The sequence below is a fragment of the Micromesistius poutassou genome (genome assembly GCF_964030765.1).
Source record: "Micromesistius poutassou genome assembly, chromosome: 24".
Taxonomy (NCBI): Eukaryota; Metazoa; Chordata; class Actinopteri; order Gadiformes; family Gadidae; genus Micromesistius; species Micromesistius poutassou.
In genome coordinates this window covers 1,869,501-1,940,642 of record NC_140294.1, presented here as the reverse complement: position 1 = coordinate 1,940,642, position 71,142 = coordinate 1,869,501, and the positions used below count along the sequence as shown (strand labels likewise).

Sequence of the window (71,142 nt, the reverse complement as noted above, 5' to 3'; positions counted from 1 at the left end):
CTCTTAGGGTTGTCTGGGAGTTCCTTCTCTTCATCTCCATCATGTACTTGTTTCCCATCCTCAGACAGGATGAGCGTGGGATGAGCTGTATCAGGATCCAGAGTCACATCTACTTCATACTGCTGGACCCTCTTCAGTTCAGCATCACGCAGCTTCTCCATCTCCATGTTCAGTGTCTCCTCCAGCTGATGCAGGGATCTCCTCAAGGTCCCTACGTACGACGGAGGACGGATCTCCACCGTCGTCCAGTCCCTGGTGGGTGGAGGATCCTTCAGGGATCTGAAGGCCTGGAGGAAGTGGAGGTGGTCTTTAGTGTGTGAGAGCTGCTTCACCTCTGAGCTTCTATTGGTCAGATATTCTATTTCCTGCTCCAGCTCTTTGATGAGGCCTTCAGCTTGTTTCTCTGTGAAATTCATTCTCTCTTTAACCATTTGGTTGAGATCATCCTGGCACTTTTCAATGCAGTGCATCAGAGCAGTGAGGACCTGCACACCATCGGCTATCTCTCTGTCTGCGTCTGCTTTGCTGCGTTTAACTGTGTCTTTAATCTCCTGAATATTTTTTTGTCTCTCCTGGATCATCTGCTGAACTTTAGCCTCTATCTTGCCCAGGTGGGCCGTCTTAACTTCATATTCCTCCTTTAGAGGTACAACAGGATGGGACTTGTGGTCTGTCTCTGTGCAGAACTGACATACAGACACCTGTTCTGTCTGGCAGAAGAGCTCCAGAAGTCGGTCGTGTTTCTTACACATCCGGTCTTCCAGACGGTCCATAGGCTCGACCAGTCTATGTTTCTTCAGGCCTGCGACTCTCTGATGTGGCTCAAAGTGGGTTTGGCAGTAAGAGATAAGACACACTAGGCAGGACTTCACAGCCTTCAGCTGGGTCCCAGTACAGACGTCACAGGGAACTTCTGCTGGTTCAACACAAGGCTGCTCTTTTACTCGTACGGATGTTCTAAACTGAGCAGCCATCTCTGATACAAGGATATTCACACGTAAATCAGGTTTTGTGTGGAAAAGCTCGTTGCAAACGGGGCATTTGTACTTGACTTGTTCGTCCCAGAATTTAGTAATACAGGTTCTGCAGAAGTTGTGTCCACATGGTGTGGTGACTGGGCTGCTGAAGACATCCAGACAGATGGAACATGAAAAGTTCTCCTCAGAAAAGGTAGTGTTAGCAGAGGCCATTCCTAGACACAGACGACAAGGTTTATGTATTGAGCAATCCCATTATTTTTGTTTTTCCATAACGGCAAAATGGGTTTTAACTTCTCACAAAGTTGTGCTGCTTTACTCACCTTGTTCTGGTTTCTGTCTGTCAGACTTTTTAATGCGTGTTATTTTTCTCCTGAAAGGAAGAACTGCTTTCACGTCGAGTGCTTTAGGTTTCGTTTCCTCAACATGACGTCCTCTCCTCTCCTCCCCTAACGCCTGGCTCCTCCCCTAACGTCTGGCTCCATCCTCACGGCACATGAGCGCACTGCATTATTGCGCACAGTGTGGCCTCTTCAAATGCGTTTTTGTGTGTTCTCTTCTTTCTGGAGTTAAGAGAGATGGTGATTTAGTGGTTATTTGCGACTGTAACTGGGATCATCGGTGTTGTAGATCTATCCGGGTTCCCGGGGCTTCCCGAATACTTTCAATCCAACCCCGATCCGATTGTCAACAGAAACAGAGTGCAAAGAGTTGTTCATTGGCGCTACGCTGCTGTAGGAACTCTCCCAGATGTGTACGCGCACAGTGCACACACGAGCAGCAGAGCTGAGAGCAGCAGACAGCGATACAGTCAGGGCCTTTAGATGACAGGTTAGGGGTCCACACTCACTTTTCTATCACGGTCTATGGAGCCACTGAAGTTACCTGCCACCCCCCCCCCCCCCCCCCGGCCACGCTACAAAGCTTTAGTTCCACCGCTGCAAGCCCCCCCGAGTGTTACGTTGTTTTGATCGCTGTATATGTTTGAATGGAGTTACGTTTTGTGTAGTGAGAAGTACCTGGAAGAAAACAGCATTTAGTGGAGCAAAATAATTGTGCGCTGTCTTAAAAAAGGCTAAATTAGAATATTTGCCCAAATAAATTGTAATATTGCCTAGGTAATTTGTAAACACGTGTAATGTGTATGCAAGACAGTACTTAACACAATCCTGGATGAGCTAGAAAGGAGAGCAGAGATAGGAGAGAGGAGGAAGAGAAGAGAGAGGAAGGAGAGAGGAGAAACTAAGAGGAGAGGATGGAGAGGAGAGCAGAGCTGACAAAACAAAGTCATGGTCACTCACACACATGAGGAGAATCTTTACATGTAGTCACTGTGACCTTTGTGTTAGTGTGTTACACATGTTGGGTTGTTGCATGGTGGACATTAAAAGTAAATCGACTCATCAGCTGTTTTTCTATTTTTATTTAAATCAGAAAAGTTGTCATACATTCATACATTTTATTGTTTTCAATCATGATTCAGAAGTAAAATAATGATTTGATTATTATGATGCAAATTAATCCCTGAAAATAGTTCAACATAACTGCAACCATAAACAATTGTATAGCAGAAAACCATTAAAAAAACATGAGAAAAAGGACAATGAAGTACGTATATACTGTAATGTAATCATTTACAATGGGTTATATTTTTATATAGATAGAATAGAGTTATTTTCTTAATGAAATTTTCCTTTTTAAATTACAGCAGTGCAACATTAAAGCAGTTCTCTCAGATCTCAAATGGTAGAGATTATAATTCAGGAAACAACATTGTTGTTTTGGTTGTTTGATTATTTTATTAACAAACAAAGGTCCTAGTCTGTTTGATTGACAGGTGAGATGATCAGGGGGGCAGAGTTGTTACCTTCATAATAACAGGGACCTGGGCTGAAGATTGGATAGAGAGGCTCAGTAAAGGTGCAGCCAGTAGCAGAGTAGATGTGAACCCTGGCTTCCACATCATAGAAGGAGAGCAGACCCTCATCATAATCAACAAACACCCCCACCTCCTGGAGCTCAGCTCTCAGAGGGAGATGGACAGGACGTTTATCTCTGAATATCAACCCACCCTTGCTATAAAAAATCTTCCAGTAACCCGTCTCAGGGGTCACTATGATGTTACCTATTATGTTGATGGACTCTCTGGCCACTCCTAAAGACCATGCAGTCTTGTCTTTAACCTGGACCTCAAAGTAAAATCTCCCTGAGGAGAAGCTCTGCCTCGTGAGAACATATATTTTCTGTGTAAATCTCTTAGGGTTGTCTGGGAGTTTCTTCACTACATCTCCATAATGTACTTGTTTCCCATCCTCAGACAGGATGAGACTGGGATGAGCTGTATCAGGATCCAGAGTCACATCTACTTCATACTGCTGGACCCTCTTCAGTTCAGCATCACGCAGCTTCTTCATCTCCATGTTCAGTGTCTCCTCCAGCTGATCCAGGGATCTCCTCAAGGTCCCTATGTATGACGGAGGACGGACCTCCACCGCTGTCCAGTCCCTGGTGGGGGGAGGATCCTTCAGGGATCTGAAGGCCTGGAGGAAGTGGAGGTGGTCTTTAGTGTGTGAGAGCTGCTTCACCTCTGAGCTTCTATTGGTCAGATCTTCTATTTCCTGCTCCAGCTCTTTGATGAGGTCTTCAGCTTGTTTCTCTGTGGATTTCAGTCTCTCTTTAACCATTTGGTTGAGATCATCCTGGCACTTTTCAATGCAGCGCATCAGAGCAGTGAGGATCTGCACACCATCGGCTATCTCTCTGACTGCATCTGCTTTGCTGCGTTTAACTGTGTTTTTAATCTCCTTAATCGTTATTTTTCTCTCTTGGATCATCTGCTGAACTTCAGCCTCTATCTTCCTCAGCTGGGCCGTCTTCACTTCATATTCCTCCTTCAGAGGTACAACAGGATGGGACCTGTGGTCACCCTCTGTGCAGAACTGACATACAGACACCTGTTCAGTCTGGCAGAAGAGCTCCAGAAGTCGTTCGTGTTTCTCACACATCTTGTCTTCCAGATGGTCCATAGGCTCGACCAGCCGATGTTTCTTCAGGCCTGTGACTTTCTCATGTGGCTCCAGGTGCTTTTGACAGAAAGATGTGAAACACCCTAGGCAGGACTTCACGGCCTTCAGCTGGGTCCCAGTACAGACGTCACAGGGAACTTCTTCTGGTTCAATACATCGCCGCTTTTTTATTCCTACAGACGTTCCAGACCTGGACGTATTAGCAGAGGCCATTCCTAGACACAAAGCACAAGGTTTATGTATTGAGAAAGTCTATTATTTTCATAATTCCATAACAGGAAGAGAGGTTTTAACTTCTATCAAAGTTGTCCTGTTTTACTCACCTTGTTGTTGTTTCTGTCTGTCAGACTATTTGTTTCAAAATGTGTTTTATTATCCTCCTGAAAGAGAGAACTGCTTCCACGTCGGATGGATTTGGTTTCTGGGAATGTTACGTTTTGTTTCCTGACCTCTCCTCTCCTCCCCTAACACCTGGCTCCTCCCCTAACACCTGGCTCCTCCCCTAACACCGGGCTCCTCCCCTAACACCTGGCTCCACCCCCAGGGGGACACAGTTCACTGATGTTTCAACGTTTGGGCACATTCATTTACGTTGTAGGCTACTTCAAATGCATTGTTGTGTGTTCAAATATGTTCAACCTTTAATACAAAACACAGACCAAGAGATGGTGCAAAACCGGATACATTCTTGTGATTTAATGGTGATTTGCCACTGTAACTATGATTAAGACCTATACAAAAACTATCTCTGGTATTTTCTCTGGTACAGTCTTCATAAAAACATCGCTCTACCTGTATATCCAGGTTATATGTGTTATTATGGTTTTTGATTTAATATTGAGTTGAAACTGGTAGTTATATAACGCTCATCTCTCAGACTCTAACCTCATAAAAAAGCTGTATCATGTGACTCAGGGTAGGGCAGACGAACCAGACCAACAAGTTCACTATTCAGAGACATCACAGTCAGTGCCAGTAAAGAGACAGTAAAACAAACTTAAAATGTGCCGTGGCATTTAACAGTGTTTAATTTTAACTGGTGGTGCATTATGGGTAGCTTTTACGTGCCAAGGACAAATAGTGTGAAAATCTGAAGTGATGGACAACTAGTATCCCTAGTTTAGTTCTAGTTGTTATTTTAGGGTTATCAAGGTGTGATTGAGCAAAATGATGTTCCATTAATCCATTGCAGTCTTACGTCATTTAAATCCATGGATTTCCTTCTATTCCTTCAAACCAATTGAATGGGTGGAGTCTGCTTTCCCTCCTGGCTCCGTAGCCAAGCAGGTGACCAATCACCAAACACTCACCTTATGGTGACGGTTCAGCTGAATCAAGCTACAGAGTTATTACAGAACTAGCTAGTTAAAGACCTTTCTACCTGTGTTATCTGAACAGCCACATAAAATTCATAACAACAATAACTGGACCTTCTCTTTGTTACTCTTTCACTGCAGCCATTAGTTCAAAATCATGAGAAATGCTCCAGTGTCTAAAGAAACCCGTCCAAAACCCACCCACCCACCACTTAATCAAGCAGAATTATTTGTATCCCTTTTTGAACCAATGTAGCCTTTGGAGAAAAGAGAAGAGAATAAGAATCACATTTTGGACAATAGAGTTGCAGTAATAAAGTAACTTGCAGTCAAGTTGTAAAAGAAAATCAAACATGCTGTTGGAGCTGGTCCCAACCCACTACCAGAATGTTAAAAATGCATTCTGGCTAACGTCTGGTAGACGGTAGTTTTCCATTGAGGGGCGGGGCTTGATTGCAGATCAGCTTTTCACCGTCTCTGGGGTGGAGCCAGAACATTTGATTGACATAACCTGATTACTCGAAACTGCCAGTATCAGTTAACACGTGCATGTGTTTAATAGAGGGCCATTTGAGTGCATATTAACATACATTTAAAAAAAAATGTTATGCATTTAACTTGAGAAAGTTGAGCACTACTATGTAACCCACTGAATCACCTTTAATCAAACAACAAACAACAAACAACAAGAAAACACTTTTTGGTTAGGATGGCTGTATGATGTCATCATATAAGGTATTTAGTTTCCCTGTTATCCAATCACAAACACAGGACACACACACACACACACACACACACACACACTCACACTAACAGGAGTCACCACACCAACAAGTGGGCATGAAACCAAGCTCTCTCTCATAAATGGTTTTAACAAACGGTGACTCAACGATTCCAGGAATCCTCTCCGTGGTTTGAATCTCTGGTCCCTGGTGGCTCGACCGGTAGAGCTTGGCAGTTGGTGCCGCGCCCTCAGAGAACCACAGAACGGCCCGTAGTTCAGGAAGGAACTGAATTCATGAACAAATTAAAAACAACTTAATTAATAATTTCACATATTTTCTACAGTATTTGTAGATTAGGTTGCATTATTTATATTCGATGACTCCCTCTCTAGGTGACACACCTGCTGTTGCAGGCGTCACCTCTGATTGGCTGATATGGTGACCCGGTCCCCTGCTGTTGCAGGCATCCCCTCTGATTGGCTGATGGGGTGACCCGGTCACCTGCTGTTGCAGGCATCCCCTCTGATTGGCTGATAGGGTGACCCGGTCCCCTGCTGATTAGGCGCTGATGCGACACACCTGTCCTCCTCTTATTGAAGCTGAACTGAAGGGGCGTTCACAGGGGAGCCGGCAGCCCTGCAGCCCCACAGTGAACCAGGGCCCCGTTTCCCGATAACGATGGATCCACGCTCGTACGATCCATCGTACGATGGATCTCACGCAGCATCGTTAATTTTAGGGGAGCGTTTCCCGAAACTCATCTTAACATGAACGCGCGTGCTCTGCTCTTACGACGTCGTAGGATTGTAGCTGTCTACTCACACGGTGCTGAAATGGGCTCCGTAGGAGGGGGACACGCAGGAATGTTGTTGGATTAAACTATATTTTGTGGCAGCAAAAAAATATCTCCCCATCAAGGCCAACAGCAGAGTAGCCCACGAAAAGAATAGACTAATATGAATACTACAAATATTAAAACACAATTGATTTGGTCTAGGCCGACATATGCTATATCAGTCCTAATCCCGAACGCACCGTGCGTACATTGTTTCACGGCATTTTCTCCCCTGAAATAATTCCATATTAAAAAAATAAAAAATATCATGTGTCTGTGTGACAACTAGGCCTATAGCATTTATTTAAATGTGCTGATTTCTGAAACATGCTTTGCGCCGCAAAGAGGGCAGACTTTCTCTGATTCCTGCATTCCGTTTCATTCAGTCATTCATTCAGTGATTGACGCGCCGCGCACTCTCCAGAAACTTTGGAGTCAACATTAAAAATGCAACGTTCCATTCATTCATTATCATTCAAACGCAGAGGCATTGACATGGCTATTGCTGTTGCTGGTCTAGATCGAGTCCTGCCCATATTGTTGGGCAGGGGGTATGATGGTGCGGGCAATGTAAGCGGGAATGGCACGCATCGCAGCACAGTTTCCCGCAGCAGTCTACGTACAGAAAACCACGCTCTCAACTTGGCGATTGTGCACTCCACTAAGGTCAGGGAGTTCGTAACTGTCTAGACACGGTCCAATAAATAGTGAACTTCATCACAGCCTCACCGACGCGCCTACAGTGCTTTATGTCAAACAATCGCAACAAAAAACGCCTGCAGAAATTATCCGACACCCGCTGGTTTCAGCATGATTCATATACAGTATGTCTTCTGTCATTGATCAATATGAGGACATTTTAACCACGATGGTTGAATTAAAATCAGAGGGAGACAGCAAGTGCCGCTCGCAAGCGACCTCCCACACAAGCAACGGAATCATTTGATTTTATTATATGCCTTGTGATAGGGTGCCTTGTGACGTGGCGTTTCATCGGTTTATTTATCCACATTTATTTTTGGAATTTTAAATTGCTGCAATAAATTATATTTGTGTTGACTTCTAACATGTCTCTGTCTTTGCTGTTTAAATCTAACAGTAGTCTACGAGTAGGCTAATATATATGCGGGAACCACTGTTTTTGGGCTATTGCGAAATAGCGCCAGCTGGATAATCAGTGGTATTGGATGACGTGTTTTAATAAAACACATCCAATACACGGAATGTCCAGCTGGTGACTCCACTGAGGCTATAGTAACGATGCATCCTAGTGCTTAACGAGTACCCCTGTAGGCGTCGTTAGCTACGAGGGTTTTAACGACGTCGTTACGTAACGATGCTTTCGGGAAACGGTCCGAAAATTCTGCGATGATCGTACGACGGTGTTAACGACGTCGTTAGGCTAACGATGCTTTCGGGAAACGGGGCCCAGGACTGTTGAGGGGCTCAGGGGACCCGGTGGGTTGGTTTGTTTAGACTCCTCGTCCAGAGGATCCCCAACGTCCTCCCTGAGCAGCCCAGACCTGGGCCTTCATCTCACTGGACGCTCTGGATAAAAACGCCTGCTGATGGTCATAGTGTGAATGTGTGTATCAAGGTGTGATTGAGGTGTGATTGGCGCTGTACACACGAGGAGAATCTTTACATGTAGTCACTGTGACCTTTGTGTTAGTGTGTTACACATGTCCGGTTGTTGTATGGTGGACATTAAAATTGACTCATCAGCTGTTTTACCATTTTTATTTAAATCATAAAAGTGTTGTCATACATTCATACATTTTATTGTGTCATGATTCATGATTCATTAGTGAAGTAATGATTTGATTATTATGATGCACATCATTTCCTGAAACTAGTTAACTGCAACCATAAACAATTGTATAGCAGAAAACCTTTAAAAACATGAAAAAGAGACAATGAAGAACGTAATGTTATCTAATAATTTACAATGGGTTATAATTTATAATAGTCAGGGCTCACTTCCTACTGAATTTCTCATTGTTAAATGACAGCAGTACAACATTATTGCAGTTCTCTCAGATCTCACATGGTAGAAATTCAGGAAACCACATTAGTTGTTTTGGTTGTTTGATTATTTTATTATCAAACAAAGGGCCTAGTCTGTTTGATTGACTGAGGTGAGATGATCAGGCTGCCAGAGTTGGTACCTTCATAATCATCCTCTGGCCAGTGACCTGGACAGAGGATTGGATAGAGAGGCTCAGTAAAGGTGCAGCCAGTAGCAGAGTAGATATGAACCCTGCCTTCAACATCATAGAAGGAGAGCAGACCCTCATCATAATCAACAAACACCCCCACCTTCTGGAGCTCAGCTCTCAGAGGGAGACGGACATCAGGGTCATCATTAAATACCAACCCATCCTCAGTGAAGGTAAGAGTCCAGAAACCATTTTCAGGGGCCCATAAGGTCTCATCTATTCTGTCGATGGACTCTCTGGCCACTCCTAAACACCAGTCTGTATTGTCTTTAACCCGGACCTCAAAGTAAAATCTCCCTGAGGAGAAGCTCTGCCTCGAGAGAACACATGCATACTTTGTAAATCGCTTGGGGTTGTCCGGGAGTCTCTTATCATCATCTACCTCATGTACTTGTTTCCCATCCTCAGACAGCCTGAGCCAGGGATGAGCTGTATCAGGATCCAGAGTCACATCTACTTCATACTGCTGGACCCTCTTCAGTTCAGCATCACGCAGCTTCTTCATCTCCATGTTCAGTGTCTCCTCCAGCTGATCCAGGGATCTCCTCAAGGTCCCTATGTATGACGGATGATGGACCTCCACCGCTGTCCAGTCCCTGGTGGGGGGAGGATCCTTCAGGGATCTGAAGGCCTGGAGGAAGTGGAGGTGGTCTTTAGTGTGTGAGAGCTGCTTCACATCTGAGCTTCTATTGGTCAGATCTTCTATTTCCTGCTCCAGCTCTTTGATGAGGTCTTCAGCTTGTTTCTCTGTGGATTTCAGTCTCTCTTTAACCATTTGGTTGAGATCATCCTGGTACTTTTCAATGCAGCGCATCAGAGCAGTGATGATCTGCAAACCATCAGCTATCTCTCTGTCTGCAGATGCAGACAGAGAGAGCACCGTCTTTTTAATCTCCTTAATCGTTATTTTTCTCTCTTGGATCATCTGCTGAACTTCAGCCTCTATCTTCCCCAGCTGGGCCATCTTCACTTCATATTCCTCCTTTAGAGGTACAACAGGTTGGGACCTGTGGTCAACAGGTTGGGACCTGTGGTCACCCATAGGCTCGACCAGCCGATGTTTCTTCAGGCCTGTGACTCTCTCATGTGGCTTCAGGTGCTTTTGACAGTAAGATGTGGAACACCCTAGGCAGTACTTCACGGCCTTCCGCTGGGTCCGAGTACAGACCTCACAGGGAACTTCTCCTGGTTCAATACATCGCCGCTTTTTTATTCCTACAGACGTTCCAGACCTGGACGTATTAGCAGAGGCCATTCCTAGACACAAAGCACAAGGTTTATGTATTGAGAAAGTCTATTATTTTCATAATTCCATAACAGGAAGAGAGGTTTTAACTTCTATCAAAGTTGTCCTGTTTTACTCACCTTGTTGTTGTTTCTGTCTGTCAGACTATTTGTTTCAAAATGTGTTTTATTTTCCTCCTGAAAGAGAGAACTGCTTCCACGTCGGATGGATTTGGTTTCTGGGAATGTTACGTTTTGTTTCCTGATCAAGACGTCCTCTCCTCTCCTCCCCTAACACCTGGCTCCTCCCCTAACACCGGGCTCCTCCCCTAACACCTGGCTCCACCCCCAGGGGGACACAGTTCACTGATGTTTCAACGTTTGGGCACATTCATTTACGTTGTAGGCTACTTCAAATGCATTGATGTGTGTTCAAATATGTTCAACCTTTAATACAAAACACAGACCAAGAGATGGTGCAAAACCGGATACATTCTTGTGATTTAATGGTGATTTGCCACTGTAACTATGATTAAGACCTATACAAAAACTATCTCTGGTATTTTCTCTGGTACAGTCTTCATAAAAACATCGCTCTACCTGTATATCCAGGTTATATGTGTTATTATGGTTTTTGATTTAATATTGAGTTGAAACTGGTAGTTATATAACGCTCATCTCTCAGACTCTAACCTCATAAAAAAGCTGTATCATGTGACTCAGGGTAGGGCAGACAAACCAGACCAACAAGTTCACTATTCAGAGACATCATAGTCAGTGCCAGTAAAGAGACAGTAAAACAAACTTAAAATGTGCCGTGGCATTTAACAGTGTTTAATTTTAACTGGTGGTGCATTATGGGTAGCTTTTACGTGCCAAGGACAAATAGTGTGAAAATCTGAAGTGATGGACGACTAGTATCCCTAGTTTAGTTCTAGTTGTTATTTTAGGGTTATCAAGGTGTGATTGAGCAAAATGATGTTCCATTAATCCATTGCAGTCTTACGTCATTTAAATCCATGGATTTCCTTCTATTCCTTCAAACCAATTGAATGGGTGGAGTCTGCTTTCCCTCCTGGCTCCGTAGCCAAGCAGGTGACCAATCACCAAACACTCACCTTATGGTGACGGTTCAGCTAAATCAAGCTACAGAGTTATTACAGAACTAGCTAATTAAAGACCTTTCTACCTGTGTTATCTGAACAGCCACATAAAATTCATAACAACAATAACTGGACCTTCTCTTTGTTACTCTTTCACTGCAGCCATTAGTTCAAAATCATGAGAAATGCTCCAGTGTCTAAAGAAAGCCGTCCAAAACCCATCCACCCACCACTTAATCAAGCAGAATTATTTGTATCCCTTTTTGAACCAATGTAGCCTTTGGAGAAAAGAGAAGAGAATAAGAATCACATTTTGGACAATAGAGTTGCAGTAATAAAGTAACTTGCAGTCAAGTTGTAAAAGAAAATCAAACATGCTGTTGGAGCTGGTCCCAACCCACTACCAGAATGTTAAAAATGCATTCTGGCTGACGTCTGGTAGACGGTAGTTTTCCATTGAGGGGCGGGGCTTGATTGCAGATCAGCTTTTCACCGTCTCTGGGGTGGAGCCAGAACATTTGATTGACATAACCTGATTACCCGAAACTGCCAGTATCAGTTAACACGTGCTTGTGTTTAATAGAGGGCCATTTGAGTGCATATTAACATACATTTTTTTTTTAAATGTTATGCATTCAACTTGAGAAAGTTGAGCACTACTATGTAACACACTGAATCACCTTTAATCAAACAACAAACAACAAACAACAAGAAAACACTTTTTGGTTAGGATGGCTGTATGATGTCATCATATAAGGTATTTAGTTTCCCTGTTATCCAATCACAAACACAGGACACACACACACACACACACACTCACACTAACAGGAGTCACCACACCAACAAGTGGGCATGAAACCAAGCTCTCTCTCATAAATGGTTTTAACAAACGGTGACTCAACGATTCCAGGAATCCTCTCCGTGGTTTGAATCTCTGGTCCCTGGTGGCTCGACCGGTAGAGCTTGGCAGTTGGTGCCGCTCCCTCAGAGAACCACAGAACGGCCCGTAGTTCAGGAAGGAACTGAATTCATGAACAAATTAAAAACAACTTAATTAATAATTTCACATATTTTCTACAGTATTTGTAGATTAGGTTGCATTATTTATATTCGATGACTCCCTCTCTAGGTGACACACCTGCTGTTGCAGGCGTCACCTCTGATTGGCTGATATGGTGACCCGGTCCCCTGCTGTTGCAGGCATCCCCTCTGATTGGCTGATGGGGTGACCCGGTCACCTGCTGTTGCAGGCATCCCCTCTGATTGGCTGATAGGGTGACCCGGTCCCCTGCTGATTAGGTGCTGATGCGACACACCTGTCCTCCTCTTATTGAAGCTGAACTGAAGGGGCGTTCACAGGGGAGCCGGCAGCCCTGCAGCCCCACAGTGAACCAGGACTGTTGAGGGGCTCAGGGGACCCGGTGGGTTGGTTTGTTTAGACTCCTCGTCCAGAGGATCCCCAACGTCCTCCCTGAGCAGCCCAGACCTGGGCCTTCATCTCACTGGACGCTCTGGATAGAAACGCCTGCTAATGGTCCTATTGTGAGTTATAGTTTGGCTAACATGATCTTCTATAGTTGTAGGGGAGAGAAGGTTTAGGAACCAGTCAGAATAGCCACATACAACAAGTCTTGTTTTTTATGGCATTGAGATTTTGTACAGCGCTAAAAAATATGTCAACGATTCTATGCTTTATTTTTCTTATCTCATCTCATTCGGTACAGGTAGTTCTTCCTGCAAAGTGTTTCACATTCTTACTCCTTTTTAAATGGAGTACGTACACCGGGGGTGATTCCCTAAACCACGCGGTCGGTGGCTTGTCTAAAGCGTGTGACGTCATCACTCAGCCAGAGTTCAGAACCTTGGAGAGCGACAGCGGAAGACGTCTCCCACTCTGTCTGCTGCGGCTGTCCTCGACACACCCGTCACCAAGCCGACGCTTATACACGTTGCTTTAATTTAACACCTTCTTGTTATTCAACGATGCAATTCTAATAATACGTGTGTGAGAACGAGACCGCAGACGGCTCTTACCTGAACGGCTGATCAAAATAAATGAAGAAAGAAAGAAAGAAAGTAGTTTGTACCTTAATCATGCGATAAAATGCAAAAAGAGGAGATTCATGTCTCACAATATTAAATAAATAGTCTAATTAGATGTACTTCAAAAGAGTAGGATTAGGGGACACAAAGAACGTTCCGCCCCTCTGTGGTGATCCCCGCTCCGGCCACTGGGTGTCGCTCATAACACTGATTATGGTAATGCTGCTTGTATGCGCCAGGGCGCAGGTAGTAGACTATAGCAAAGACAGGTCAAAAGGGTATTTACACACATGTAATGTGTATGCAAGACAATACTTAACACAATCCTGGATGAGCTAGAAAGGAGAGCAGAGATAGGAGAGAGGAGGAAGAGAAGAGAGAGGAAGGAGAGAGGAGAAACTAAGAGGAGAGGATGGAGAGGAGAGCAGAGCTGACAAAACAAAGTGATAGTCACTCACACACATGAGGAGAATCTTTACATGTAGTCACTGTGACCTTTGTGTGAGTGTGTTACACATGTTGGGTTGTTGCATGGTGAACATTAAAAGTAAATCGACTCATCAGCTGTATTTCCATTTTTATTGAAATCAGAAAAGTCATACATTCATACATTTTATTGTGTCATCATTCATGATTCAGAAGTAAAGTAATGATTTGATTAATATGATGCACATCAATCCCTGAAACTACTGCAATCATAAACAATTGTACAGCAGTAAACCTTTAAAAACATGAAAAAGCGATTCTGAAGAATATAATGTTATCTAATTATTTACAATGGGTTATAATTTATAATATTCAGGGTTCATTTCCTACTGAATTCTCTTTGTTAAATGACAGCAGTACAACATTAATGCAGATCTCTCAGATCTCACATGGTAGAGATTTAGTTGTTTTGGTTGTTTGATTATTTTATTATCAAACAAAGGTCCTAGTCTTTTTGATTGACAGGTGATATGATCAGGGGGGCAGAGTTTATGCCTCCATAATTATGGAGACATGGACCGAGGAATGGATAGAGAGGCTCAGTAAAGGTGCAGCCAGTAGCAGAGTAGATATGAACCCTGGCTTCCACATCATAGAAGAAGACCAGACCCTCATCATAATCAACAAACACCCCCACCTTCTGGAGCTCAGCTCTCACAGGGAGAAGGACAACAGGGTCATCACTAAATACCAGTCCATCATTGTTGAAGTAAAGAATCCAGTAACCTTTCTCAGGGGTCCTTAAGGTATAACGTTTTCTGTTGATGGACTCTCTGGCCACTCCTAAACACCATCCAGTCTTGTCTTTAACCTGGACCTCAAAGTAAAATCTCCCTGAGGAGAAGCTCTGCCTCGTGAGAACAAATATATAATGTGTAAATCTCTTAGGGTTGTCTCGGAGTTTCTTCACTACATCTCCATGATGTACTTGTTTCCCATCCTCAGACAGGATGAGACTGGGATTAGCTGTATCAGGATCCAGAGTCACATCTACTTCATACTGCTGGACCCTCTTCAGTTCAGCATCACGCAGCTTCTTCATCTCCATGTTCAGTGTCTCCTCCAGCTGATCCAGGGATCTCCTCAAGGTCATGACGGAGGACGGATCTCCACTGTCGTCCAGTCCCTGGTGGGTGGAGGATCCTTCAGGGATCTGAAGGCCTGGAGGAAGTGGAGGTGGTCTTTAGTGTGTGAGAGCTTCACCTCTGAGCTTCTATTGGTCAGATCTTCTATTTCCTGCTCCAGCTCTTTGATGAGGCCTTCAGCTTGTTTCTCTGTGGATTTCAGTCTCTCTTTAACCATTCGGTTGAGATAATCCTGGCACTTTTCAATGCAGCGCATCAGAGCAGTGAGGACCTGCACACCATCGGCTATCTCTCTGTCTGCGTCTGCTTTGCTGCGTTTAACTGTGTCTTGAATCTCCTGAATATTTTTTTGTCTCTCCAGGATCATCTGCTGAACTTCAGCCTCTATCTTCCCCAGCTGGGCCATCTTTACTTCATATCCCTCCTTCAGAGGTACAACAGGATGGGACCTGTGGTCACCCTCTGTGCAGAACTGACACACACACACCTGTTCAGTCTGGCAGAAGAGCTCCAGAAGTCGGTCGTGTTTCTTACACATCCTGTCTTCCAGACGGTCCATAGGCTCGACCAGCCGATGTTTTTTCAGGCCTGCGACTCTCTGATGCGGCTCCAGGTGGGTTTGGCAGTAAGAGATAAGACACACTAGGCAGGACTTCACGGCCTTCAGCTGGGTCCCAGTACAGACGTCACAGGGAACTTCTGCTGGTTCAACACAAGGCTCCTCGTTTACTTGTACGGATGTTCTAAACTGAGCAGCCATCTCTGATACAAGGATATTGACACGTAAATCAGGTTTTGTGTGGAAAAGTTCATTGCAAACAGGACATTTGTACTTGACTTGTTCATCCCAGAACTTAGTAATACAGGTTCTGCAGAAGTTGTGTCCACATGGTGTGGTGACTGGACTGCTGAACACATCCAGACAGATGGAACATGAAAAGTTCTCCTCAGACCAGGTAGTGTTTGCAGAGGCCATTCCTAGACACAGACGACAAGGTTTATGTATTGAGCAATTCTATTATTTTTTTAATTCCATAACGGTAAAAGTGGTTTTAACTTCTTTCAAAGTTGTGCTGCTTTACTCACCTCGTCGTTGTTGTTTCTGTCTGTCAGACAATTTTTTCCAAAATGCGTTTTTCTTTTCTCCTGAACGAGAGACCTGCTTCCACGTCGGTTGCTTTGGTTTCTATAAACCTTAGGTTTCGTTTCCTCAACATGAGGTCCTCTCCTCTCCTCCCCTAACGCCTTGCTCCTCCCCTAACGTCTGGCTCCTCCCCCACGGCACATGAGTGCACTGCATTAATGCGCACTGTGTGGCCTATGCGTTGATGTGTGTTTTCTTCTTTCTGGAGTTAAAGGAGAGCCGGTGCAGAACGAGAGACGTTGTGGTGATTTAGTGGTGATTTGTGACTGTAACTGGGATTAATCGGTGTTGATCTATCCAAGTTTCCGGGGCTTCCCCGAATACTTTTTAACCCCGATATGATTTTTAGCAAACACAGACGGAGAGCAAAGAGCTGTTTATTGGCGCTACGCTGCTGTAGGATCTCTCCCCGATGTGTACGCGCACAGTGCACACACGAGCAGCAGAGCTGAGAGCAGCAGACAGCGATACAGTCTGGTCAGTGGAGGATTTCCTTTTGCTTTTGGAAAGTTTGCCCCGTTTGCAGAACTAGTCCACCCCCTGCTGGTAAAAGTGGGTCTCACACACACACACACACACACACACACACACACACACACACACACACACACACACACACACACACACACACACACACACACACACACACACACACACACACACACACACACACACACACACACACACAGGGCATTCGTTGTGACATGTATTCACTCACCATTCCTTATTGTTTGACATGTTTTTGCCTTTATTCAACCTAATCAAACAGGTCAAGTCAGGAGAATGCCTGCGGACTCGCACATGACAACCGGTGTCTTTGGGGAACGCAAATCTAGAGACGGAGAACAAACGGACGCAGTATGCTGCTCGCCCTGCACTAGAGAGAGTGTGTTCTCCCACGATGTTTCAACCTCCTTTAGTTTCGTTTCATGCTTGTGTGTGTGTGTGTGTGTGTGTGTGTGTGTGTGTGTGTGTGTGTGTGTGTGTGTGTGTGAATAATAAATGAGCTGCAGTTCAGCCATCAGAGGATTAATTCATGTTCCGTATGGCCCTGACATATGGAGCTATTACTGTTGCAATATTATTTGCAAATGCGTATCTCAATCTGTGTGTGTGTATTCAGATCTGTGTGTGTGTATTCAGATCTGTGTGTGCGTATTCAGATCTGTGTGTGTGTAATATGATCTGTGTGTGTGTATTCAGATCTGTGTGTGCGTATTCAGATCTGTGTGTGTGTATTCAGACCTGTGTGTGTGTGTAAAAAAAATCTGTGTCTGTATTCAGATTTGCAAGTGAAGACAAATCTGCAAGTGCATGCAAAGATCTGTGAATGTGAACACAGATCTGTAAGTGTACATAGATCTGTAAATGTGTAAACCGATCTGTAAATGCGTACATAGATCTGTAAATGTCTGTCATCACTTACAACTCAGGCAGGAGCTCTCCATTGGCTGTGTTTTTACACGTGAATTTTGCAACACTTCTGCCGCGGCAGATCTGTGATCTGCAAATGTGTAGAAATGAGATTTGTCTGTGACCTCAGTGTTCCTTTGCCCTGAGCTCAGGCTCACAGGCTCACGCTGCCTGGCTGCAGTAGCAGTACCGCCTACACACCACCAGTCGGCGCGTAGCACCCAGTGATGATAAGCGTGTCACTTGGGGTCATTTCATTGCGCTCACGGTTGGCGTTGTGTCGAGTGTATGGTCGGGAGGCAATACCATGAATTCAAGAGTGTTCGCTGTAAGTACAAGTTCATGTTTCAACAGTAACTTAGTTGTCAGAAGTATTATTGCCTTCTTAAAATAAATTATCAGTAATGTTATTTGTGACAGCGTGAGCCTGTGAGCCTGAGCTCAGGGCAAAGGAACACTGAGGTCACAGACAAATCTCATTTCTACACATTTGCAGATCACAGATCTGCCGCGGCAGAAGTGTTGCAAAATTCACGTGTAAAAACACAGCCAATGGAGAGCTCCTGCCTGAGTTGTAAGTGATGAGAGACATTTACAGATCTATGTACGCATTTACAGATCGGTTTACACATTTACAGATCTATGTACACTTACAGATCTGTGTTCACATTCACAGATCTTTGCATGCACTTGCAGATTTGTCTTCACTTGCAAATCTGAATACAGACACAGATTTTTTTTACACACACACACAGGTCTGAATACACACACACAGATCTGAATACGCACACACAGATCTGAATACACACACACAGATCATATTACACACACACAGATCTGAATACGCACACACAGATCTGAATACACACACACAGATCTGAATACACACACACAGATTGAGACACGCATTTGCAAATAATATTGCAACAGTAATAGCTCCATACTGACACACCAACCAGATTATCGGCCGTCGGACAGTCTGGCGAGTTCGGTGACCTGAGTCTGTTCGGTGTGTGCTGTGCGGTCGGTCGTCGTCAAAGCCGTCGGTGATCTTTTTCAAGCCGTCTGTGTTCTTATCAGCCGATTGCACACGTTGAATCGGCCACGACTAAATCGGTCCGACTGCCTCTTCTGCCGCCGATCGGCAGTCGGAATGGTGTGTCACCTTTAGATGACAGGTTAGGGGTCCACACTCACTTTTCTATCACGGTCTATGGAACCACTGAAGTTACCTGGGCCCCCCCCCGGCCACCCTATGAAGCTCTAGTTCCACCGCTGCAAGCCTCCCCGAGTGTTACATTGTTTTGATCACCGTATATGTTTGAATGAAGTTAAGTTTTGTGTAGTAAGCAGTACCTGGAAGAAAACAGCATTTAGTGCGATGAGTAAAGTAGTCTATAGTCGCTGTCCTTTGAGGGTAGAGCTGAACCATGGATCAGTGGAGCAAAAATAATTGTGCGATGTCTTAAAAAAGGCTGAATTAGAGCTAAAGCACTTCAAATATTTGCCCAAATAAATCGTAATATTGCCTAGGTAATTTGTAAACACGTGTAATGTGTATGCAAGACAATACTTAACACAATCCTGGATGAGCTAGAAAGGAGAGATAGGAGAGAGGAGGAAGAGAAGAGAGAGGAGAAACTAAGAGGAGAGGATGGAGAGGAGAGGAGAGATGACAAGACAAAGTCACAGTACTCACACACATGAGGACAATCTTTACATGTAGTCACTGTGACCTTTGTGTTAGTGTGTTACACATGTCCAGTTGTTGTATGGTGGACATTAAAATCGACTCATCAGCTGTTTTTCCATTTTTATTTAAATCATAAAAGTGTTGTCATACATTCATACATTTTATTGTGTCGTGATTCATGATTCAGAAGTAAAGTAATGATTTGATTATTATGATGCACATCATTCCCCGAAACTATTATTGCAGTTATACATAACTGCAACCATAAACAATTTTAAAGCAAAAAACCTTTAAAAACATGAAAAAGAGACAATGAAGAACATAATGTTATGTAATTATTTACAATGGGTTATAATTTATAATAGTCAGGGTTCACTTCCTACTGAATGTTTCCTTGTTAAATGACAGCAGTACAACATTAATGCAGTTCTCTCAGATCTCACATAGTAGAGATTCTAATTCAAGAAACAACATTAGTTGTTTTGGTCGTTTGATTATTTTATTATCAAACAAAGGGCCTAGTCTGTTTGATTGACAGTTGAGATGATCAGGGGGGCAGAGTTTATACCTTCATAATCATAGCGACATGGGCAGAGGAATGGATAGAGAGGCTCAGTAAAGGTGCAGCCGGTAGCAGAGTAGATATGAACCCTGGCTTCCACATCATAGAAGAAGACCAGACCCTCATCATAATCAACAAACACCCCCACCTTCTGGAGCTCAGCTCTCAGAGGGAGATGGACAGAAGGGTTATCTTGAAATAACAACCTATCCTTGTTGTAGTAAAGAATCCAGTAACCCGTCTCAGGGGTCCACCTGGTCTGATCTTTTCTGTTGATGGACTCTCTGGCCACTCCTAAAAACCATGCAGTCTTGTATTTAACCTGGACCTCAAAGTAAAATCTCCCTGAAGAGAAGCTCTGTCTCGTGAGAACACATATATGCTTTGTAAATCTCTTAGGGTGTTCTGGGAGTTCCTTCACTACACCACCATCATGTACTCGTTTCCCATCCTCAGACAGGATGAGTTTGGGATAAGCTGTATCAGGATCCAGAGTCACATCTACTTCATACTGCTGGACCCTCTTCAGTTCAGCATCAGGCAGCTTCTTCATCTCCATGTTCAGTGTCTCCTCCAGCTGATCCAGGGATCTCCTCAAGGTCCCTACGTATGACGGAGGACGGACCTCCACTGTTGTCCAGTCCCTGGTGGGTGGAGGATCCTTCAGGGATCTGAAGGCCTGGAGGAAGTGGAGGTGGTCTTTAGTGTGTGAGAGCTGCTTCACTTCTGAGCTTCTATTGGTCAGATCTTCTATTTCCTCCTCCAGCTCTTTGATGAGGTCTTCAGCTTGTGTCTCTGTGGATTTCAGTCTCTCTTTAACCATTTGGTTGAGATCATCCTGGCACTTTTCAATGCAGTGCATCAGAGCAGTGAGGACCTGCACACCATTGGCTATCTCTCTGTCTGCGTCTTTCTTGCTCATTTCTACTGTGTCTTTGATCTCCTTAATCTTTCTTTTTCTCTCCTGGATCATCTGCTGAACTTCAGACACAATCTTCCCCATCTGGGCCGTCTTAACTTCATATTGCTCCTTTAGAGGTACAACTGGGTGGAACTTGTGGTCTGTCTCTGGGCAAAACTGACACACACACACCTGTTCAGTCTGGCAGAAGAACTCCAGAAGTCGAGTGTGTTTCTTACACATCCTGTCTTCCAGACGGTCCATAGGCTCGACCAGCCGATGTTTCTTCAGGACTGCGACTCTCTGATGTGGCTCCAGGTGGGTTTGGCAATAAGAGGTGAAACACACTAGGCAGGACTTCACAGCCTTCAGCTGGGTCCCAGTACAGACGTCACAAGGAACCTCTCCTGGTCCAACACATCGCTGCTTTTTTAACGTTCTAAACCGAGCAGCCATCCCTGATAAGAGGGTATTGACCTGTAGATCAGGTCTAGTGTCGAAAATCTTGTTGCAAACTGGACATTTGTACTGGACTTGTCCATCCCAGAACTTATTAATACAGGTTCTGCAGAAGTTGTGTCCACATGGTGTGGAAACTGGACTGCTGAACACATCCAGACAGATGGAACATGAAAAGTTCTCAGACCATGAAGTTTTAGCAGAGGCCATTCCTAAACACAGACGACAAGGTTTATGTATTGAGCAAGTTCATTATTTTCAGAATTCCATTACAGGAAGAGAGGTTTTAACTTCTATCAAAGTTGTTCTGTTTTACTCACCTTGTTGTGGTTTCTGTCTGTCAGACTATTTGTTCCAAAATGGTTTTATTTTCCTCCTGAAAGAGAGAACTGCTTCCACGTCGGATGGATTTGGTTTCTGGGAATGTTGAGTTTTGCTTCCTGATCAAGACGTCCTCTGCTCTCCTCCCCTAACACCTGGCTCCTCCCCAACTTAATATTGAGTTTAAACTGGTAGTTATATAAGGCTCATCTCTCAGACTCATAAAACAGCTGCATCACGTGACTCAGGGTAGGGCAGACAAACCAGACGAACAAGTTGACTATTCAGAGACATCACAGTCAATGCCAGCGCAGAGACAGCAAAACAAACCTAAAATCTGCTGTGGCATTTAACAATGTCACATTATCACTGGTGGTGCATTATGGGTAGCTTTTACATGCCAGGGACAAACAGTGTGAAAATCTGAAGTTATGGACAACTGGTTTTGTAGTTTGGTTCTAGTTGTTATTTAGGGTTATCAAGGTGTACAAGGTCACTTGCAGTCAAGTTGTGAAGAAAACCAAACACGCTGTGGGAGCTGGTCCCAACCCACTATCAGAATTTAAAACATGCATTCTGGCTGACGTCTGGTAGACGGTTGGATGGTTTTCCATTAAGGGGCGGGGCTTGATTTCAGATCTGGTTTTCATCGTCTCTGGGGTGGAGCCAGAACATTTGATTCATGTAATCTGATAACCCAGAACTGCCAGTAACTGTTAAAGTGCAGTAGCATGTGAGTAATAGAGGGTCATTTGAGGGCATATTTACATACGTTTTTAAAAAGTTATGCATTTATGTTGAGATTAGGAGCAAGATGCATCCACATCACTACTATGTAACCCACTGCATCACCTTTCATCAATCAAACCACAACAAAACAAGAAAACACTTTTCGGTATGATGGCTGTATGATGTCATCATATAAGGTTCTTTATTTCCCTATTATATACACAAACACATGAAACGCACACACACAAACGTGTGACACAAATGTGTCACCATACCAACAACTCAGCAGGAAACCAAAGTCAGTCAGTCGGTCAGGTCAGGTCAGGTCAGGTCAGGTCAGGCTCTCTCTCTCTCTCTCTCTCTCTCTCTCTCTCTCTCTGTCTCTCTCTTAATGTGTCATGGTAAACGGAAGAATATATAGTGACAAGGGGGGAGAGCAAAAGATAGAGAGAGAGAGAGAGACACACAGACATACAGACAAACAGAGAGAGGGAGAGATGGATCAAACCAGATAAATCATTGACATGACCTTTAAGGCTAGTAGCTAGGCTAGTATTTAACCCCCTAAACCCTAAGCCCTCTACAGGACAAGGAAACACCCCCTAAAAGCCCAGAGGGAAGGAACCCTGGACCGACCGATAATAAAACACCTTAGTGGACGTTATAACGCTTTAGACGACACAACATTTAACACAACTGAGGGTGAGATGGTTAGCAAGGAGGTTGCTCATCAATGAGTTGTTGTGGGTTTCCTTTGGGTGCCTCTCCTCCCAAATTATCCAAAACATTTTATTTTGCTCGCTTTGAGCTCACTAGAAAGGCCATGTCTGCTGGTGAGCTTGTTTTTCATTTTAATAAACGGTGACTCAAGGATTCCAGGAATCCTTTGGGTGGTTTGAATCTCTGGTCCCTGGTGGCTCGACCGGTAGAGCTTGGCAGTTGGTGCCGCGCCCTCAGAGAACCACAGAACGGCCCGTAGTTCAGGAAGGAACTGAAGTCATTAATTCATTCACGACTTTTAATCGATAATCCAAGCAGACATCTTTTCTACACCATTTATAGATCGGTTTGCATTATTTCTATTCGCTGACCCTCTCTAGGTGAAACACCTGCTGTTGCAGGCATCACCTCTGATTGGCTGATAGGGTGGTCCCCTGCTGATTGGGCGCTGATGTGACACACCTGTCCTCCTCTTATTGAAGCTGAACTGAAGGGGCGTTCACAGGGGAGCCGGCAGCCCTGCAGCCCCACAGTGAACCAGGACTGTTGAGGGGCTCAGGGGACCCGGTGGGTTGGTTTGTTTAGACTCCTCGTCCAGAGGATCCCCAACGTCCTCCCTGAGCAGCCCAGACCTGGGCCTTCATCTCACTGGACGCTCTGGATACAAACGTCTGCTAATGGTCCTATTGTGAGTTATAGTTTGTCTAACATGATCTTTTATAGTTGTAGGTGAGAGAAGGTTTAGGAACCAGTCAGAATAGCCACATACAATGAGTCTTGTTTTAAATGCCATTGAGATTTCGTATAGCACAAAAAAATCTATTTTTTTTTCTATTTTATTTTTCTTTACTTTCAGTGCAGGTAGTTTTTCCTGCAAAGTGTTTATGGAGTAGGCTACGTACACCGGGGATGATTCCCTAAACCACGCGGTCTGTGGCTTGTCCAAAGCGTGTGACGTCACCACTCAGTGGAAGTTCAGCACCTTGGAGAGCGACGGCAGAAGACGTCTCCCACTCTGTCTGCTGTGGCTATCCTCGACACACACATCACTGATTATGGGAATGCTGCTTGAATGTGCCAGGACACAGGTAGTAGACTATAGTAAAGACAAGTCAAACAGGTATTTACACACACATGTAATGTGTATGCAAGACAATACTTAACACAATCCTGGATGAGCTATAAAGGAGAGCAGAGATAGGACAGAGGAGGAAGAGAAGAGAGAGGAAGGAGAGAGGAGAAACTAAGAGGAGAGGATGGAGAGGAGAGGAGAGGTGACAAGACAAAGTCACAGTACTCACACACGAGGAGAATCTGTACACGTAGTCACTGTGACCTTTGTGTAAGTGTGTTACACATGTTGGGTTGTTGCATGTTGGACATTAAAAGTAAGTCAGCTCATCAGCTGTTTTTCCATTTTTATTTAAATCATAAAAGTGTTGTCATACATTCATACATTTTATTGTGTCTTCATTCAAGATTCAGAAGGAAAGTAATGATTTGATTATTATGATGCACATCAATCCCTGGAACTAGTTAATACATAACTGCAACCATCAACAATTGTATAGCAGTAAACCTTTAAAAACATGAAAAAGAGACAACAAAGAAAATAATGTTATCTAATGATGTACAATGGGTTATAATTTATAATAGTCAGGGTTAACATACTACTGAATTTCTCCTTATTAAATGACAGCAGTACAACATCAAAGCAGATCTCAGATCTCCCATAGTAGAGATTCTAATTCAGGAAACAACATTAGTTGTTTTGGTTGTTTGATTATTTTATTATCAAACAAAGGTCATAGTCTGTTTGATTGACAGGTGAGATGATCAGGGGGGCAGAGTTTGTATATTCTTTATGTGTCCCTGGACAGAGGATTGGATAGAGAGGCTCACCAAAGGTGCAGCCGGTAGCAGAGTAGATATGAACCCTGGCTTCCACATCATAGAAGGAGACCAGACCCTCATCATAATCAACAAACACCCCCACCTTCTGGAGCTTAGCTCTCAGGGGGACATGGACAGCAGGGTTACCAGTAAATACCAACCCATCCTTGTTGAAGTAAAGAGTCCAGTAACCCGTCTCAGGGGTAACTATGATCTTCCCTCTGTCAATAGACTCTCTGGCCACTCCTAAATACCATTCAGTTTTGTCTTTAACCTGGACCTCAAAGTAAAATCTCCCTGAGGAGAAGCTCTGCCTCGTGAGAACGCATCTGCACTCTGTAAATCTCTTAGGGCTGTTTGGGAGTTTCTTACTTACACCTCTAAGATGTACTTTTTTCTCATCCTCAGACAGGATGAGCTGGAGATGAGCTGTATCAGGATCCAGAGTCACATCTTCTTCATACTGTTGGACCCTCTTCAGTTCAGCATCACACAGCTTCTTCATCTCCATGTTCAGTGTCTCCTCCAGCTGATCCAGGGATCTCCTCAAGGTCCCTACGTATGACGGAGGATGGACCTCCACCGTCGTCCAGTCCCTGGTGGGTGGAGGATCCTTCAGGGATCTGAAGGCCTGGAGGAAGTGGAGGTGGTCTTTAGTGTGTGAGAGCGGCTTCACCTCTAAGCTTCTATTGGTCAGATCTTCTATTTCTTGCTCCAGCTCTTTGATGAGGTCTTCAGCTTGTTTCTCTGTGGATTTCAATTTCTCTTCAACTGTTTGGTTGAAATCATCTCTGCACTTTTCAACGCGACACATCAGAGCAGTGAGGACCTGTCCACCATCAGCAATCTCTCTGTCTGCATCTGCTTTGCTGCGTTTAACTGTGTCTTTGATCTCCTTAATCTTTAGTTTTCTCTCCTGGATCATCTGCGGAACATCAGCCTCTATCTTCCCCAGCTCGGCCATCTTCGCTTCATATTCCTCCTTCAGAGGTACAACAGGATGGGACCTGTGGTCACCCTCTGTGCAGAACTGACACACACACACTTGTTCAGTCTGGCAGAAGAGTTCCAGAAGTCGGTCGTGTTTCTTACACATCCTGTCTTCAAGAGAGTCCATAGGCTCGACCAGCCGATGTTTCTTCAGGCCTGCGACTCTCTGATGTGGCTCCAGGTGGGTTTGGCAGTAAGATATAAAACACACTAGGCAGGACTTCACGGCCTTCAGCTGGGTCCCAGTACAGACGTCACAGGGAACTTCTCCTGGTTCAACATAAGGCTGCTCTTCAACTTGTACAGACGTTCCAAACCGATCAACCATCTCTGATAAGAGGATATTCACACATAGATCAGGACTCGTGTGGAAAAGCCTGTTGCAAACAGGACATTTGAACTGGACTTGTTCATCCCAGAACTTTGTAATACAGTTTCTGCAGAAGTTGTGTCCACATGGTGTGGAAACTGGGCTGTTGAACACATCCAGACAGATGGAACATGAAAAGTTCTCTTCAGACCAGGAAGTGTTAACAGAGGCCATTCCTAGACACAGACGACAAGGTTTATGTATTGAGCAATTCCATTATTTTTGTTATTCCGTAACCAGAAGAGCGGTTTTAACTTCTCTCAAAGTTGTGCTGTTTTACTCACCTTGTTGTGGTTTCTGTCTGTCTGATTTGTTTCAAAATGTGTTTTATCGTCCTCCTGAATGAGAAAACTGCTTCCACGTCGGTTGGCTTTGGTTTCTATGAATGTTACGTTAAGTTTCTTGAACCAGACGTCCTCTGCTCTCCTCCCCTAACACCTGGCTCCTCCCCTAACACCTGGCCCTGCCCCAACGGACACACAGTTCCCTGACATTCATGCGCTGTTCTTCAAAAACATTGATGTGATTTCAAAGATGTTTGAAAGCACAATATAGGACAAAACACAGACCAAGAGATGGTGCAAAACCAGAGACATTGTGGTGATTTAATGGTGATTTCAGAGACATTGTGGTGATTTAATGGTGATTTTCCACTGTAACTGCGATTAAGAGAAAAGAAGTTGACATGAATTGACTTTTCCTAAGGCTGGTGTTTTTCTTTCTGTATTCATAAAAACAACCCTCTCCCTGTATGTCCAGGTTATTTGTGCTGGTATGGTTTGTGTAATATTGTAATATTGTAATATTACAATATTACAATATATGTAATATTGATTTAACTCTGGTAGTTATATAAGGCTCATCTCTAACCACATAAAACATTTGCATCATGTGACTCAGGGTAGGGCAGACGAGCCAAACCAACAAGTTCACTATTCAGAGACAACACAGTCAATGCCAGCACAGAGACAGCGAAACAAACCTCAAATGTGCCGTGGCAGTTAACAATGTCGCATTATCACTGGTGGTGCATTTTGGGTAACCTTTAAGTGCCAGGGACAAACAGTGTGTAAATCTAAAGTGATGGAAAACTGGTATTGTGGTTTAATAATAATAATAATAATAATAATAATAATAATAATAGTAGGGGTAATAATAAAAAGGATAATTTCAGTCCATGGATTTCCTTCTATTCCTTCAAGCCAACTGAATGGGTTGAGTCTGCTTTCCCTCCTGGCTCCGTAGCAAAGCAGGTGACCAATCACAGTACACTCACCTTATGGTACGGATCAGTTAAAGGCTCGTCAGTGCCACCTGTTTGAAGCCGAATGCCAGAAGGCCAAACACACCAACAAGCTGGATGCTTGTGTGTCTTACGTCCCTTGTCTTAGTGACACTTATGCTTGTGTCTTGTATTGGTGTTTAACTAGTGTATTACTCACAATGCCACTGCCTGTTGGTTTTGTGCTGTTTGTTGCCTCGGTGGCCATTGGTTGGCCATTTTTGATTGACTGACTGATTTTTGCCTATAGGTGCTGGTAGGGGTGAGTGGCCTTTTGTTTGGTGTCCCATTTTTCTCCTGTTTTTTTTAAGTGAGGAAGCTAGGCTTACCCTTTGTCTTTTTGGTTTTAATTAGAAAGACTGTTTTTGTTTAAGGTAAGACTTATGTTTGTTATTTTGGCCCATGCTCACCCTGATGTCTCAATAAATCCCTTTGTTAAGCTTTGAACCCAAGCCTCCTTTGTTTTAGTGGCTTTATGTTAGGCCCTCTATCACCTAGACTGGAGGGTTATAACACACACACACACACACACACACACACACACACACACACACACACACACACACACACACACACACACACACACACACACACACACACACACACACACACACACACACACACACACACCAACCAACAAGTGTCTCTTTCTCTCTCTCTCTCTCTCTCTATAGATGTATTTCCAGGATTCCTCTCCGTGGTTTGAATCTCTGGTCCCTGGTGGCTCGACCGGTAGAGCTTGGCAGTTGGTGCCGCGCCCTCAGAGAACCACAGAACGGCCCGTAGTTCAGGAAGGAACTGAATTCATGAATTCAAAAATAAAAAAAAAAAATGACTTAATTAATCATTTGACATCTTTTCTACAGCATTTATAGATTAGTTTGCATTATTTCTATTCGCTGACTCCCTCTCTAGGTGAAACACCTGCTGTTGCAGGCATCACCTCTGATAGGGTGATAGGGTGACCCGGTCCCCTGCTGATTGGGCGCTGATGCGACACACCTGTGCTGGGCTGATTGAAGCTGAACTGAAGGGGCGTTCACAGGGGAGCCGGCAGCCCTGCAGCCCCACAGTGAACCAGGACTGTTGAGGGGCTCAGGGGACCCGGTGGGTTGGTTTGTTTAGACTCCTCGTCCAAAGGATCCCCAACGTCCTCCCTGAGCAGCCCAGACCTGGGCCTTCATCTCACTGGACGCTCTGGATACAAACGCCTGCTAATGGTCGTATTGTGAGTTATAGTTTGGCTAACATGGTCTTCTATAGTTGTAGGTTAGAGAAGGTTTAGGAAACAGACAGAATAGCCACACACAACGAGTCTTGTTTTTAATATGATTGAGAAAAAAAAAATTGTCAACAACTCTATGCTTTATTTTTCTTACCTCATCACAAATCTGAAGTGATGAACGACTAGTATCCCTAGTTTAGTTCAAGTTGTTATTTTAGGGTTATCAAGGTGTGATTGAGCAAAATGATATTCCATTAATCCATTGCAGTCTTTTCATTCCATGGATTTCCTTCTATTCCTTCAACCCAACTGAATGGGTGGAGTCTGCTTTCCCTCCTGGCTCTGTAGCCAAGCAGGTGACCAATCACCAAACACTCACCTTAGGGTGACGGTTCAGCTGAATCAAGCTACAGAGTTATTACAGAACTAAGACCTTTCTACCTGTGTTGTCTGGACAGCCACATGAAACTCATAACAACAATAACTGGACTTTGTGACTCTTTCACTGCAGCCATTAGTTTGGTTCAAAATGATGAGAAATGCTCCAGTGTCTAAAGAAACCCATCCAAAACCCATCCACCCATGACATAATCAAGCAGAATCATTTTTATTCCTTTATAAACCCAATAAGCCTGCAGAGAAAAAAGGAGCTAATAAGAATCACATTATGGACAATAGGGTTACAGTAATGAAACCACTAAACCACGCGGTCGGTGCTTTGTCTAAAGAGTGTGACGTCATCACTCGGCCGGAGTTCAGCACCTTGGAGAGCGACAGCGGGAGACGTCTCCCACTCTGTCTGCTGTGGCTGTCCTCGACACACCAAGCCAACGCCATATACACGTTGCACTCATTTAACACCTTCATGTTATCCAATGATGAAATTCTAATAATACTGTGAGAACGAGACCGTAGACGACTCTTACCTGAAGGGCTGATCAGAAGAAGGAAGGAAGGAAGGAAGGAAGGAAGGAAGGAAAGAAAGAAAGAAGTTTGTACCTTAATCATGGGATGAAATTAAAAAAAAGAGAATAATGTCTCACAATATTAAATAGTCTAATTAAGTGTACTACAAAATAGTAGAATTTGGGGACACGAAGAACGTCCCACCCCCTCTGTGGTGATACCCGCTCCCGCCACTGGGTGTCGCTCATAACACTGATTATGGGACTGCTGCTTGTATGCGCCAGGGCACAAGTAGTAGACTATAGCAAAGACCAGTCAAACGGGTATTTACACACATGTAATGTGTATGCATGAACATATTTAACACAATCCTGGATGAGAGAAGAGAGAGGAAGGAGAGAGGAGAAACTAAGGAGAGGAGAGGAGAGATGACAAGACAAAGTCACGGTACTCACACACATGAGGAGAATCTTTACATGTAGTCACTGTGACCTTTGTGTTAGTGTGTTACACATGTCCGGTTGTTATATGTTGGACATTAAAATTGACTCATCAGCTGTTTTTTATTTAAACCATTTTTATTTAAATCATAAAAGTGTTGTCATACATTCATACATTTTATTGTGTCATGATTCATGATTCATTAGTGAAGTAATGATTTGATTATTATGATGCACATCATTTCATGAAACTAGTTAACTGCAACCATAAACAATTGTATAGCAGAAAACCTTTAAAAACATGAAAAAGAGACAATGAAGAACATAATGTTATCAAATTATTTACAATGGGTTATAATTTATAATAGTCAGGGCTCACTTCCTACTGAATTTCTCATTGTTAAATGACAGCAGTACAACATTATTGCAGTTCTCTCAGATCTCACATGGTAGAAATTCAGGAAACCACATTAGTTGTTTTGGTTGTTTGATTATTTTATTATCAAACAAAGGGCCTAGTCTGTTTGATTGACAGGTGAGATGATCAGGGGGGCAGAGTTGTTACCTTCATAATCATAGTGACCTGGACAGAGGAATGGATATAGAGGCTCAGTAAAGGTGCAGCCAGTAGCAGAGTAGATATGAACCCTGGCTTCCACATCATAGAAGGAGACCAGACCCTCATCATAATCAACAAACACCCCCACCTTCTGGAGCTCAGCTCGCAGAGGGAGACGGACAGCAGGGTTATCACAAAATACCAGTCCATCATTGTTGAAGTAAAGAGTCCAGTAACCCGTCTCAGGGGTCCTTAAGATATAACGTTTTCTGTCTATGGACTCTCTGGCCACTCCTACGAACCATGCAGTCTTGTCTTTAACCTGGACCTCAAAGTAAAATCTCCCTGAGGAGAAGTTCTGCCTCGTGAGAACATATATTTTCTGTGTAAATCTCTTAGGGTTGTCTGGGAGTTCCTTCTCTTCATCTCCATCATGTACTTGTTTCCCATCCTCAGAGAGGATGAGATTGGGATGAGCTGTATGAGGATCCAGAGTCACATCTTCTTCATACTGCTGGACCCTCTTCAGTTCAGCATCACGCAGCTTCTTCATCTCCATGTTCAGTGTCTCCTCTAGCTGATCCAGGGATCTCCTCAAGGTCCCTACGTATGACGGAGGACGGACCTCCACTGTCGTCCAGTCCCTGGTGGGTGGAGCATTCTTCAGGGATCTGAAGGCCTGGAGGAAGTGAAGGTGGTCTTTAGTGTGTGAGAGCTGCTTCACCTCTGAGATTCTATTGGTCAGGTCTTTTATTTCCTGCTCCCGCTCTTTGATGAGGCCTTCAGCTTGTTTCTCTGTGGTTTTCAGATCTTTAACCATTTGGTTGAGATCATCCTGGCACTTTTCAATGCAGCGCTTCAGAGCGGTGAGGACCTGCACACGATGAGCAATTTCTCTGTCTGTATCTTCTTTGCTGCTTTTTTTGTATTTTATCTCCTTAATCTTTTGTTTTCTCTCTTTGATCATCTGCTGAACTTCAGACTCTATCTTCCCCATCTTCACTTCATATTCCTCCTTTAGAGGTACAACAGGATGGGACCTGTGGTCATCCTCTGTGCAGAATTGACACACACACACCTGTTCAGTCTTGCAGAAAAGCTCAAGTAATTTATTGTGTTTCTTACACATCCTGTCTTCCAGGCAGTCCATAGGCTCGACCAGCCGATGTTTCTTCAGGCCTGCGACTCTCTGATGTGGCTCCAGGTGGGTTTGGCAGTAAGAGGTGAAACACACTAGGCAGGACTTCACGGCCTTCAGCTGGGTCCCAGTACAGACGTCACAGGGAACTTCTCCTGGTCCAACACATCGCTGCTTTTTTACTCGTACGGACATTCTAAACTGAGCGGCCATCTCTGATAAGAGGATATTGACCTGTAGATCAGGTTTTGTGTCGAAAATCTTGTTGCAAATTGGACATTTGTACTGGACTTGTCCATCCCAGAACTTATTAATACAGGTTCTGCAGAAGTTGTGTCCACACGCGGTGGTAACTGGACTGTTGAACACACCCAGACAGATGGAACATGAAAAGTTCTCCTCAGACCAGGAAGTGTTAGCAGAGGCCATTCCTAGACACAGACGACAAGGTTTATGTTTTGAGCCATTATCAATTATTCCATTATTTTTTAAATTCCATAACAGGAAGAGAGGTTTTAACTTCTCTCAAAGTTGTGCTGTTTTACTCACCTTGTTGTTGTTTCTGTCTGTCAGACTATTTGGTCCAAAATTAGTTATCTTCCGCCTGAAAGAGAGAACTGCTTCCACGTCGGATGGATTTGGTTTCTGGGAATGTTAAGTTTAGTTTCCTGATCAACACGTCCTCTGCTCTCCTCCCCTAACACCTGGCTCCTCCCCTAACACCTGGCTCCGCCCCCATGGACACAGTTCTCTGACGTTTTAACTTTCACACTCTGGCTTAAGACACATTCATGCACTGTGTAGGCTACTTCAAATGCGTTGATGTTGAGTTGAAAGTTAATATTGAGTTTACATTGGTAGTTATATAAGGCTCATCTCTAACCTCATAAAACAGCTGCATCATTGCATCATGTGACTTAGGGTAGGGCAGACAAACCAGACCAACAGGTTCACTATTCAGAGACAACACAGTCAATGCCAGCACAGAGACAGCAAAACAAACCTAAAAATAAAGACAATAAAGAAACTGGTATCATAGATTAGTTATAGTTGTTATTCATGGTTATCAAGGTGTGCATTGATTATCAGAAAATGATGTTCCATTAATCCATTAATAGTTTAATGTAATTCAGTCCATGAATTTCCTTCTATTCCTTCAAGCCAACTGAATGGGTTGAGACTACTTTCCCTCCTGGCTCCGTAGCCAAGCAGGTGACCAATCAATACACTCACTGATGGATCAGCTGAATCAAGCTACAGAGTTATTACAGAACTAGCTAATTAAAGACCTTTCTACCTGTGTTGTCTGGACAGCCATATGAAACTCATAACAACAATAACTGGACATTCTCTTTGTGACTCTTTCAATGCAGCAGTAGTTTGGTTCAAAATGATGAGAAATGCTCCAGTGTCTAAAGAAACCCATCCACCCCGACTTAATCAGGCAGAATCATTTTTATTCCTTTCTAAACAAATTAAGCCTGCAGAGCAAAAAGGGCAGAATAAGAATCATATTTTGGACAATATAGGGTTGTAGTAATAAAGTAACTAGCAGTCAAGTTGTAAAGGAAAACCAAACACGCTGTTGGAGCAGGTCCCAACCCTAACCCTAACCCACTATCAGAATGTAAAACATGCATTCTGGCTGACGGCTGGTAGACAGTAGTTTTCCATTGAGGGGCGGGGATTGACTGAAGATCAGCTTTTCACCGTCTCTGGGGTAGAGCCAGAACATTTGATTCATGTAACCTGATAACCCAGAACTGCCAGTATCAGTTAACGCGTGCAGTAGCATGTGTTTAATAGAGGGTCATTTGAAGGCATATTTACATACGTTTTTAAAAAGTTATGCATTAATGTTGAGATTAGGAGCAGGATGCATCCACATCACTACTATGTAACCCACTGCATCACCTTTCATCAATCAAACCACAACAAAACACTTTTCGGTACGATGGCTGTATGATGTCATCATATAAGGTTCTTTATTTCCCTGTTATACACACAAACACACGAAACGCACACACACACAAACACGTGACACAAAGGTGTCACCATACCAACAACTCAGCAGGAAACCAAAGTCAGTCAGTCAGTCAGTCAGTCAGTCAGTCGGTCGGTCGGTCGCTCTTAATGTGTCACGATAAACGGAAGAGTATATAGTGACAAGGGGGGAGAGCAAAAGATAGAGAGAGAGAGAGAGACACAGACATACGGACAAACAGAGAGAGGGAGAGATGAATCAAACCAGATAAATCATTGACATGACCTTTAAGGCTAGTAGCTAGGCTATTATTTAACCCCCTAAACCCTAAGCCCTCTACAGGACAAGGAAACACCCCCTAAAAGCCCAGAGGGAAGGAACCCTGGACCAACCGATAATAAAACACCTTAGTGGACGTTATAACGCTTCAGACGACACAACATTTAACACAAATGAGGGTGAGATGGTTAGTAAGGAGGTCGCTCATCAATGAGTTGTTGTGGGTTTCCTTTGGGCGCCTCTCCTCCCAAATTCTCCCAAACATTTTATTTTGTTCGCTTTGAGCTCGCTAGAAAGGCCATGTCTGCTGGCGGTGTGCTGCGCTGCACACGCTACTTAAGTTTGAGTTTGTTTTTTTCATTTTAATAAACGGTGACTCAAGGATTCCAGGAATCCTTTGGGTGGTTTGAATCTCTGGTCCCTGGTGGCTCGACCGGTAGAGTTTGGCAGTTGGTGCCGCGCCCTCAGAGAACCACAGAACGGCCCGTAGTTCAGGAAGGAACTGAAGTCATTAATTCATTCAGGAATTTTAATTGATCATTCAAGCAGACATCTTTTCTACACTATTTATAGATCGGTTTGCATTATTTCTATTCGCTGACTCCCTCTCTCGGTGAAACACCTGCTCGTTCACGCATCACCTCTGATTGGCTGATTGGGTGACCCGGTCCCCTGCTGTTGCAGGCATCACCTCTGATTGGCCGATAGGGTGACCCGGTCCCCTGCTGATTGGGCGCTGATGCGACACACCTGTGCTGGGCTGATTGAAGCTGAACTGAAGGGGCGTTCACAGGGGAGCCGGCAGCCCTGCAGCCCCACAGTGAACCAGGACTGTTGAGGGGCTCAGGGGACCCGGTGGGTTGGTTTGTTTAGACTCCTCGTCCAGAGGATCCCCAACGTCCTCCCTGAGCAGCCCAGACCTGGGCCTTCATCTCACTGGACGCTCTGGATACAAACGCCTGCTAATGGTCGTATTGTGAGTTATAGTTTGGCTAACATGATCTTCTATAGTTGTAGGTGAGAGAAGGTTTAGGAACCAGACAGAATAGCCACATACAACGAGTCTTGTTTTTAATGACATTGAGATTTTTTATATCACAAAACATCTTTCAACAATTCTATGTTTTCTTCATCTTATCTCATCTCATTTGGTGCGGGTACTTCTTCCTGCAAAGTGTTTCACATTTGTCCTTTTTAAATGGAGTACGTACACCGGGGGTGATTCCCTAAACCACGCGGTCGGTGGCTTGGCTCCCACTCTGTCTGCTGCGGCTGTCCTCGACACACCCGCCACCAAGCCGACGCCATATACACGTTGCACTCATTTAACACCTTCATGTTTTTCAACGACACAATTCTAATAATATTGTGAGAACGAGCCCGCAGACGAATCTTACCTGAACGGCTGATCAAAAGAAATAGTAGGAAAAAAATGAATAAATGAAGGAAAGAAAGACAGTAGTTTGTAACTTAATCATGCGATAAAATGCAACAAAAAAAAATCATGTCTCACAATATTAAATAAATAGTCTAATTAGATGTACTTCAAAAGAGTAGGATTAGGGGACACAAAGAACGTCCCGCCCCTCTGTGGTGATACCCGCTCCCGCCACTGGGTGCCGCTCATAACACTGATTATGGGACTGCTGCTTGTATGCGGCAGGGCACAGGTAGTAGACTATAGCAAAGACAAGTCAAACTGGTATTACACACATGTAACGTGTATGCAAGACAAAACTTAACTCAATCCTGGATGAGCTAGAAAGGAGAGCAGAGAGAGGAGAGAGGAGGAAGAGAAGAGAGAGGAAGGAGAGAGGAAAAACTAAGAGGAGAGGATGGAGAGGAGAGGAGAGATGACGAGACAAAGTCACGGTACTCACACACATGAGGAGAATCTTTAAATGTAGTCACTGTGACATTTTTGTAAGTGTGTTACACATGTTGGGTTGTTGCATGTTGGACATTAAAAGAAAGTCGACTCATCAGCTGTTTTTCCATTTTTATTTGCATAAAAGTAATACATTCATACATTTTTATTTATGATCCATACATGTCATTCATGATTCAGAAGTAAAGTAATGATTTGATTATTATGATGCACATCATTCCCTGAAACTAGTTATACATAACTGCAACCATCAACAATTGTATAGCAGTAAACCTTTAAAAGCATGAGAAAGTGACAATGAAGAACATAATGTTATCTAATGATGTACAATGGGATATAATTGATAATAGTCAGGGTTCACTTCCTACTGAATTTCTCCTTGTTAAATGACAGCACTACAACATCAAAGCAGATCTCAGATCTCCCAAGAGATTCTATAATTCAGGAAACAACATTAGTTGTTTTGGTGGTTTCATTATTTTATTATCAAACAAAGGGCCTAGACTGTTTGATTGACAGGTGAGATGATCAGGGGGGCAGAGTTTGTACCTTCTTTATGTGTCCCTGGACAGAGGAATGGATAGAGAGGCTCAGTAAAGGTGCAGCCAGTAGCAGAGTAGATATGAACCCTGGCTTCCACATCATAGAAGGAGACTAGACCCTCATCATAATCAACAAACACCCCCACCTTCTGGAGCTCAGCTCTCAGAGGGAGACGGACAGGAGGTTTATCTCTAAATACCAACCCAGCCTTGTCGTAGTAAAGAATCCAGTAACCCGTCTCAGGGGTCCAAATGGTCTCACCTTTTCTGTTGATGGACTCTCTGGCCACTCCTAACCACCAATCAGTCTTGTCTTTAACCTGGACCTCAAAGTAAAATCTCCCTGAGGAGAAGCTCTGCCTTGTGAGAACATATATATACTCTGTAAATCTCTTAGGGTTGTCTGGGAGTTCCTTCTCTTCATCTCCGTGATGTACTTGTTTCTCATCCTCAGACAGGATGAGCGTGAGATAAGCTGTATCAGGATCCAGAGTCACATCTACTTCATACTGCTGGACCCTCTTCAGTTCAGCATCACGCAGCTTCTTCATCTCCATGTTCAGTGTCTCCTCCAGCTGATCCAGGGATCTCCTCGAGGTCCCTACGTATGACGGAGGATGGACCTCCACCGTCGTCCAGTCCCTGGTGTGTGGAGGATCCTTCAGGGACCTGAAGGTCTGGAGGAAGTGGAAGTGGTCTTTAGTGTGTGAGAGCTGCTTCACCTCTGAGCTTCTATTGGTCAGATCTTCTATTTCCTGCTCCAACTCTTTGATGAGGGCTTCAGCTTGTTTCTCTGTGGTTTTCAGTCTCTCTGTAACCATTTGTTTGAGATCATCTTGGCACTTTTCAATGCAGCGCATCAGAGCAGTGAGGACCTGCAGACCATCAGCTTTCTCTCTGTCTGCATCTGCTTTGCTGCGTTTAACTGTGTCTTTAATCTCCTGAATATTTTTTTGTCTCTCCTGGATCATCTGCTGAACTTCAGCCTCTATCTTCCTCAGCTGGGCCGTCTTCACTTCATATTCCTCCTTTAGAGGTACAACTTGGTGGAACCTGTGGTCTGTCTCTGTGCAGAACTGACACACACACACCTGTTCAGTCTGGCAGAAGAGCTCCAGAAGTCGTTCGTGTTTCTTACACATCCTGTCTTCCAGACGGTCCATAGGCTCGACCAGCCGATGTTTCTGCAGGCGAGCGACTCTCTGATGTGGCTCCAGGTGGGTTAGACAGTAAGAGGTAAAACACACAAGGCAGGACTTCACAGCCTTCAGCTGGGTCCCAGTACAGACGTCACAGGGAACTTCAGTTGGTTCAACACAAGGCTGCTCTTTTACTCGTACGGACGTTCCAAACCGATCGACCATCTCTGATAAGAGGATATTGATCTGTAAATCAGGTATTGTGCTGAAAAGCATGTTGCAAAGAGGACATTTGTACTTGACTTGTTCATCCCAGAACTTTGTAATACAGGTTCTGCAGAAGTTGTGTCCACATGGTGTGGAAACTGGACTCCTGAACACATCCAGACAGATGGAACATGAAAAGTTCTCTTCAGACCAAGAAGTGTTAGCAGAGGCCATTCCTAGACACAGACGACAAGGTTAATGTATTGAGCAATTCGATTATTTTCATAATTACATAACAGGAAGAGAGGTTTTAACTTCCATCAAAGTTGTGCTGTTTTACTCACCTTGTTGTTGTTTCTGTCTGTCAGACTATTTGTTGCAAAATGCGTTTTTGTTTTTTTTGTTTCCTCCTGACAGAGATAACTGCTTCCACGTTGGATGGATTTGGTTTCTGGGAATGTTACGTTTTGTTTCCTGATCAAGACGTCCTCTTCTCTCCTCCCCCAACACCTGGCTCCTCCCCTAGCACTTGGCTCCGCCCCCACAGACACACAGTTCACTGATGTTTCATAGTTTGGGCACATTCATTTACGTTGTAGCCTACTTCAAATGCATTGATGTATGTTCATATATGTTAACTCTTTAAAATACAAAAGACAGACCAAGAGATGGTGCAAAACCAGATACATTCTGGTGATTTAATGGTGATTTGCCACTGTAACTAATTAAGACCTATACAAAACTAGCTCAGGTATTTTCTTTGGTACAGTCTTTATAAAAACATCCCTCTACCTGTATAGCCAGGTAATATGTGCTATTATGGTTTTTGATTTAATATTGAGTTTAAACTGGTAGTTATATAAGCCTCATCTCTCAGACTCTAACCTCATAAAACAGCTGCATCACATGACTTACGGTAGGGCAGACAAACCAGACCAACAAGTTCACTATTCAGAGACATCACAGTCAATGCCAGTAAAGAGACAGTAAAACAAACCTAAAATCTGCCGTGGCATTTAACAGTTTCTCATTTTAACTAGTGGTGCATTATGGGTAGCTTTTATGTGCCAAGGACAAACAGTGTGAAAATCTGAAGTGATGAACGACGAGTATCCCTAGTTCAGTTCTAGTTGTTATTTTAGGGTTATTAAGGTGTGATTGAGCAAAATGATGTTCCATTAATCCATTGCAGTCTTACATCATTTCAATCCATGGATTTCCTTCTATTCCTTCAAACCAAATGAAAGGGTGGAGTCTGCTTTCCCTCATGGCTCCGTAGCCAAGCAGGTGACCAATCACCAAACACTCACCTTATGGTGACGGTTCAGCTGAATCAATCTACAGAGTTATTACAGAACTAGCTAATTAAAGACCTTTCTACCTGTGTTGTCTGGACAGCCATATGAAACTCATAACAATAACTGGACCTTCTCTTTGTGACTCTTTCACTGCAGCCATTAGTTTGGTTCAAAATGATGAGAAATGCTACAGTGTCTAAAGAAACCTATCCACCCCGACTTAATCAGGCAGAATTATTTATATTCCTTTCTAAACCAATTAAGCCTGCAGAGAAAAAAGGAGAGAATATGAATCATATTTTGGACATTAAAGTAACTTGCAGTCAAGTTGTAAAAGAAAACCAAACATGCTGTTGGAGCTGGTCCCAACCCACTACCAGAATGTTAAAAATGCATTCTGGCTGACGTCTGGTAGACGGTAGTTTTCCATTGAGGGGCGGGGCTTGATTTCAGATCAGGTTTTCACCGTCTCTGGGGTGGAGCCAGAATATTTGATTGACATAACCTGATAACCCAGAACTGCCAGTAACTGTGAACACGTGCAATAGCATGTGTTTAATAGAGGGTCATTTGAGGGCATATTTACATACGTTTTTAAAATGTTATGCATTTAAGTTGAGATTTTGACAAGGATGAATCCACATCACTACTATGTAACCCACTAAATCCCCTTTCATCCAAATAAACAACAAAAAACAAGAAAACACTTTTGGGTACGATGGCTGTTCTTTATTTCCCTGTTATACACACAAACACAGGACACGTACACACACAAACGTGTGTGACACAAAGGTGTCACCATACCAACAACTCAGCAGGAAACCAAAGTCAGTCAGTCAGTCAGTCAGTCGGTCAGGTTAAGTCAGGTCAGGCTCTCTCTCTCTCTCTCTCTCTCTCTCTCTCTCTGAGTGTAACATCACGTGTCATGTTGAACGGAAGAGTATATAGCGAAAAGGGGGTGAGAGCAAAAAATAGAGAGAGAGAGAGAGAGAGAGAGAGAGAAACACACACACAGACAGAGGGAGAGATGAATCAAACCAGATTAATCATTGACATGACATTCAAGGCTAGTAGCTAGGCTAGTATTTAACCCCCTAAACCCTAAGCCCTCTACAGGACAAGGAAACACCCCCTAAAAGCCCAGAGTGAAGGAACCCTGGACCGACCGATAATAAAACACCTTAGTGGACGTTATAACGCTTTAGACGACACAACATTTAACACAACTGAGGGTGAGATGGTTAGCAAGGAGGTTGCTCATCAATGAGTTGTTGTGGGTTTCCTTTGGGTGCCTCTCCTCCCAAATTATCCAAAACATTTTATTTTGCTCGCTTTGAGCTCGCTAGAAAGGCCATGTCTGCTGGTGAGCTTGTTTTTCATTTTAATAAACGGTGACTCAACGATTCCAGGAATCCTTTGGGTGGTTTGAATCTCTGGTCCCTGGTGGCTCGACCGGTAGAGCTTGGCAGTTGGTGCCGCGCCCTCAGAGAACCACAGAACGGCCCATAGTTCATCATTAATTCATTCAGGAATTTTAATCGATCACTCAAGCAGACATCTTTTCTACACCATTTATAGATCGGTTTCCATTATTTCTATTCGCTGACTCCCTCTCTAGGTGAAACACCTGCTGGTTCAGGCATTACCTCTGATTGGTTGATAGGGTGACCCGGTCACCTGCTGTTGCAGGCATCCCCTCTGATTGGCTGATAGGGTGACCCGGTCCCCTGCTGATTGGGCGCTGATGCGACACACCTGTCCTCCTCTTATTGAAGCTGAACTGAAGGGGCGTTCACAGGGGAGCCGGCAGCCCTGCAGCCCCACAGTGAACCAGGACTGTTGAGGGGCTCAGGGGACCCGGTGGGTTGGTTTGTTTAGACTCCTCGTCCAGAGGATCCCCAACGTCCTCCCTGAGCAGCCCAGACCTGGGCCTTCATCTCACTGGACGCTCTGGATACAAACGCCTGCTAATGGTCCTATTGTGAGTTATAGTTTGGCTCACATGATCTTCTATAGTTGTAGGTGAGAGAAAGTTTAGGAACCAGACAGAATAGCCACACACAACAAGTCTTGTTTTTAATGCCTGGCCACGATTTTGTATAGCACAAAAGAGCTGTCAACAATTCAACGCTTTCCTCATCTTATCTAATTCGGTGCAGGTAGTTCTTCCTGCAAAGTGTTTCACATTTGTCCTTTATAAATGGAGTACGTACACCGGGGGTGATTCCTTAAACCACACGTTCGGTGGCTTGTCCAAAGCTTGTGACGTCATCACTCAGCCACAGTTCAGCACCTTGGAGAGCGACAGCGGAAGACGTCTCCCACTCTGTCTGCTGCGGCTGTCCTCGACACACCCGCCACCAAGCCAACGCCATATACACGTTGCATTCATTTAACACCTTCATGTTTTTCAACGACGCAATTCTAATAATACTGTGAGAACGAGACCGCAGACGACTCTCACCTGAAGGGCTGAATAACATAAATGAATAAAGAAAGAAAGAAAGAAAGAGAGAAAGACAGAAAGAAAGAAAATTGTTTGTCAATCACAATATTAAATAAATAGTCTAATTAGATGTACTTCAAAAGAGTAGGATTAGGGGACACAAAGAACGTTCCGCCCCTCTGTGGTGATACCCGCTCTCGCCACTGGGTGTCGCTCATAACACTGATTATGGGACTGCTGCTTGCGTGCGCCAGGGACAGGTAGTAGACTATAGCAAAGACAAGTTAAAAGGGTATTTACACACATGTAATATGTATGCATGACAATATTTAATACAATACATCCTGGATGCGCTAGAAAGGAGAGCATATATAGGAGAGAGGAGGAAGAGAAGAGAGAGGAAGGAGAGAGGAGAAACTAAGAGGAGAGGATGGAGAGAAGAGGAGAGATGACAAGACAAAGTCACGGTACTCACACACATGGGCAGAATCTTTACATGTAGTCACTGTGACCTTTGTGTAAGTGTGTTACACATGTTGGGTTGTTGCATGGTGGACATTAAAAGTAAGTCGACTCATCAGCTGTTTTTCTATTTTTATTTAAATCAGAGAAGTTGTCATACATTCATACATTTTATTGTTTTCAATCATGATTCAGAAGTAAAATAATGATTTGATTATTATGATGCAAATTAATCCCTGAAAATAGTTCTACATAACTGCAACCATAAACAATTGTATAACAGTAAACCATTAAAAAAAACATGAGAAAAAGGACAATGAAGTACGTATATACTGTAACGTAATCATTTACAATGGGTTATATTTATATAGTTATTTTCTTAATGAAATTTTCCTTTTTAAATAACAGCAGTACAACATTAAAGCAGTTCTCTCAGATCTCACATGCTAGAGATTGTAATTCAGGAAACAACATCAGTTGTTTTGGTTGTTTGATTATTTTATTATCAAACAAAGGCCCTAGTCTGTTTGATTGACAGGTGAGATGATCAGGGGGGCAGAGTTGTTACCTTCATAATTATAGACACATGGACCGAGGATTGGATAGAGAGGCTCACTGAAGGTGCAGCAAGTAGCAGAGTAGATATGAACCCTGGCTTCCACATCATAGAAGGAGACCAGACCCTCATCATAATCAACAAACACCCCCACCTTCTGGAGCTCAGCTCTCAGAGGGAGACGGACAGGAGTGTTGTCTTTAAATACCAACCCATCCTTGTTGCAGAAAATATTCCAATAACCCATCTCAGGGGTCTCTATAATCTTACCTATTTTGTTGATGGACTCTCTGGCCACTCCTAAACACCATCCAGTCTTATCTTTAACCTGGACCTCAAAGTAAAATCTCCCTGAGGAGAAGCTCTGCCTCGTGAGAACATATACAAGCTGTGTAAATCTCTTAGGGTTGTCCGGGAGTTTATTCTCTTTACCTCCATCATGTACTTGTTTCCCATCCTCAGACAGGATGAGCCAGCGATGAGCTGTATCAGGATCCAGAGTCACATCTACTTCATACTGCTGGACCCTCTTCAGTTCAGTATCACGCAGCTTCTTCATCTCCATGTTCAGTGTCTCCTCCAGCTGATCCAGGGATCTCCTCAAGGTCCCTACGTATGACGGAAGACGGACCTCCACCGCCGTCCAGTCCCTGGTGGGTGGAGGATCCTTCAGAGATATGAAGGTCTGGAGGAAGTGGAGGTGGTCTTTAGTGTGTGAGAGCTGCTTCACCTCTAAGCTTCTTTTGGTCAGATCTTCAATTTCCTGCTCCAGCTCTTTGATGAGGTCTTCAGCTTGTTTCTCTGTGGTTTTCAGTCTCTCTTTAACCATTTGGTTGAGATCATCCTGCCACTTTTCAATGCAGCGCATCAGAGCAGTGAGGAGCTGCACACCATCGGCTATCTCTCTGTCTGCGACTTTCTTGCTCAATTCTACTGTGTCTTTGATCTCCTTAATCTTTATTTTTCTCTCCTGGATCATCTGCGGAACATCAGCCTCTATCTTCCTCAGCTGGGCCGTCTTCACTTCATATTCCTCCTTTAGAGGTACAACAAGATGGGACTTGTGGTCACCCTCTGTGCAGAACTGACACACACACACCTGTTCAGTCTGGCAGAAGAGCTCCAGGAGTCGGTCATGTTTCTTACACATCCTGTCTTCCAGACGGTCCATAGGCTCGACCAGCCGATGTCTCTTCAGGACTGCGACTCTCTGATGTGGCTCCAGGTGGGTTTGGCAGTAAGAGACAAAACACACTAGGCAGGACTTCACGGCCTTCAGCTGGGTCCCAGTACAGACGTCACAGGGAACTTCTGCTGGTTCAACACAAGGCTGCTCTTTTACCCGTACGGTCGTTCTAAACTGAGCAGCCAGCTCTGATAAGAGGGTATTGACCTGTAAATCAGGTCTTATGTCGAAAATCTTGCTGCAAACGGGACATTTGTACTGGACTTGTTCATCCCAGAACTTAGTAATACAGGTTCTGCAGAAGTTGTGTCCACATGGTGTGGTGACTGGGCTGTTGAACACATCCAGACAGATGGAACATGAAAAGTTATCCTCAGACCAGGTAGTGTTAGCAGAGGCCATTCCTAGACACAGACGACAAGGTTTATGTATTGAGCAATCCCATTATTGTTCTAATTCCAACGGCAAAAGCGGTATTAACTTCTTTCAAAGTTGTGCTGCTTTACTCACCTTGTCGTTGTTGTTTCTGTCTGGCAGACAATTTTTTCCAAAATGCGTTTTTCTTTTCTCCTGAAAGAGAGAACTGCTTCCACGTCGGTTCGGTTGCTTTGTTAGTAGTTTATATGAACCTTAGGGTTCGTTTCCTCAGCATGACGTCCTCTACTCTCCTTCCCTGACACCTGGCTCCTCCCCCACGGCACATGAGTGCGCTCCATGAAGCCGGCAAACACACCACCGGCGAAGCGCAGCGCAGTTTACGCGCGTCAAGGCGCCGCCCCTAGCTCCAATAGGAAGCGTCGCGCTGCGGTACCGTTGTGGTTATGTTTTGAAAGCAGCAGATAAACAAACATAGTCGGTATACGCTACCATAACGTTATATGTTATATGTTTTATGACTACATATATGGGCCTGATGCCCATGATCCTCTGTTTGTGCTTACAATAATCGTCACATTAATTCATAGTTACTTATGTCCTGTCGGGCACTTTGTTTACGGTTTAGTCCCTTTATTCACTGTCATTGCTCATTCATTTTGCATTGTGGAATTATTCATCTACTGTATCAACAATCTCCATATGTACAGGACCTTGTATCAAGCCTGGATGTAGAAAATAGCTTTAAAAAAGCGCTTTTTCACGCGCGGCGACGCTAGGGAATAGAACAGTGGCGTCACATGGCGTGAAGCTTAGCGGGGCGGCGCGCGTCAAGGCGCCGCCGGTGTGGGCTAGTACGTCGGAACTCGGAAATAATGGGAGCGTTCTTTTTGGGCTTCAATGCGCACGGTGTGGCCTCTTCAAATGCGTTGATGTGTATTCTCTTCTTTCTGGAGTTAAGAGAGCCGGTGCAGAACAATAGACTTGATGGTGATTGGTGATTTGGTGGTGATCTGCGACTGTAACTGGGATTCATCGGTGTTGATCTATCCGGGTTTCCGGGGCTTCCCCGAATACTTTTTATCCAACCCCGATCCGATTTTTAACAAACACAGACAGAGAGCAAAGAGCTGTTTATTGGCGCTACGCTACTGTAGGATCTCTCCCCGATGTGCACGCGCACAGTGCACACACAGTGCGCAGACAGCGATACAGTCTGGTCAGTGGAGGATTTCCTTTTGCTTTTGGAAAGTTTGCCCCCTTTGAAGTACTAGTGCACCCCCTGCTGGTAAAAGTGGGTCACACACACACACACACACACACACACACACACACACACACACACACACACACACACACACACACACACACACACAGCAAGAGAGGAAGACAGAGCAGGGAACACAGGAGACACAAGGGAGAAGGAGAACATGAGACACGAGGAATGACAGCGCCAACGTCCAGGCTCAGTGGACACAGCCTGGCCATAGAGCAAGGCCGTCACAGCCGGACCTGGCTACCCAGAGAAGCCAGGCTGGGTCCATTCTGTCCCCAGGAGAGGGAGACTGAAGACCACTTCCTACTGCAATGTATGAGATACAAGGAACTAAGAGGGGAGGGAAAAGAGAGAGAGAGGGGGGGGGGGGGGGGAGAGAAAGAGGGAGAGTGAGGTGAGGACAGAGGAGACAATGAGAGTGAGGGAGAATGAGGGAAGGAGGGAGAGAGAGAGCAAGGGAGAGTAAGGAGATTGTAGATATTCTACTGAGTAAAGATTCTATTCATTGCATTCTATTCCACAGAAAAAGACCCCATTCTACTTTTTGTACATATGTATTGAAATAAAAATCATACAGACATTTGATTGTTATCATTCATAATTCAGAAATATAAACAAATAAAAACTTATTTTTTAAACAAGACATTTTCAACATTTTCTACTTGCTGCTTTGATATTATTTTGATATTGGTAAACATATAAAAACAATCTGTAAATCAGACAATAAAATAAAGTGTATGTCATGTAATCATGGGTTACAATTAATAAAAGTAAGGGTTATTATCTTATTGAATGTATCCTTGTTAAATGACAGCAGTACAACATCAAAGCAGTTCTCTCAGATCTCACATGGTAGAGATTCTAATTCAGGAAACAACATTAGTTGTTTTGGATTGTTTGATTATTTTATTATCAAACAAAGGCCCTAGTCTGTTTGATTGACAGGTGAGATGATCAGGGGGGCAAAGTTGTTAACTTCATAATAACAGGGACCTGGGCTGAGGATTGGATAGAGAGGCTCAGTAAAGGTGCAGCCAGTAGCAGAGTAGATATGAACCCCGGCTTCCACATCATAGAAGGAGACCAGACCCTCATCATAATCAACAAACACCCCCACCTTCTGGAGCTTAGCTCTCAGTGGGACACGGACATCAGGGTCATCTCTGAACACCAACCCATTCTTGTTGTAGTAAAGTGTCCAGTAACCTGTCTCAGGGGTCAAAGTGGTCACACATTTTCTGACTATGGACTCTCTGGCCACTCCTAAATTGCAATAAGTCTTGTCTTTAACCTGGACCTCAAAGTAAAATCTCCCTGAGGAGAAGCTCTGCCTCGAGAGAACTAATGGATAATGTGTAAATCTCTTTGGGTTGTCTGGGATTTTCTTCCATTCACCTCCATCATATACTTGTTTCCCATCGTCAGATATGATGAGCCAGGGATGAGCTGTATCAGGATCCAGAGTCACATCTACTTCATACTGCTGGACCCTCTTCAGTTCAGCATCATCACGCAGCTTCTTCATCTGCATGCTCAGTGTCTCCTCCAGCTGATCTAGGGATCTCCTCAAGGTCTCTACGTATGACGGAGGACAGACCTCCACCGTCGTCCAGTCCCTGGTGGGTGGAGGATCCTTCAGGGATCTGAAGGCCTGGAAGAAGTGAAGGTTGTCTTTATTTTGTGAGAGATGCTCCACCTCTGAGCTTATATTGATCAGTTATCTTCAGACCAGGAAGTGTTAGCAGAGGCCATTCCTGGAAACAGACAAGAAGCTTTAAGTATAGCAATTCCATTATATTTCTAATTCCATAACATAATTATTCCCTCAAAGTTGTGCTGTTTTACTCACCTTGTTGTTGTCTGTCTGACTATTCATTCCAAAATATGTGTTACTTTTCTCCTGAACGTGAGAACTGCCTGCACGTCAGGTGGCTTTGGTTTCTATTAAGTTTCGTTTCCTGAACAAGACGTCCTCTCCTCTCCTCCCCTAACACCTGGCTCCTCCCCTAACACCTGGCTCCTCCCCTAACACCTGGCCCCGCCCCTAATACCTAACCCCACCCCTAACACCTAGCCCCGCCCCCAGGGGTAAACAGTTCACTGACGTTTACATTTTCACAGTCTGACTTAGGCTACTTCAAATGCCCCGATGCGTGTTCAAATATCCTCAAATACATACAATATCAACATAAAACAGGCCGAGATTCAGTGCAAAACCAGAGACATTTTGGTGATTTAATGGTGATTTTCCACTGTAACTGGGATTAAGAGTTATACAAAAACAATTGACTTGAATTTACTTTTCCTGAGGCTGATATTTTTCTTTACAGTCTTCATAAAAACAATCCTCTCCCTGCGTGTCCAGGTTATATACTCAGGGTAGTGCAGACGAACCAGACCAACAGCTTCACTATTCAGAGACAACACATTTGTCATTCGTAACCCTAACCCTAACGCAACAAACATAAATGTGCCGTAGCAGTTAACAGTGTCACATTGGTGGTGCATTATGGGTAGCTTTTACGTGCCAGCGGTTGCAGGCATCGCCTCTAATTGGCTGATAGGGTGATACGGCCCCCTGCTGATTAGGCACTGATGAGACACACCTGTCCTCCTCTTATTCAAGCTGAACTAAAGGGGCGTTCACAGGGGAGCCGGCAGCCCTGCAGCCCCACAGTGAACCAGGACTGTTGAGGGCATAGACATAATAAAGAATAGACGCTGCATCGACCGCTACTGCCTACTGGCGCTGACGAGCCATGGGGCCGCCATCTTGGACCGGTCGACCGCTCCACTCAGTGTAATCTGTTTGGCAGGTGCAATGAACTGTCAGCGCATTTAATTAATCAAACGTCACTGAATCCCAAACTGATTTTGCCGCGGTTAGCTTTTTGCTGCAAAGGTCACACATGTAGCAATGATACAGGACACATGGTTCGGCTTGTTTTAATATTCATTTAACATATTAGGCTATTTTAATATAGCCTAATATGATTAGGCTATATATAAATATATACATAGCCTACATAAACAATATATGAATTCATTATATATATATATAAACACATGAAGGTTTTTGTATGAGCTAAAACCCCTGAAAGAGGACTGTTTTGCAGAGCTTCTTTTTCGTGCTCCCTTTCTGCAGTTCAAGAGAGGCGAGTTTGGCAATGTGGTGCAGCCTTTATCTTGTGAAACACAGACACAACCAATGACAAGTCAGAATGAAAGGTTGTCAATGCCAAACTGTGTCTCTGCCTGAAAAGTAATCCCCCGGGACCTGTTTGCAATGGTCCGCCGATTTGAGCAGGAATACGCCGCACAGTGCTGTGTCATATTGTGTCTTCAGCTGCTACGCAACTAGGAGTATGGTTGAGGGGCTCAGGGGACCCGGTGGATTGGTTTGTTTAGACTCCTCATCCAGAGGATCCCCAACGTCCTCCCTGAGCAGCCCAGACCTGGGCCTTTATCTCACTGGACGCTCTGGATACAAACACCTACTAATGGTCATATTGTGAGTTATAGTTTGGCTAACATGGTCTTCTATAGTTGTAGGTGAGAGAAGGTTTAGGAACCAGACAGAATTACCACACACAACGAGTCTTGTTTTTAATGACATTGAGATTTTTTATAGCACAAAAAAGTTGCCAACAATTCTATGCTTTCTTTTTCTTATCTCATTCGGTGCACGTAGTTCTTCCCGCAAAGTGTTTCACATTCTTACTCCTTTTTAAATGGAGTACGTACACCGGGGGTGATTCCCTACCTTGGAGAGCGACAGCGGAAGACGTCTCCCACTCTGTCTGCTGCGGCTGTCCTCGACACACCCGCCACCAAGCCGACGCCATCTTCACGTTATTCATCTGTGCAATTTTATGCTGATGAAAATAAACATAGAAAGAGAGAGAGAGAGAGAGAGAGAGAGAGAGAGAGAGAGAGAGAGAGAGAGAGAGAGAGACACACACACACACCTGAGGTGAGAGACAAAGATATGTCCATATCTGACCCTTGAGCATATTCACCGCCTTCTACAGGCGAACGACGACGTGACTGCACGTTTCTAAACGGCACCTGCTCTAAGTAGCCCACGTGAGGCAATTAAGCAGGTCATTAATTAATTAGTGGCAGGTGGCTGTAGTTTATATCCTACCTTAATCATGCGATGAAATGCAAAATAAAAGGAGAATCATGTCTCACAATATTAAATAGTCTAATTAGATATACTAGATAATAGGGTTTACGATATACAATGTTAATATGTTACAGGCTACAGTGTGTATCAGGAACCAGAATGTCCACCGTTTGAAGGACTAGTGCTCCCCTGACGGTAAAAGTAGTCATTACACATCAGCCTAGCAATAACAATATCCAATATCGCTGACCTAAAATATGTTCAAATAGAAACAACTCAAGTAATAAAGTTTGGAACCTTTTTTTTTAAAATATTTATTAAATGATGATGGGGACTAAACCCGCCATCTCAATAGGCCTAAGTGGTGTTATTGTGTCCCCAGTGTTAAGGACATGAGGAATACAGCTTATTTGTTTAAATAAACTATTTAATATTAATGCAGGGAGCAAGGATTAGGGGACACAAAGAACGTTCCACCCCTCTGTGGTGATACCCGCTCCCGCCACTCGAGTGTCACATGAGTGTCGCTCATAACACTGATTATGGGACTGCTGCTTGTATATGCCAGGGCACAGGGAGTAGACTATAGCATAGACAAGTCAAAAGGGTATTTAGACATGTAATGTGTATCTAAGACAATATTTAACACAATCCTGGATTAGCTAGAAAGGAGAGCAGAGATAGGAGAAAGGAGGAAGAGAAGAGAGAGGAAGGAGAGAGGAGAAACTAAGATCATTTCATCGCCATCAACAACTGTCAATCAGCCACTACTCCTCTTATCCACGGTGCCCCCCAGGGTTCTGTGCTTGGTCCACTCCTCTTCATTCTCTACATACTTCCACTTGGTCAGATCCTCCGTCACCATGGACTCCGGTTCCACTGTTACGCCGACGACACACAGCTCTACCTCCCCTCCAAAACCATCAGTCCCTCCACCCTCTTAACCCTCTCCAACTGTTTGACTGACATCAAAACCTGGATGCAAAATAGCTTTCTCAAACTCAACTCCAACAAATCCGAAGTCCTCATCATTGGTCCTGACTCCCTCACCCACTCCACTCAGAACTTCACCCTTAACATTGACGGCTCCACCATCACCCCCTCCACCAAAATCCGTAACCTTGGAGTTATCCTGGACCCCACTCTCTCCTTCCTCCCCCATGTTAACCATATTACCAAAACCGCCTTTTTCCACCTCCGAAACATTGCCCGCCTCCGCCCCAACCTGTCAACTACCGCTGCTGAGACTCTATGGCGCCACCACCAAAGTCCTCAATAAACTTCAATATGTCCAGAACTCAGCTGCATGCCTCCTCACTCGTACCCGCTCCGGAGAACACATCACACCTGTCCTCCGTGAACTCCATTGGCTTCCAATTAAACACAGAATTAACTTCAAAATCTTACTCATCACCTACAAGGCCCTCAACAGCCTAGCCCCCCCCTACCTTGCCGACCTCCTCCATCACCATGCCCCCTCCCGATCCCTCAGGTCCATCTCTGCCAACCTGCTGCAAGTCCCCCGGACTAAGCGCCGGACTTGGGGTGATCGGGCCTTCTCAGTTGCTGCCCCCACCCTTTGGAATTCACTCCCCTCCCTCATCAAAGCCTCCCCAACCCTCTCTTCTTTCAAATCTGCACTCAAAACACACTTTTTTACACTAGCCTTCCCCACCTAACTCCCACCTTAGTCTTCATGTTTAACCTCTGTTTTGCTTTTAAATCCTAGTCTGTCTTAATACAGATCTGTTGCTTAGTTTTGATAGGGCAATATGTAAAGCATCTTAGAGTACCATAGTAAGCACTATATAAATCTGATTTATTATTATTATTATTATTATTATTAAGATGAGAGGAGAGGAGAGATGACAAGAAAAAGTCACGGTCACTCACACACATGAGGAGAATCTTTAGTCACTGTGTTGTGAAAGTGTGTTACACATGTTGGGTTGTTGCATGGTGGGCAATAAAAGTAAGTCAACTCATCAGCTGTTTTTCTATTTTTATTTAAATCAGAAAAGTTGTCATACATTCATACATTTTATTGTGTTTTCAATTTTGATTCAGAAGTAAAATTATGATTATTATGATGGAAATTAATCCCTGAAAATAGTTCTGCATAACTGCAACCATAAACAATTGTATAGCAGTAAACCATTAAAAAAAACATGAAAAAAAAGACAATGAAATACGTATATACTGTAATGTAATCATTTACAATGGGTTATAATTTTTAATAGTCAGAGTTATTTTCTTAATGAAATTTTCCTTTTAAAATAACAGCAGTACAACATTAAAGCAGTTCTCTCCGATCTCACATGGTAGAGATTATAATTCAGGAAACAACATTAGTTGTTTTGGTGGTTTGATTATTTTATTATCAAACAAAGGTCCTAGTCTGTTTGATTGACAGGTGATATGATCAGGGGGGCATAGTTTTTACCACCACCATGTGTAAATGGATTGAGGATTGGATAGAGAGGCTCTCTAAAGGTGCAGTCAGTAGCAGAGTAGAGATGAACCCTGGCTTCCACATCATAGAAGGAGACCAGACCCTCATCATAATCAACAAACACCCCCACCTTCTGGAGCTCAGCTCTCAGAGGGAGATGGACATCAGGGTTACCAATCAATTCCAACCCATACTTGCCGTAGCAAAGTGTCCAGTAACCATTCTCAGGGGTCTCTATGATCTCACTTATTCTGTTGATGGACTCTCTGGCCACTCCTAAACACCATGCAAACTTGTTTTTAACCTGGACCTCAAAGTAAAATCTCCCTGAGGAGAAGCTCTGCATCGTGAAAACATATTTACGCAGTGTAAATCTCTTAGGGTTGTCTGGGAGTTTCTTCACTACATCTCCATGATGTACTTGTTTCCCATCCTCAGACAGGATGAGCTCGGGATGAGCTGTATCAGGATCCAGAGTCACATCTACTTCATACTGCTGGACCCTCTTCAGTTCAGCATCACACAGCTTCTTCATCTCCATGTTCAGTGTCTCCTCCAGCTGATCCAGGGATCTCCTCAAGGTCCCTACGTATGACGGAGGATGGACCTCCACCGTCGTCCAGTCCCTGGTGGGTGGAGGATCCTTCAGGTATCTGAAGGTCTGGAGGAAGTGGAGGTGGTCTTTAGTGTGTGAGAGCTGCTTCATCTCTGAGCTTCTATTGGTCAGATCTTTTATTTCCTTTTCCATCTCTTTAATGAGGCCTTCAGCTTGTTTCTCTGTGGATTTATGTTTCTCTCTAACCGTTCGATAGAATTCATCCCGGCACTTTTCAATGTGGCGCATCAGAGCAGTGAGGACCTGCACACCTTCGGCTATCTCTCTGTCTGCGTCTTTCTTGCTCATTTCTACTGTGTCTTTGATCTCCTTAATCTTTTGTTTTCTCTCCTGGATCATCTGCTGAACTTCAGACACAATCTTCCCCAACTGGGCCATCTTCACTTCATATTCCTCCTCCAGAGGTACAACAGGATGGGACTTGTGGTCTGTCTCTGGGCAGAACTGACACACACACACCTGTTCGGTTTGGCAGAAGAGCTCCAGAATTCGGTCGTGTTTCTTACACATCCTGTCTTCCAGATGGTCCATTGGCTCGACCAGCCGATGTTTCTTCAAGACTGCGACTCTCCGATGTGGCTCCAGGTGGGTTTTGCAGAAAGACATAAAACACTCTAGGCAGGACTTCACAGCCTTCAGCTGGGTCCCAGTACAGACGTCACAGGGAACATCACCTGGTTCCACACAAACCTGCTCTTTTACGCGTACAGACGTTCCAAACCGATCAACAATCTCTGACAAGAGGATATTGACCCGTAAATCAGGTCTTGTGTTGAAAATCTTGTTGCAAACGGGGCATTTGACCTGGACTTTTTCATCCCAGAACTTTGTAATACAGGTATGGCAGAAGTTGTGTCCACATGGTGTGGAAACTGGGCTGCTGAAGACATCCAGACAGATGGAACATGAAAAGTTCTCCTCAGACCAGGAAGTGTTAGCAGAGGCCATTCCTAGACATAGACGACAAGGTTTATGTATTGAGCAATTATATATTTCTAATTCCATAATGGAAGAGAGATTTAAACTTATAAATATGAAAGTTGTGCTGTTTTACTCACCTTGTTTTGTTTCTTTCTGCCAGACAATCTGTGCAGAAATGCGTTTTATTTTCCTCCGGAACGGAAGAGCTGCTTAAATTTTGAGTGGCTTTGGTTTCTGTGAAGCTTAAGTTGCATTTCCTGTGTGTGTGTGTGTGTGTGTGTGTGTGTGTGTGTGTGTGTGTGTGTGTGTGTGTGTGTGTGTGTGTGTGTGTGTGTGTGTGTGTGTGTGTGTGTGTGTGTGTGTGTGTAGGAAGTTGTTGACAGGGGGTGGAGACGAATATTGAACAGTTTGAGACGATCTAGACTTGGCTTATTCTAGTTACATGTTATGCTGGGGGCCGAAAGAATACAACATCAGAACATATCCAAACTATATAAATAATATCTACTACGATTTGGAAGTCGTGAGACACCAGACCCTTAACGACATGTAACAACACATCTTAACGAGTGTGTTCCGTTAGTCAGTGTGTGGACTGCAAAGATGGCAGAACGGCCCGCCACACGCCACCCAATCCGCTAATGAACTGACCTCAATTCATCACCGTCGAAACCGAAACTGGAGAAAAGAAAACTGGAGCAAAACCAAACCAAACAACAAAACAAAGGTTATGTAAACCAACAACCCAATTGTCAAAACAATGAAACAGAAAAGGGGAAATAACACAAAAGCAAACTTAACCAAAGCAAACAACAGAAAAAATCAAAACAGAGCCAAAACAAAACCAAAACAGAACAGCAGCAGGGGATCCTAAAAACAAGAAACACAAATTAATAAAAGGGAAAATTGTAACTCAAAACTGTTAAAAAGCAGGGACCCAACTCACCACCCTGGTAGGCAACCAGCAGAGGTTGAGTTCAGCCATCTTGGCCCTTTTATAGTGCACCTGGGTGCAGGGGGAGGAGCTAGGAAAGGCTGCGTTCGCTACCCCTACTGAGGTTCACTACATATATATATATATATATATATATATATATATATATATTCATATAATCAGTTTTTTACTGTTTGTATAAGAATCATCCACTGATCTAGAACATCAGGAACCATGACCACCTATCAGCTAGAACCCATAGACTAAAATAATATGGGCTGATACCACAGCATTGTTAAATACTTGATCCTGATTGGTCAATAGCGTTGCCAGGGTGTCCCATTGTTTTTCAATAACGGGACACCTCAACCGTCCTGTGACTCAGGGGAGGGCTGTCAACCCAGACCGACGCGTTCACTATCAAGAGACAACGGAGATCACCAGCGCAGAGAGCGCACTGGTGGCTTTCAGTACGGCATCGGCGACGGCAACTGGGCCTAAGCGCTTAGCGAGTACTAAACGCTGCTGTGTATTGTTGACTAATAACGCTAGACTAACGGAGGTTAGACTCGAGACTTCAACCACTTAGATAGTCACTGTTGGGGGGGGAAACATTGTCCATCCAAAAACCTGTTCCCATCAGTGGAGGCGGACCCAAAGGTAGACGGCGACAAGGGAATTTAAATGAATGCAAAGAGGTTCAATGTAGGGGTAAGGGGGGGGATGAGAACAACAGATCAGGAGGTGGAAAGGCGATGGCGGAATGACGGAGCTGAGCTGAGCGGGACAGCGGAGGAGGGAGATGAGCAGGCAGGCAGGTGAACAGGCAGGTAAGAAAAGGTCACAGGAGAAACCAACATGAGTGCACAGGTCAAGGAGCCGGTGCTACGGATGGAACCACGGTGGTTGAAACAACGATCTGGGGATGAGTGAGTGAAGAATCGGGGTGGATGAACTGCAGAGCAGATGAGATGGAGGTGGATAGTAGGGGGGGGGGCTTAGAGAAGGTGAAGCGGAGTGATGGCACGGAGCCGGGAGAATGAGTGGATTGCCACTCCCACCACGCACACACACACACACACACACACACTCACACACACACAGCAAGAGAGGAAGACAGAGCGGGGATTACAGGAGACACAAGAGAGAGGGAGAACATGAGAGACACAAGAAATGACAGTGCCAACGTCCAGGCTCAGTGGACACAGCCTGGCCATAGAGCAAGGCCGTCACAGGCGGACCTGGCTACCCAGAGAAGCCAGGCTGGGTCCATTCTGTCCCCAGGAGAGGGAGACTGAAGACCACTTCCTACTGCAATGTATGAGACACAAGGAACTAAGAGGGGAGGAAAACTAGAGAGAGAGGGGGAGAGAGAGGGGGAGACACAGCGAGGTGAGGACAGAGGAGACAAGGAGAGTGAGGGAGAATGAGGGAAGGAGGGAGAGAGCGAGGGAGAGTAAGGAGAATGTAGATATTCTACTGAGTAAAGATTGTATTCAGATTGTACCTATTCTACTGAATAAATATTGTACTGAGAATGTACCTATACCACAGAAAATTACCCCATTCTACTTTTTGTAAATTTTTATTGAAATAAAAATCAAACATACATTTGATTAGCATTCATAATTCAAAAATATAAACAAATAAAGACATTTTCAACTTGCTGCAAACATGTTATATATATATATATATATATATATATATATAATTTTATATTGGTAAACATATAAAAACAATCGGTAAATCAGACATTGATTAATAAAGTATATGTAATGTAATCATGGGTTACATTTAATAAAAGTCAGGGTTATTATCTTATTGAATTTATCCTTGTTAGATGACAGCAGTACAACATCAAAGCAGTTCTCTCAGATCTCACGAAGTAGAGATTCTAATTCAGGAACCAACCTCAGTTGTTTTGGTTGTTTGATTAATTTATTATCAAACAAAGGCCCTAGTCTGTTTGATTGACAGGTGAGATGATCAGGGGGGCAGAGTTGTTACCTTCATAATCATTGAGACCTGGACAGAGGAATGGATAGAGAGGCTCTCTAAAGGTGCAGCCAGTAGCAGAGTAGATATGAACCCTGGCTTCCACATCATAGAAGGAGACCAGACCCTCATCATAATCAACAAACACCCCCACCTTCTGGAGCTCAGCTCTCAGAGGGAGACGGACAGAATGGTTATCTCTGAACAGCAACCCATCCTTGTTGTAGTAAAGAGGCCAGTAACCATTCTCAGGGTTCAATATGATTTTGCCTATTTTGTTGATGGACTCTCTGGCCACTCCTAAACGCCATAAAGTCTTGTCTTTAACCTGGACCTCAAAGTAAAATCTCCCTGAGGAGAAGCTCTGCCTCGTGAGAACATCAATTTTCTGTGTAAATCTCTTAGGGTTGTCTGCGAGTTTCTTCACTACACCTCCATCATGTACTTGTTTCCCATCCTCAGACAGGATGAGACTGGGATGAGCTGTATCAGGATCCAGAGTCACATCTACTTCATACTGCTGGACCCTCTTCAGTTCAGCATCAGGCAGCTTCTTCATCTCCATGCTCAGTGTCTCCCCCAGCTGATCCAGGGATCTCCTCAAGGTCCCTATGTATGACGGAGGACGGGCCTCCACCGTCGTCCAGTCCCTGGTGGGTGGAGGAACCTTCAGGGATCTGAAGGCCTGGAGGAAGTGGAGGTGGTCTTTAGTGTGTGAGAGCTGATTCACCTCTGAGCTTCTATTGGTCAGATCTTCTATTTCCTGCTCCAGCTCTTTGATGAGGTCTTCAGCTTGTTTCTCTCTGGATTTCAGTCTCTCTTTAACCATTCGGTTGAGATCATCCTGGCACTTTCCAATGCAGCGCATCAGAGCAGTGAGGACCTGCACACCATCAGCTATCTCTCTGTCTGCATCTGCTTTGCTGCGTTTTACTGTGTCTTTAATCTCCTGAATATGTTTTTGTCTCTCCAGGATCATCTGCTGAACTTCAGCCTCTATCTTCCCCAGCTGGGCCGTCCTTACTTCATATTCATCCTTTAGAGGTACAACAGGATGGGACCTGTGGTCACCCTCTGTGCAGAACTGACACACACACACCTGTTCAGTCTTGCAGAAGAGCTCCAGAAGTCTGTCGTGTTTCTTACACATCCTGTCTTCCAGACGGTCCATAGGCTCGACCAGCCGATGTTTCTGCAGGCGAGCGACTCTCTGATGTGGCTCCAGGTGGGTTTGGCAGTAGGAGGTAAAACACACTAGGCAGGACTTCACGGCCTTCAGCTGGGTCCCAGTACAGACGTCACAGGGAACTTCTGCTGGTTCAACACAAGGCTGCTCTTTTACTCGTACGGACGTTCCAAACTGATCAACAATTTCTGAAAAGAGGATATTGACACGTAAATCAGGTTTTGTGTTGAAAAGCTCGTTGCAAACGGGACATTTGTACTTGACTTGTTCATTCCAGAACTTTGTAATACAGGTTCTGCAGAAGTTGTGTCCACATGGTGTGGTAACTGGGCTGCTGAACACATCCAGACAGATGGAACATGAAAAATTCTCCTCAGACCAGGTAGTGTTAGCAGAGGCCATTCCTAGACACAGACGACAAGGTTTATGCATTGAGCAATCCCATTATTTTTGTTTATCCATAACGGCAAAATGGGTTTTAACTTCTCTCAAAGTTGTGCTGCTTTACTCACCTTGTTCTGGTTTCTGTCTGTCAGACTATTTAATGTGTGTTATTTTTCTCTTGAAAGGAAGAACTGCTTTCACGTCGGAGTGCTTTAGGTTTCGTTTCCCCAACATGACGTCCTCTCCTCTCCTCCCCTAACGCCTGGCTCCTCCCCTAACGTCTGGCTCCGCCCCCACGGCACATGAGCGCACTGCATTAATGCGCACTGTGTGGCCTCTTCAAATGCGTTGATGTGTGTTCTCTTCTTTCTGGAGTTAAGAGAGCCGGTGCAGAACAAGAGACTTTGTGGTGATTTAGTGATTTGCGACTGTAACTGGGATCATCGGTGTTGTAGATCTATCCGGGTTCCCGGGGCTTCCCCGAATACTTTCGATCCAACCCCGATCCGATTTTCAACAGAAACAGAGAGCAAAGAGCTGTTTATTGGCGCTAAGCTGCTGTAGAAACTCTCCCCGATGTGCACGCGCACAGTGCACACACGAGCAGCAGAGCTGAGAGCAGCGGACAGCGATACAGCGATGCCCCGTTTGAAGTACTAGTGCACCCCCTGCTTGTAACAGTAGGTATTACACACACACACACACACACACACACACACACACACACACACACACACACTTGTCTGGTTTCTGGATTTCTGAGTTGATTCTATAGTGATAAACAACACAGTCACATGTCAGGACAGCAGTCACTATCATTTAGCAAAACCATGATACATGTTAGTTTAATGTAACATGATACATGTTAGTTTATTGTATCACTTACCTCTTATTTTCTTCTTAATAATGGCTATGATTATTAAAGCCATTACCAGTATGACTCCTGATATCACGCCCACAGCCGCTGCTGCGGTGGCGCCGGGAGGATCAGCCGTCCCCGCCGCCTCCGTTCCTGCACCACAGGTTACTGGACTCTTAACTACTACAAGGATGTGTTGGTATTTAGTGATAACCCTCCTGTCTGTCTCCCTCTGAGAGCTGAGCTCCAGAAGGTGGGGGTGTTTGTTGATTATGATGAGGGTGTGGTCTCCTTCTATGATGTGGAAGCCAGGGTTCATATCTACTCTGCTACAGGCTGCACCTTTACTGAGCCTCTCTATCCAATCCTTTGTCCAGGTGGTCCTATGATGAAGGTAACAACTCTGCCCCCCTGATCATCTCAAATGTCAATTAAACAGACTAGGACCTTTGTTTGATAATAAAATAATCAAACCAAAACAACTAATGTTGTTTCCTGAATTAGAATATGTGAGATCTGAGAGAACTGATTTGATGTTGTACTGCTGTCATTTAACAAGGAGAAATTCAGTAGGAAGTGAACCCTAACTATTATAAAATATAACCCATTGTACATCATTAGATCTCTTTTTCATGTTTAAAGGTTTAATGCTATACAATTGTTGATGGTTGCAGTTATGTATTAACTAGTTCCAGGGATTGATGTGCATCATAATAATCAAATCATTACTTTACTTCTCAATCATGAATGACGACACAATAAAATGTATGAATGTATGACAACACTTTATTTAAATAAAAATGGAAAAACAGCTGATGAGTCGATTTTAATGACCACCATACAACAACCGGACATGTGTAACACACTTAGACAAAGGTCACAGTGACTACATGTAAAGATTCTTCTCATGTGTGTGAGTACCATGACTTTGTCTTGTCATCTCTCCTCTCCTCTCCATCCTCTCCTCTTAGTTTCTCCTCTCTCCTTCCCCTCTCTTTTCTTCCTCCTCTCTCCTATCTCTCCTTTCAAGCTCATCCAGGATTGTGTAGTATGTAGTATGTAATGTAATGTAATGTATACTTGCGTACACATTACACGTGTTTACAAATTACCTAGGCAATATTCAGATTTATTTGCGCAAATATTTGAAGTGCTTTTAGCTCTAATTTAGCCTTTTTTAAGACGCACAATTATTTTGCTCCACTGATCCATAGTTCAGCTCTACCCTCGAAGGACAGCGACTATAGACTACTTTACTCATCGCACTAAATGCTGTTTTCTTCCAGGTACTGCTCACTACACAAAACGTAACTTCATTCAAACATATACGGCGATCAAAACAACGTAACACTCGGGGAGGCTTGCAGCGGTGGAACTAAAGCTTTATAGGGTGGCCAGGGGGGGCCCAGGTAACTTCAGTGGCTCCATAGACCGTGATAGAAAAGTTAGTGTGGACCCCTAACCTGTCATCTAAAGGCCCTGACACACCTTTCTGACTGCCGATCGTCGGCAGAAAAGGCAGCCGGACCGATTTGGTCGTGGCCGATTCAACATGTGGAATCCGCTGAAAAGATCACCGACGGCTTTGACGACGACCGATCGCACAGCACACACCGAACAGACTCAGGTCACCGAGCTCGCCAGACTGTCCGACAGTCCGACAGACTGTCAGACTTAATCCTCTGATGGCTGATTAGAGGTAGAAGTGATAATTCACTGACATTAGAGCTCTTCAATGTGGCAGCTAGTGTGGTCCACTAGGGGCACTTCACAAGAACTATTTAACGTACTCTGAATAGCCAGTGTCTCTGCCCCGGAACTGCAGCTCATTTATTACTCACACACACACACACACACACACACACACACACACACACACACACACACACACACACAAACATGAAACAAAACTAAAGGATGTTGAAACATCGTGGGAGGATACACTCTCTCTAGTACAAAGCGAGCAGCACACTGCGTCCGTCTGTCCTCCGTCTCTAGATTTGTGTTCCCCAAAGACTACGGTTGTCATGTGAGTCCGCAGACTGGCAGAGCGGCGCACGTCACTGGTTAAATGGGCACTGCTCAATGGTTTAGTGATCGCTTCAGGTTGAAAGCATTGTGTAGTGGGGCCCTAGCTTTAGACGGGGCCCCACACTGAGGTAACTGGACAGAAAGAGATGGAATCAAACTCTAAACCCTGTTTCACTCTGTGTTGCTTTCATTCATTCGTTTGTTTGGGCATCCCCACGGTGATCACCGTGACAACGCTGAGCATCAGCGCCAGGAACTCGATGCCCAGGGTGGCGTCTGCCACCGCCATGGGCTGGTTCATCAGCGCGCCTTCGTCTTCTCTGCGCTCATCGAGCTCACCGCCGTCGACTGCCCGACCAAGCGGAGCTGGGCCCGGGGTGGCAGGGAAGCACCGGAGGCCCAGCAGCACCCAAAGGTGCAAATACTCCCATCATCCGTCACCATGACGACCTGCTATTGAGACATTAAGCAGATGCTTTTAGAGAAAAATAACTGTTGATTCAGTTAAAAACTGAAAGAAAGAAGGTTTACACTGACATGTGATTACGTATTCATTAGAGTATCTGTGAACAGCCATCGATATTCTAGGGTTTAGGGATTATCCTCCTCCTCCCTCCCCCTACCCATCCTTTCTTTTATCTTCACCCCTCCTTCCTCCAACTCCCCCCTCTCTCCTCCCCTTCCTCATCCTACCCCTCCTGTTCCTCAACACCTCCACTCAAACCCTTCATCCTCTTCTTCCTCCCCTCCTCCTCCTCCTTCCTTTTCTCCTCTGTGTGTATGTGTGTGTGTGTGTGTGTGTGTGTGTGTGTGTGTGTGTCTGTGTCTGTCCTCATCTCCACCTGAGAGTACCCAGCTGCACAGCTGCTCCACTGGGCTTCAGTCTTCAGTGAGTGTTGCTGCATGTGGAGGCTGGCTGTGTGTCCTGACTCTCTGCTGCCTTCTCTTCCAGTATCTACTAGGTACCATCCTGGACCAACCAGGGACCAACAAGAACCTACCACAACTACCCCTGATAAACCTATGGATAATCATGATGGTGACCAGAGTCCGGGTCCAGTACACGGCACACGGCACAGGACTCTAGTAAGGAGTAGATGTAGGCAGAGATGGATTTTAGGGTCTTTATGTAGATTCAGGCGCATACAGGATTATGAATGTCAAATGTGTGTGGTATCTGCAATGTAACAGAATTGCAACCAAATATATACATAAATGAACTGACTACAACAGTGAAATAAGTTGCGCAATACAGTTGAATATAATATTAACATATAAGTGAACTGTACTGTTCTTAAAGATAAATATCAGCATACCAGAGACGTAGCCACGGGCGGGCCTGGGCGGGCCTAGGCCCGCCTAATTGTCAGTCTTGCCCGTCCATTCAGAGGGCTTTCCTTCGTTTACGTTCACCATCTAAAAAAGGCACGCAAGTCAGCACTCCGCTGAGAGCTCAAGAATCAGTCAAATCGCGAACAACCGGCAGCTCCTCCCCCCTCCCCTCCTGAACGTTTCTGTGAGAGCCCTCCCACTATAAAATAAAGAAATATAGCCATTATACATTAGGCCTGTCTGTCGGTTGAGGAGGTCTCTCTCTCGCTCTCTCTCTCTCTCGCTCTCTCTCTGCATGTGTGTGATAAGTTTTCATCTTTGCAGTAGGCTTGTCTTATACGGCCAATCTGTTTCAATTTGATGTGACGCACACCAAAGCTACGTTCATGCAGTTTTGCTGCATGTTTAAAATGTGTAGCCTAACGGTGAATTGTCAGCTGTGACTGAAAGTGTTGAAGCGTTCAATAAATGTGACGCGCCGATGCATCATGCAGTTTTGCGCAAGTTTAAAATGTTTCTGTGTAATTTGTCAGCTGTGATCAAATGCCTTTAATAAATTCCACCTTTATGTCATAAATATAACATGCCTTTGATTAGTGTTTGTATGGTCCATCTAATCTAGGCCTATCTTATGTTCGATCAAATTGGCTTTGCCCGCCTGTTTTTTTCTGTGCCCACCCATGTGGACATTTCTGGCTACGCCACTGAGTCTAAGGAGTCTCTTTAAGATAGAACGCATTAAGCGATGCGATGAGCCTCAGCCCATTCGTTTTCGGGCCTAAGTGCATCTCCAGACCCCTGTGTCGGGACCCCAACACCAGGATGACCAAAAACTAAGGTAGGTCTGCCACATGCCGTCTCGCTACCGTCATGTCTGTCTGCACACCTGTCTATGGGCCTTGATCACACTACTTTCATACACGTCTGCCTGTCTCTCTTGTCTTTCTGTCAGTAGTTAAAGTTCAATTTGAAGGGCAAGTTCGCTGTAGAATGTATGTTTTAACATATTTTGGTAAGCCATTTTGTGTAATCGGGTTGCCATGGCTTCAACACGTTTTCCTGCCATCCGAAAAATATAAATATTTTTGGAAAAATCTGTGAATTTAAACATTAGGGTGCTTGCACACAAATGACCCAATTGTGTGCCCCACAAATGACCCAATAATAAGTTAGCTAACACTGAATCAACATGTTCGGCAATAAAATTATCAGACAACTACCACCAATGGGTTTGAGGCCCACTGGTCTGATGTTGGGGCAGTGTCATGCACATGGGAGTTTCACAGGACTAATACCTTGTTTTGGTTTTTTTCCTCAGAGGATCTGGCCAAGAGTCCAACTCTTGTGAGATCTTAGAAACGGCAGCCTGCTACGGCTGTTGAAAAGACACCGCTACCTCACCGGCCATTCCAACGGACTTATTAAACAGAAATCAAAACGATTCAAGCTGAAGAATTTTTTTTTTTTTTCTGGAGTCCAGAGTCCAATCAAATTACAACACTATACAAAATAATTCACAGCTTTCCAAAACGCATCACAATGACAGCATAAAGAATTAACTCACTCTCACCAGGAGATGAGCTGTGCCCATACCGGTTCTTAAGTCTCTACTTCCACAAACACACAATACGCACAAGGACTGTCGCCTACAAACTCAACTTGCATGAATCTAACGTTCAACATGGCGCTGGTGGGTTTGTGTTGGCAAAAACAATGATGTTCCACAACAAAAAGACACACGCTCTCCTTTTCTTCACCCTTCCTGTCTAATCTACTTCCCCTCCACTTCCAGATTACCTTGTTGTAGCTCCGCCCATTACATGATACTAAGTCACGTTTTTTTGAATAAACATGATTTTGATGGCACATCATTTTGCAGTGTCATAACTCAACCTCCCACTCGCTGACAACTCAAGTCTTGCCCACTTGGTCACCAGAGGGTATATCCAAACTATACTAATAAAATACATTGTCATATATGTGACGACCCCCTGCACCCCCTTTGGGCCATATCTGCCACTACAAGTGCAGGGCTGGGCCTCCGTGTCTTAATAACCTAACTAACCACACCTTAGTACTGAGGGTGGCGTTATATAAGCAGGTTTTCACTCCTGCACATGGGCACCCTTTTGGTTGATGCAGGCACTCTACTGCTTTACTCTTTCACATGGGCGCGTTGCTTTATCTAATTCTTTCCCCACATATCCTTGCAGGTAAACCAATTATCCCTAGACATTTGTTTTGCCTTTTTTTTTTCTACCATTTCAAATTACCTTTTTAATTTAAAATTCTGTTGAACTCCCTTTGTGATGTGAGTCCACCGTTGCATATGGCAGGTGCTTTATCCAAAGCAACTTTATGGAGTGATTTTATTTAGATACATGTCATTAGGAACCAGCTAGGGGTTGGGGGGAGTGCAGACAGTGGGGATAGAACCCAGAACCTTTCAGCCGGGAGAGGGAGACACACGCCTTAATCACTAGACCTCGGGCGCCACTCGAATCAGGAAGGAAGGCTCGAGATCTGAACCCAGCACAGGAGCATGGGATGTCAGAACCTCACTCAAGACTTTGGCACTTATCTTTATTGACAGACTCGAGGTCCAAATATAACACAGTATAAAGACAAACAAAATAAATTACACATACACCTTTCTTATTCATCTGCTATTCATCTTATTCATTTGCTATGGCTACACCATAGGTGTGCAGTATTATGAACATTGCAGACATTAGACATTTGAAATGATGAGCCTCCCTTTGGCAATGGTTTTGCATATGCCTCATAGATTACCACCATTGGAAGATTTAAGGTTTTATTTAGGATAAAAAGACAACTGAGACAAGAAACGGAGAAACAATCAGCAATTGAAGGCCACTTTTCATTTCCAAAAGCGATCACGGTTTGTTATTGTAAGTATCAAACGTCAAAAAGCTAAATTTCAATACCTAGGGGTTACACATAGGGTTACACATAAATTAATACGTTAAGACTTTCAGAAGTTCTTTCAGAAACTGGAGGCTGCAGTTTAAAGAGGCAGAAATAGAGGACAGACAAAGCCTGGTTCCTGCTGAGATTCCACCACAGACCACACCCAGTGTCCTAGGACGAGGAGGGAACCCGCTAAGCCAATTACTGGTCTGAGATGCTGAGATGCTAACTGGCTCAACTTGCTATATGTTAGCTAACTGGCTAAACCTGCTATATGTTAGCTAACTGGCTAAACCTGCTATATGTGAGCTAACTGGCTCAACCGGCTGTATGCTGCTAGAAATGAGGGGGATGAGATTCCAGCCTAAACAACAACAACAGTGGGGAATTGTACAATTGTAAAGTTAAATTAAATATGTGTAAATATTTCCAATAGATGAATGAATGAAATTGTATCATGGCTCATTATATATGAATGTATAATGTACAATACTTGGACTGACGAGAGGAACCGCATGACCGTTCCCACCTTAAAGGCGTTACTTGTTACATGGGCCAATTTTGATGACACCTGTCCGCAATTCCACAGCAGCAGGCTGTCAGCAAACAAATCGATTTTGGAGCAAATTCACTCCTCAAACAAATATGTGTAGGCTATTTTGAAGAGCGTTTGTCTCTGTGTTTAGATCATGTTTTCGGAGCTCTATGAGGTTGACGTCACACACACGCACACGCACACGCACTATGCTTTGTTTACAACTTTCTGAAGCTTCAGGCTAATTCATAAAAATATAGAAATAGTAGTCCCACACAAAACTCATTCAATGTCTTTTCATATTTTCTCATAAATGTGTAAATAGGCCTATCAAAAACATACATGATTATTTCCCCCATTAGTCTTTGTTGTGAGCAGTAGTCCTATAGACAGTGACTTTCCTATAGACATGATTAGCCTCAATATCAGAATAACACCCATAGGACAAATAGCAATGGTTGGTGGAATGCCATAAAGTAGGTCTGTATATGCAATGTAAGCTTGTCCAGGCCCTGCAAGTCAGGATGTAGGCTGAATACATTTTTAGGTAGTGACCATCCCCAAAATGCACCAGAATACAGGAAATCACATCTACCAAATCAACATTTTCGGGGGGATAAACCTGCGCCCCACCCACAAATTTAATCACCAGCCTCCACTGGTCCTACGTGTTGAAATTGAGCCTAATATCTGCGTCTATGACCTCACATGCACGCGCACGACGGTCACGCGCAAAGTGTCCCGGTTTTAGTTTAAGGAAATCTGGTCACCCTAGTATAATGAGCAATACAACTGAAACGATGTACCCCTAACTGAAACAAATCAACCGGGCTCATGTTAAAGCTGGAAACTAGATCAGACCCAAGTAAGTAGGGCTAGTTAGTGAGGTTCTGGGGAAGATCGATCCACTGTCCCAGCTAAACAGTCCATAGTTCCTTGTATCCTTAGACAGTGCTATCTCGCCAAAGAAGATATCCCACACCTCCCTACATTAAAAAATATATATCATATTTACCGGCATAAATGACAGAAATGTGACTATAATAGACCGGGCTTAAAAGGACAAAAGACAGGAGAGTCTGAACCAACCTCGCAATGTTCCGTAAGACCAAGGGTCTTCCCCCTAAACTACCAAACCAAAGGGAATCTAAACTAACCAGAACAATTATTATTTATTATATTAACAATTAGACATTACATTTTTAACTCATAACGAGCAACATCTCAATAATATATCCCAATGGCACAGTTTAAAACTGTTTTTAAGATGAACTGTTGTGGATTTTGGTCCAGGAAAGGCCGCCGAGACAGGATCGCTTTTAACTCACTTTATTTGGTTAAGGTTTTTGGTCTATCGTCTATGAAACAAAAGGAGAGGGATCGTAAATAACACGCGCGGAGCGTCTCAGAGCTTAGCATGCAGGAAGATACGCCGCTGAGAGATTCTGCTCTGCAAAGGTGGAGTCTGAGTTTATGTATCCCAGGTGTGTCCGTTGCTGCCCCTAGTGTAAATGTTTTGTAACTTTGTCAAATGTGTTCAGTGCTGCCCTCAGGCGATTAGGAGGGGAAATTACCTCTAAACTATGCTTGGTGCTACTAGATGGCTAAGTGAGAGTATTACAATAAAAATGAATCGCTAGGGAATATTACAATTAAAAAATGTCACAATTCCCTCCTTGGTCATCTCAGATGACCATTCTACAAACCACTAATATTACCAACAGCATATATAAAATTAAAATAAAAACAAGAGTAAAAAGCAAAAGAGAAAATATGTACATACCCATGGGTTGGTTACCATGGAACAATCATCAACATAATCAACACTACACAATACAATCAGTACGTCATATGGTCATAAAGGCATAATCATAAAGGCACATATGTATTCATCAATGGAAACTTTGTCAAAACACTTCTAGGCATAAAACAAAATTAAATTCACATACTTTCAACATTACAAAAAATTGAACAGCATAGGTAAATGGTTAAACCCTTTTTTTTTTTTAAATTCACTTGTTTGTCATAACACAGAATTTATACCCTTTCAGTATGCATTGAAAATTTACCGAATATAACAAAAACAAAACAAAACAAACAAAAATTTTTTTCAGTAAGTATTGAAAATCTACTGAACATAACAAAAAGTAACACAATTTTTTCAGCATGTATGGAAAATCTACTGAACATAAAAAATAACACAATTTTTTCAGCATGTATGAAAATCTACTGAACATAAAGAGTAACACAATTTTTAATTTTCCTTAGAGTATGCATAGGTTTGAATGGCTCAGTGAGCTTTATGTATGTAGAGTTTTGGACATTTTACATTTAAATCTAAACAACATTTTGTAATAGTAAACATGACTCTCATGGGTTTGTTCAATGTTTCCTCATTCAAGTAAACCAGGTATATGGCTTCTCTTAGATACATGCACATAACTTCTGGGGACCGGGGACTATTCTATGTAATTTAATCTGATCACATCGGGCCCTTCGGGTTGCTGTTCACTCATTGTCTCCGGAGTAGGTTCGATTCCTACATAAGCCTGTAAGACATCTGGCAGTCTTGGAGTACTCACTGCTGTGGTGATCAACCGATTCAGTAGTCCTTGTATGCAAGGAATGCAACAACAACAAATAACAACTAACACGGTCATTGCTACTATTCCCATCATGAAGACTGAGTGAATTGGACCCATCCATTTACCAAGTATGTTCTCCATCCACCCGGTGATAGGGTTAGTGATGCCCGAGTTCTCCGCCCACTCTAATCTGAGGGCCTGTAGGCCTGCCAGCGTTCTGGACACTGACCCATCTGGAGCTGCGTTATTGGGGATATAAGTACAACATGCTGTTCCTATCATCTGGCACACCCCTCCTTGCTCAGCCGTCCACATGTCCAATGCTAACTGGTTTTGATAGGCCATACGAGAGGTAGCATCTAATTGTTCTGATATTCCCCTAATCACCTCGGTGGTATGGTTGACAAACCGCTGTTGGTTATAATATATATAGTTTATCCAATCAACATTTTTATTAATGGTGGCCCACCAAACAAAAACAGATTCAAATCCTGCTATTACTTGATTGCGAGCTTTATGTTCGTCGGGGACGCCTCGGGGCACACCTATGGAGTCTATGTAAATATTTTATCAAAACTTCCTGGGACCGGTTTCAGTGTTCGTTTCTGGCGAATAAAATTTGGGAAGTCTCTATTCTTCCATATTTTGAGATTCATAACATCTTCGCTATCTGGTAAAATATAGATAGGCATTACAAGTTGAATTACAGCGCATGTTCCAGAGAAATTTATGGGGAGAACCCTCTGATGATTTGTCCTCCGCAGAACCACCATATGTCACTATGAGCATGAGTCATATTAGATAACAGATCTATCACTCTAGTGGTGTTACATACTTCAGGAGGAAGGGACCCCACTTTCTTACCTATGCCATTACTTTGGATGCAATGGTAGCCAGGAGTAAGATTAACTTCGAAGCTGGGGGGTATAGCCCTAATTAGGGTCTCAGGATACATAATATCTAATAAGCCTTTTACATTAGTCATACACCCAGTGATGTGGCCGTCTACAAATAGTTCTAGTAAACATGCAAACCCTTCTTTTGAGTTAAACAGGGTAATCCTAGCGGGAGCTGTGGTTAGAGTGGGTCGTCCTTCAGCGCAGATCATACAGTCGGTCTTTCCCTGAGCTTGTGCCGTGTAATTCAACCATTTTAACCGTATATTTACATTATGTCCCCCTGTTTCTACTTCCCATTTATCTGCTTGCACAGGGATAGTATCCCTCCTTGTACCCAGGATGTGTGAACTATGACGTCTGCTTTCATACCTTGAAGGCACTGGGGCCGCGGTAGTATATTGTAGGCTCAGTTGATATACACAGATATTTCTCAGCCTTGTAGAATGAGTCTTCACTTTGTCTGCAGTCCTTTAAATGGCAAATCAAGTTAAAATATTGTTGTTATTCCGTAACAAGTATGCCAACGTGGTTACTTCCGTTATTGTTGCATCTTTGTGCATTGGGGTCCGGACGGATCCCATGCATCTGGAGGTGGTATCAGTCATCGTCTTTTGTGTGTGTGACAATGACTGTGTGAGGCTGGTGACTGTGTGAGAGGGAGCCTGTATGTGAGAGAGAGAGACTGTGTGAGGCTGGTGACTGTGTGTGAGACTGTGTGTGTGAGAGAGGGAGCCTGTGTGTGTGAGAGAGAGAGACTGTGTGTGAGTCTGGTGTGTGTGTGAGAGAGAGAGACTGTGTGTGAGTCTGGTGTGTGTGTGTGTGAGAGAGAGAGACTGTGTGTGAGTTTGGTGACAGAGAGAGAGAGAGAGACTGTGTGTGAGTTTGGTGACAGAGAGAGAGAGAGAGACTGTGTGTGTCTGGTGACTGTGTGTGAGGGGAGAGAGAGAGAGAGAGAGAGAGAGACTGTGTGTGAGTCTGGTGACTGTGTGTGAGGGGGGAGGGAGAGAGAGAGACTGTGTGTGAGTCTGGTGACTGAGAGAGAGAGGGAGTGTGTGAGTCTGGTGACTGAGAGAGAGAGGGAGTGTGTGAGTCTGGTGACTGTGTGTGAGGGGGGAGGGAGAGAGAGAGACTGTGTGTGAGTCTGGTGACTCAGAGAGAGAGAGAGAGAGAGAGAGAGAGAGAGAGAGAGAGAGAGAGAGAGAGAGAGAGAGAGAGAGAGAGAGAGAGAGAGAGAGAGAGAGAGAGAGAAGAGAGAGAGAGCTTGTGCATTGGGCGGAGGTGGTATCAGCCATCGTCTGTGTGTGGCGCCCGTGCCTCTATGCCTCTTGGGGTCGTTCTTCTACACCTCTGCGTCTAACCTTCCAGAAGGGAAGGCTCCACGGTTACAGTGTCAACCCCTCAGCAACAGGCGGAACGGGTCGCCACGGCTGATTCTCTTCCGTTGTATTCTCCGGGTCTATCGGGTCCATGTGGTGCTTCCTTCCACCTGGATGGCTGTTGGCGTTGCTCTGATGACTTTGTATGGTCTTTCTCTCCTGGGTTTGTTCTTGAAAACCCTTAGGTAGATCTGGTCACCCGGCTCCACTCCCCTTGGTGGGTTCTCGTCTGGCTTTGAGGTTCTGCTTTTCTCTTGTTGGAATACAAACTCATGTACAGCAGTTAGTCGTCAAACATATTGTTCTTAATTCTATATAATTGCTTTAACGGAAGTCCCTTATGGGATCCTTGAAATGAAGTTGAAGGCATGGATCAACCAGTAAATATTTCATGCGAGGTTAGATGAGTCATTCTGTTAGCTTGCATGTGAGAACTCATTAGTGTTAGTGGTATTGTTCTACACAATTCAATTGAGTCAAAAGTTTGATTAGTCTCACTACTTCCCTCCTTGCTCATGGTTAACTCCAAGTTAACTCCATGAGCATTAAATGATA

At 44.0% G+C, this 71,142-nt stretch overlaps 7 protein-coding genes across 24 annotated transcripts in view; all 7 read right to left on the bottom strand.

Annotated features, from left to right (window-relative positions):
• LOC311369750 (uncharacterized protein) overlaps positions 1–1,392 on the bottom strand; it is a gene marked incomplete at its 3' end in the record, with an annotated part of 17,798 nt that extends 16,406 nt beyond the window's left edge. Inside the window, exons 1-2 of the mRNA XM_084487959.1 lie at positions 1,301–1,392; positions 1–1,192 (exon numbers count right to left, since the gene is read on the bottom strand). The exon at positions 1–1,192 is cut by the window's left edge and continues 424 nt beyond it. Coding sequence (XP_084344085.1) covers positions 1–1,190 — 1,190 coding nt within the window. The 5' untranslated portion in view covers positions 1,191–1,192; positions 1,301–1,392. The remainder of the gene's footprint in view (positions 1,193–1,300) is intronic.
• Positions 1,393–2,794: 1,402 nt separating this feature from the next.
• LOC311369821 (E3 ubiquitin-protein ligase TRIM39-like) lies at positions 2,795–16,221 on the bottom strand (the record flags this gene model as incomplete). 14 transcript variants are annotated; one of them, XM_084488026.1, is made up of 3 exons in its annotated part: positions 2,795–4,102; positions 15,698–16,017; positions 16,122–16,221. In XM_084488026.1, the coding sequence occupies 2 exons, from the start codon at positions 16,013–16,015 to the stop codon at positions 2,795–2,797; spliced, it is 1,626 nt and encodes a 541-aa protein (XP_084344152.1). The 14 variants fall into 14 exon arrangements, with proteins under 14 accessions (XP_084344152.1, XP_084344148.1, XP_084344149.1 ...); XM_084488022.1 differs by lacking the exon at positions 16,122–16,221 and adding an exon at positions 9,075–9,888 and having other exon boundaries at positions 2,795–2,862; positions 15,272–16,015; XM_084488023.1 differs by lacking the exon at positions 16,122–16,221 and adding an exon at positions 9,081–9,888 and having other exon boundaries at positions 2,795–2,862; positions 15,272–16,015.
• Positions 16,222–19,659: 3,438 nt separating this feature from the next.
• LOC311369838 (E3 ubiquitin-protein ligase TRIM39-like) lies at positions 19,660–26,408 on the bottom strand (the record flags this gene model as incomplete). 3 transcript variants are annotated; one of them, XM_084488056.1, is made up of 2 exons in its annotated part: positions 19,660–21,229; positions 26,214–26,408. In XM_084488056.1, 2 exons carry the CDS (start codon positions 26,406–26,408, stop codon positions 19,808–19,810), a joined length of 1,617 nt encoding a protein of 538 aa, XP_084344182.1. In that variant the 3' UTR covers positions 19,660–19,807. The 3 variants fall into 3 exon arrangements, with proteins under 3 accessions (XP_084344182.1, XP_084344183.1, XP_084344184.1); XM_084488057.1 differs by having other exon boundaries at positions 19,660–21,268; positions 26,253–26,408; XM_084488058.1 differs by having other exon boundaries at positions 19,660–21,280; positions 26,265–26,408.
• A 4,194-nt stretch (positions 26,409–30,602) lies between these two features.
• LOC311369749 (uncharacterized protein) lies at positions 30,603–38,057 on the bottom strand (the record flags this gene model as incomplete). Its single annotated transcript, XM_084487958.1, has 4 exons — positions 30,603–32,215; positions 32,727–32,737; positions 34,739–34,854; positions 36,441–38,057. 4 exons carry the CDS (start codon positions 38,055–38,057, stop codon positions 30,603–30,605), a joined length of 3,357 nt encoding a protein of 1,118 aa, XP_084344084.1.
• Positions 38,058–42,547: 4,490 nt separating this feature from the next.
• Positions 42,548–44,326, bottom strand: LOC311369825 (E3 ubiquitin-protein ligase TRIM39-like; the record flags this gene model as incomplete). The annotated part of the gene is made up of 2 exons (XM_084488037.1): positions 44,282–44,326; positions 42,548–44,175 (listed from the first exon to the last, which is right to left on the bottom strand). The coding sequence occupies exon 2, from the start codon at positions 44,171–44,173 to the stop codon at positions 42,548–42,550; it is 1,626 nt and encodes a 541-aa protein (XP_084344163.1). The 5' UTR covers positions 44,174–44,175; positions 44,282–44,326.
• Positions 44,327–51,944: 7,618 nt separating this feature from the next.
• LOC311369748 (E3 ubiquitin-protein ligase TRIM39-like) lies at positions 51,945–53,760 on the bottom strand (the record flags this gene model as incomplete). The annotated part of the gene is made up of 2 exons (XM_084487957.1): positions 53,678–53,760; positions 51,945–53,569 (listed from the first exon to the last, which is right to left on the bottom strand). Exon 2 carries the CDS (start codon positions 53,565–53,567, stop codon positions 51,945–51,947), a length of 1,623 nt encoding a protein of 540 aa, XP_084344083.1. The 5' UTR covers positions 53,568–53,569; positions 53,678–53,760.
• A 2,408-nt stretch (positions 53,761–56,168) lies between these two features.
• On the bottom strand, positions 56,169–58,260 carry LOC311369816 (zinc finger protein RFP-like). 3 transcript variants are annotated; one of them, XM_084488005.1, is made up of 2 exons: positions 58,168–58,260; positions 56,169–57,843 (listed from the first exon to the last, which is right to left on the bottom strand). In XM_084488005.1, exon 2 carries the CDS (start codon positions 57,638–57,640, stop codon positions 56,432–56,434), a length of 1,209 nt encoding a protein of 402 aa, XP_084344131.1. In that variant the 5' UTR covers positions 57,641–57,843; positions 58,168–58,260; the 3' UTR covers positions 56,169–56,431. The 3 variants fall into 3 exon arrangements, with proteins under 3 accessions (XP_084344131.1, XP_084344129.1, XP_084344130.1); XM_084488003.1 differs by having other exon boundaries at positions 56,169–58,059; positions 58,168–58,252; XM_084488004.1 differs by having other exon boundaries at positions 57,946–58,239.
• Between the last annotated feature and the right edge of the window lie 12,882 nt (positions 58,261–71,142).

Coding starts and splice junctions, on each gene's coding strand:
- LOC311369816 (XM_084488003.1), bottom strand. CDS start 58,057: ATGGCCTCTGCTAACACTACCTGGTCTGAGGAGAATTTTTCATGTTCC.